This window comes from Rosa rugosa, chromosome 3 (genome assembly GCF_958449725.1).
Source record: "Rosa rugosa chromosome 3, drRosRugo1.1, whole genome shotgun sequence".
Classification (NCBI taxonomy): domain Eukaryota; kingdom Viridiplantae; phylum Streptophyta; class Magnoliopsida; order Rosales; family Rosaceae; genus Rosa; species Rosa rugosa.
The window spans coordinates 16,639,095-16,709,278 of record NC_084822.1 but is presented as its reverse complement, the minus strand read 5'-3'; the positions used below and the strand labels follow the sequence as shown (position 1 = coordinate 16,709,278).

The 70,184-nt window shown below is 37.7% G+C and overlaps 8 protein-coding genes and 1 long non-coding RNA gene across 12 annotated transcripts; 4 read left to right on the top strand and 5 right to left on the bottom strand.

The window, feature by feature from the left end:
• Positions 1 to 11: 11 nt before the first annotated feature.
• Positions 12 to 733, bottom strand: LOC133739004 (small ribosomal subunit protein eS25-like). Its single transcript, XM_062166712.1, has 2 exons — positions 605 to 733; positions 12 to 525 (listed from the first exon to the last, which is right to left on the bottom strand). The coding sequence occupies exons 1-2, from the start codon at positions 605 to 607 to the stop codon at positions 202 to 204; spliced, it is 327 nt and encodes a 108-aa protein (XP_062022696.1). The 5' UTR covers positions 608 to 733; the 3' UTR covers positions 12 to 201.
• A 4,603-nt stretch (positions 734 to 5,336) lies between these two features.
• On the top strand, positions 5,337 to 11,512 carry LOC133741179 (uncharacterized). 2 transcript variants are annotated; one of them, XR_009861672.1, is made up of 6 exons: positions 5,337 to 6,030; positions 6,155 to 6,291; positions 6,922 to 7,036; positions 10,445 to 10,500; positions 10,747 to 10,817; positions 11,284 to 11,512. It is a non-coding gene; the product is annotated as an uncharacterized LOC133741179 (long non-coding RNA). The 2 variants fall into 2 exon arrangements; XR_009861671.1 differs by having other exon boundaries at positions 10,747 to 11,512.
• A 2,059-nt stretch (positions 11,513 to 13,571) lies between these two features.
• LOC133737328 (plant UBX domain-containing protein 1-like) lies at positions 13,572 to 14,024 on the top strand. Its single transcript, XM_062164909.1, has one exon. It carries the CDS (start codon positions 13,572 to 13,574, stop codon positions 14,022 to 14,024), a length of 453 nt encoding a protein of 150 aa, XP_062020893.1.
• A 2,820-nt stretch (positions 14,025 to 16,844) lies between these two features.
• On the top strand, positions 16,845 to 18,033 carry LOC133738263 (uncharacterized). The gene has a single exon (XM_062165759.1). It carries the CDS (start codon positions 17,177 to 17,179, stop codon positions 17,885 to 17,887), a length of 711 nt encoding a protein of 236 aa, XP_062021743.1. The 5' UTR covers positions 16,845 to 17,176; the 3' UTR covers positions 17,888 to 18,033.
• A 2,598-nt stretch (positions 18,034 to 20,631) lies between these two features.
• LOC133736653 (uncharacterized) lies at positions 20,632 to 25,027 on the bottom strand. Of its 3 annotated transcripts, XM_062164233.1 has the most exons (6): positions 24,794 to 25,027; positions 23,043 to 24,429; positions 22,773 to 22,798; positions 22,169 to 22,443; positions 21,552 to 22,015; positions 20,632 to 21,102 (listed from the first exon to the last, which is right to left on the bottom strand). In XM_062164233.1, exons 2-5 carry the CDS (start codon positions 24,355 to 24,357, stop codon positions 21,676 to 21,678), a joined length of 1,956 nt encoding a protein of 651 aa, XP_062020217.1. In that variant the 5' UTR covers positions 24,358 to 24,429; positions 24,794 to 25,027; the 3' UTR covers positions 20,632 to 21,102; positions 21,552 to 21,675. The 3 variants fall into 3 exon arrangements, with proteins under 3 accessions (XP_062020217.1, XP_062020214.1, XP_062020216.1); XM_062164230.1 differs by having other exon boundaries at positions 21,552 to 22,443; positions 24,794 to 25,025; XM_062164232.1 differs by lacking the exon at positions 20,632 to 21,102 and having other exon boundaries at positions 21,385 to 22,443; positions 24,794 to 25,025.
• An 18,842-nt stretch (positions 25,028 to 43,869) lies between these two features.
• Positions 43,870 to 50,077, top strand: LOC133741325 (adoMet-dependent rRNA methyltransferase spb1). Its single transcript, XM_062169254.1, has 11 exons — positions 43,870 to 44,380; positions 44,703 to 44,750; positions 44,834 to 44,989; positions 45,102 to 45,148; positions 45,479 to 45,635; positions 45,743 to 45,804; positions 46,544 to 46,733; positions 47,591 to 47,680; positions 48,179 to 48,321; positions 48,408 to 48,522; positions 48,839 to 50,077. Exons 1-11 carry the CDS (start codon positions 43,907 to 43,909, stop codon positions 49,913 to 49,915), a joined length of 2,559 nt encoding a protein of 852 aa, XP_062025238.1. The 5' UTR covers positions 43,870 to 43,906; the 3' UTR covers positions 49,916 to 50,077.
• A 442-nt stretch (positions 50,078 to 50,519) lies between these two features.
• On the bottom strand, positions 50,520 to 52,669 carry LOC133741326 (phenylcoumaran benzylic ether reductase Pyrc5). Its single transcript, XM_062169255.1, has 5 exons — positions 52,372 to 52,669; positions 52,138 to 52,272; positions 51,799 to 52,036; positions 50,891 to 51,094; positions 50,520 to 50,810 (listed from the first exon to the last, which is right to left on the bottom strand). The coding sequence occupies exons 1-5, from the start codon at positions 52,651 to 52,653 to the stop codon at positions 50,644 to 50,646; spliced, it is 1,026 nt and encodes a 341-aa protein (XP_062025239.1). The 5' UTR covers positions 52,654 to 52,669; the 3' UTR covers positions 50,520 to 50,643.
• Positions 52,670 to 54,366: 1,697 nt separating this feature from the next.
• On the bottom strand, positions 54,367 to 57,586 carry LOC133739975 (phenylcoumaran benzylic ether reductase Pyrc5-like). The gene is made up of 5 exons (XM_062167804.1): positions 57,222 to 57,586; positions 56,196 to 56,330; positions 55,656 to 55,893; positions 54,873 to 55,076; positions 54,367 to 54,786 (listed from the first exon to the last, which is right to left on the bottom strand). Exons 1-5 carry the CDS (start codon positions 57,405 to 57,407, stop codon positions 54,620 to 54,622), a joined length of 930 nt encoding a protein of 309 aa, XP_062023788.1. The 5' UTR covers positions 57,408 to 57,586; the 3' UTR covers positions 54,367 to 54,619.
• Positions 57,587 to 59,422: 1,836 nt separating this feature from the next.
• On the bottom strand, positions 59,423 to 61,268 carry LOC133737327 (uncharacterized). The gene is made up of 3 exons (XM_062164908.1): positions 61,097 to 61,268; positions 60,328 to 61,016; positions 59,423 to 60,166 (listed from the first exon to the last, which is right to left on the bottom strand). The coding sequence occupies exons 1-3, from the start codon at positions 61,266 to 61,268 to the stop codon at positions 59,423 to 59,425; spliced, it is 1,605 nt and encodes a 534-aa protein (XP_062020892.1).
• Positions 61,269 to 70,184: the final 8,916 nt, after the last annotated feature.

Below are 70,184 nucleotides of genomic sequence, written 5' to 3'. Positions count from 1 at the left end.
AACAAACATAAGGCAAGAAACAAATGAATCAATCAGAAACAGATATAGCTGAAAATAATGATATAGAAGTAATGACAGCAAATTGAGAGTGATTCTAAGTAGTCTCAGAACAAAATAACAGTTAACAAAACCCGATAAGCTAGAACTAGAACCCTCATACTACACAGTCGAAACACGAAAAGCAACGCAGTAGAGACCATCCTAGGTGTTGGTTGCCCTAGTGTAGATCTGCTGGCTGGCGTGAGAAGAGACCATCCTGATGGAACCCCTAGCCATCAAGTCCTTGATTGCCCTCCTGGCCAGAGAGCCGTTGATCCTGAGACGATCGGAGAGAATGGACGGTGTGATCAGCTTGAACTTGGGGGCCTCAGACAGCAGCTTATCGTAGGTGGCCTGGTCAAACAGCACCATGTTGTTGACCTTCTCCTTCTGCTTTCCTTTGCTCCATTTCTTCTTCTTCTGCTTCCCTCCGCCGGACTTGGCCGGCTTCGACGACGGCGGCGGTGCCTTTTCCTTCTTCGGAGCCTGAAATTCAAACCAGGGTTAGTATCAGATACATGAGTAGATTCAAGATTTCGGGGAAGGATGCGGAGACGGAACGAACCATTGGATTGGATTGGATTTCTTGTGCGAGTTTGAGAAGGAGGGGCTTTGGAGGCAGCGAGTGACTGAGCCGAGAGTTGGAAAGGTTGAGAGTATTTATATCTAGGGTTTCGCTGTATATATGTCTTACGACGTCGTCTTGGGAGTCTTTGGGCCGTTTATAATTTATCGTGCTCTCAATTTTGAGCTGGATCGGTCTCTTGGTACATGCATGACCCAAAAGCCCAAAGCTCAAGAAGTAAGCCTACAATATAATGCTATTTTATAAAAAAAAAAAAAAAATTGACCAATATTTTTCGGCAAAGTGCTTTTGTTTCGAGTAAGTTAATCTCTGATAATACTATAATTGCTACAGAGGCAGCTCATTTGTGTATAAGCTTCGAAAACAAGAAGAAATGTTTTTTCTCTCTCAAACTTGACATGAGCAAAGCTTACGATTGTCTTAAATGAAGTTTCTTGCAAGCTATGTTATTAAAACTGGGTTTTGATGTTCAGTGGGTTAAAATAGTTATGCCTTGCCTGTTACGTCCCGGATCCAAGTTACTGTTTTACTGGTCTTTCGGACGGTAAACGAGAGTTATTTTTTATTTTTGGCTCCGTTTCGACCTTTTAGGGGGCCCTAAAAGTTGACTTTTTGTTCGGGTCAAAATTTGAGAAAATTTTCTTCATGAAAGTCGTAAAGGACGTTAAACCGAACGTGTGCATATGTTGTACGTAAAAATCGGAATTCGTATACGAAAGTTATAAGCGAAAAAGTAAAGTTACTATTCATGATAAATTAGTATATATTCAAAATTTTACTGTGGTAGATCAGTTCTACCACTCTCTCTCTCCCTCCTCTCCGTTTCTCTCTCCCCGATCCCGTCAGCTTTGGCCGACGGTTTCTCCCTCGTCTGGCAACGGATTTGGACAAGGCCGGCGACTTTGGAACCCTCTCTTCCTCTTCTTCACGTCTGTGGTATTTTGGTAGCGCGATTTGGGCCGTAGGAGGTGCAGCAAGGCGGTGACCGCAGTGGCATTTCGGGTCTCCAGCGACGCATTTTCCAGAAATTTCCGGCCGTTCCACCACCCATAGCATGGAGTCCTCGTCTTCGTGGTTCGACCCATGCCAATGGGTAACCTCAATTTTGCCGGATTACGACGAATCGACGGCGGGAACGATCTCACGAATTTGAGGTAATTTCGACTACTTAAACTTGAAATTGAGCTTGGCCACAGTTATGAAAGATGTTTAGAATGATGAGACGATGTTGTGGATGAAATTTGGTAGCCAGATATGGTGGTTGACCGGCGGCGCGTGGGGCCCAAGTGCAGCCGCCTGTGGCGGCACGTGGGGGCGCGTCCGGCCGTTCCTGGTGAGTTGTTTTGGTCTGTTGGATAGTACTTGTTGTTACGAATTTATAGATATGAGTTTGGTGGGAATCGGAAGAGATTTGGTATCGATCGGAATTTCCGAAGTTCAATAGTTTGGTTATTGATTTACGAGAATTCCACCGTCAGATTCCTCTCAATTCTGCCCTAGAAACTTTGAATTAAAGAATTGGTATTAATGATGAAGTTTTGGTTAAATCAAATAAGGAATAGAAATGTTGATTTATGAGGATTTGATGTGGGAATCGTATTTAATTTTCGGATTGTTATTCATGAATTATAATTGTGTACAGGGCGACGTGCCGAGCTACTGCTCGACATAGGAAACCGGTAGCGTGGTCGCCTAAATAGTACTGTGAGTGGACATTTATTTTAAATTAATTGTGCATGCAGTATATTAGTATTTTTCAATTGAGATTTAATTTATAATTTGAATTATTGAGTTTTATGGTTTTATGAGATTTGGTTTATTGATTTTTATTTATGAATTACGAGGTTAGTATTCAAATTCCTTCCCGAGGGCTTTTAGTAGATTTTCGAGATAGTTATTTATAAATTATTGAGTTGGGAAATGATTTCGGGAAGTGATTGATTAAGAAAATATTATGAGAATTATTGATTTTGAATATCGATTTATATGAGGATACACGAGTACGGATGTTTTAGCAAATATTTGAGCATGATTGAATTATCGAGATTTCTTGAGTTATGAGCTCCGAATTTATCAGCTTTGAGGTTATATTGTGAGATTTCTTTCCAAAAGCATTTATTGATTTACCGAGTATTTGATTTATGCTTTCGAGGATTTATTGAGATATTGAGCTTTGAGTTATCGAGATATTCTTAAGTTATGCTTTCAAAGAATTATTGAGGATTTATTGAATTAATATCGGGTTTCTTTCCGAAAGCAATTCATTTTAAAGAGATTGGTTCCAGTTCACTGAGGAGGTAAATTAGTCAACGCATGCATGCATTACCCGGTCGGCAGTCCCCTCCAGGTAATAGTCTGGTCGGCAGTCCCCTCCAGAATATTTCGGTCGGCAGTCCCCTCCGATGCGTCATCTGGTCAGCAGTCCCCTCCAGATGACATGAGGTAGTTAGTCTGCAGTCCCCTCTAACTACCTATGGTTAGTCGGCAGTCCCCTCTAACCATCCCCTCCTCGTCTGGTCAGCAGACCCCTCCGATGCGTCACTGGTTGGCAGTCCCCTCCAGGTGGCATGAGATGACTAATCGGCAATCCCTTTTAGTCATCGTCCATTTTGAGATATGAGTAATTTAACGAGAGGTTTGAAATATCATTATGTATTTTAGGGATTTGAGATTTTAAAGAGAATTCGAGATGATCGAGATTACATAATTGAGATTTCAATAAAGATGATGATTAAGAGTGTTCCTAAGATTTTTACTGCATGCGAGGTTTTAGAGAATAACTTGGGAAAGCGTTAAGTTTCACTTGTTCATTCGAAATTACTTATTTTTCGTCCACTCACTCTAACGATTTTCAAATGTTTTCCCCTGGGCCCTTCGGTTTCAAATGCCCAGTTTGCAGGCCAGTTTAACTTGAGGTCGAGTGTACATGGGGTTAAGGCATAGCTGTCATAGCTTCCGCATTATAAAAGTATCGGTCCTTTATCTTGTATTCTATCTTCTTGTACGCTTGTGCATTAGATTGCTCTGATAAGCCATGAGATTAATATTCTTAAGTTCAGAATTGTTTTGTGAAATGGGAGATGTTGTGATTTAGGGAGCAGGGTGGCTCCAGAAGATTAAGGGTGGATTGTTTTAGAAGTGTAAATGTCTTTCTACAGGTTTTTGGATAGTCCACTTTTAGAGGAAGTTCCGCAAATTTTTGGTAGAATTTCTTCTAAGGTGGGCCCCGCAGGGCCACTTTGGATTTCAAGGTGAAATCCGGGGCGGGTCCTGTCATTGCCTGCGTCAGTAATGTATTCAATCTTGTTCAATGGTGAACCTACAGGGAATATCTCTCCGATAAAAGGCAATAGACATGGGATCTCCCTATTTGTTTAATGTTTATTCAGAAGGTTATCTGCAATGATTTCTAATGCGGTTGATAATCAATTACTACAAGGTTTAATAATGTGTCAGGGAGCTTCCACTTTACATCATCTCTTCATTGTAGACGATATATAGCTTCCTTCTTGGTAGTGCCACAGCAGGGGAATGCTATCAATTCAGAGCCATTCTAAACGTCTATGAGAAAGCCTCTGGTCAGAAGATAAATTATCAAAAAGGAAGTGTAGGTTTCAGCTGCAATGTGAACCCTCTTTTGCAAACACATTTGGCCTTGATTCCGGAAGTTAATTGTGTTCGGAAGCATGAACAATACCTGAGATTACCCCTACACATTGGTAAGTCCAAGACTGCAATCTTTTAATACATAAAAGATAAGTTGACAAACAAGCTGATCAATTATTGGAAGTCCAAAATCTTGAGCTTCGCAGGGGAAAGAGATTCTCATAAAAGCGTTTGCTCAAACCATGCCTCTTTATACAATGAATTGTTACTTGTTTCCCAATGGATCAGGTGATGATCTTCATCAGGTTTGTGCTCAGTTTTTTTGGGGGATATAGAGGAAATTAAGAAAACTTATTGGATATCATGGGACAAGATGTGCCTAACTAAGAAAGAAGGTAGCATGGTATAGGATTCAAAAATTTATACCTCTACAATCTAGCAATGCTTGCTAAACAATGCTAACCACAAACGTAAGGACAAATTCGACCTCACTGATCACACAGAGGCAAAGCGAAGCGACTTGAACCAAGACGAACAAACTCGATTATGACCCAAGACTGAACAAACTCAATCAAGACTGACAATAAGAAGAGACCTCAGACATGCGCCTAAATCCATCAACCTGTAAAAAGATTGTTGAGCCAACCTATGTGTTAGGTGCCCGCGTGAATGACGTGGCTTTGTTGCGCATATACCACTATGCCAAAAATGTCATCAGATAACAGACATCAGACAACAAAAAGCTGATTTTCTGTTGTCTGAGTTTTTCAGACAACAGATAAATTAAATGTGTTGTCTGAATTCACTGACAAACCATACTTGTTTCATTTTCAAAATATGGTCAGATTCAGACAACACTTAAATGTTGTTGTAAAAGATTGAGATTTTTCATATCAAACCCTAAGTAATTCCCTCCAAGAAGTTGAAGTACTTTCCCTCTCAAAGTCCCCAAATCCAAGCTGACTAGTCAATGGGGGTGATATTCAAACAACAGAATTTCTTAATTGTGTTGTCTGAGTAAGCTGTGTTTGACTTCTTCTTTTTTTAAACTCTTTTTTGGCATAACACAAAACCCTCGACTATACCCACTCGCTCTCAGCAAACACCAACTCTTAAGTTTCAATCCATTCTCTCACCAACAACCAAAAACTCGAAGCTCACGCACATCCAAGCTATGCATGAAGGAAAGCGTAGAAATGATACCTAAATCTCGGCGTTCTCTCAAATCTGAGAATCCTTACCCAAACCTAAGCCACCCTTTCTTAGTCTGTCCTTCAACCCCAGTCCTTGTTCATCTTTTATGCTCCTCATTTTCCGATCAAATTCGATCACACTTAATGGAGCCGATGCCGTTCTCCTCCTTCCTTGCCATCTTCGAGAAGAAGACCACCAAAATCTATCTATACCGCCCACTCGGCAACTACATGGCTTTCAATTACTCCGAGCACAAGGCCCAGAACCTCGAAGACAACCTCCAAACCCTAAAGTTCTAACTTAGAGCGCCAAACCCGAGCCACGCAGGTTAGATTCGCACCCTAAATTCTCATCCTTCATCTACAATTCAATAAGAAATTCTTCAAAGTGGTCAATTTTATTCTATTTACGTTTTTAGGGTTTTAATCCCAATTTTCAATTGAGTGAATCTATCTATTTATGTTTCTAGTCGTTCAGATCCAGTGTTCGAAAAGGCTTCTCTCCCACCTCTGGGATCTTTGCCTCCTTCACCCAATTTTGTTAAAGGCTTGAACACCTTGAGCTACGTTGGTGTATATCCTTTCTTTCTATTTTTGCTTAGGACTGTGAGTGACTTCTATATCTGAAATTTGTTTTTTTCTTGATGCTATGCTTTTCTTGATTTTATATCTATTGAATTTGAATTAAGTTTGAATTCTGAATTTGATATATATCAAAAATCAAAACCAGATGAAAGTCACTTGGCCTGAGTTCCGCTTTCCAATGTGGGTGCCCTGAGGTGGGTTTCGAATGTGTATATGGACTCATGTCAACTTGTCAAGGCAAAGGTTCAAGAGGAGACGAGAAAGAAAGCTCAAGGAAATGAGGTATATGAATTTTCAAGTGCGCTTTGCATGATATAGAAATGTACACCACATGAATCATCACAAGAGTACATGAATCATTAAGAAATGTAAAACCTCAAGTGTTAGCTTGCACAATGTCTATGTACCTGGGTTTCCTGACTAAAGCCGTGCTTTTTTATCAACACCACCTTTGCTTGATAAACTCATTAAGTCACATATGGTTCAAGAAAATAAAGGATGCATTACTGTAAATATTTACCAATTTAAGTATATTGAAATTTATGACCAATACATTTGTTCATTTGCCATTCCATTTTAAGTTTTGATTGATCTTGATAATCCCTTCTTTCTCCAATGAGTTTTGCTTCATACCCTTTTGAGTTTTGTGAATAATGAGTTTTGGTTGTGATTAGATAACTAGGTTTTGTTTTTCTGCAACATTGCTTTAGTAAACTTATGGTAATTGCTTTGGAGTCTGTATAACATGTTAAAGTGTAGTCAGAAAACTTATGGGTTTGGCCCATTTAATTGTCCTTTTTTCTTGTTCAACTTTGTATGGGAAAGCCAGAAGCTTCATCTGATCATTAGACTCTTGTTCTTGCAGAGTTGCGATTGATAATGATTCTTATTCTTTCTTCAATTTCTATTCAGGTTGACAGTGTCAACAAACATGGAATTCTCCTAGATGTTGTCCAAGTGCTTGCAGATGTGAACCTTGTAATAACAAAAGCTTATGTCTCATCTGATGGAGTATGGTTCATGGATGGTAAGCTTTTTTATTCAACTTCCCATTTCAGTTTATATTATTTTTTTGGGGAAATTACTGGTCACTCCCTCAACTTTTGGGGCGTCGACAGTTCAGTCCCTCGTATCATAATTTTAACAAATAACTCCCTGAACATTCAAATTTCACACAATTTAGTCCCAAATGACCATTTTACCCCTCACTTCCTCTTTTTTTTTTTTTTTTTTTTTTTTAATTCTTCTCTCTCTTTTTTTTTTGGTTATTTTTTCTGCTTCTCTCTCTCTCTCTGTCTCTCTCTCGGCAACCATCTTACCAAAATGCATTCCGGCATGCCCCTCATGATACCTCACCAATGTACCCATCAACCTAATGCATTCCTTTCGAACAGCACTCTTTTGTTCCAAATCTGTATCTAAAATACACGACAGAAATGGATGGGTTCAAGCACTCCTCAATTTTCTCAAGCTCCTCGACACCTATTTGGGAAGTATCCCAATCAACAACCACCTTTTGTTTGAGCTCGAAAACCACATGTTGCACAGTGAGTCTCCCATTTCCTCTCCCCTTAGCATGCGTCTTCATCTTGATCATCGAATCCTTACTCAATAGCCCCAAATTCCACCTATTCCCTCCACAATCAAGAACCCCACTTCCTAACTATAGGAATCAAATCACTAAAATCCTGCAAAATTGAAAGCAAAACAAGATTAATTTCAACAACCCAAACCAACATTATTGATTCCCACACCATAATGAACCTAACATAACCTATACTAAATAAAGATCAAAACTTTCTTTCTCTAACTCTATAGAAACTTACCCAGATGAACAGGAAGCTTCAGTGTGGTGGAATCAGAGCGAAGTATGGGAGCTTCGTCCTATTCTTCCGCCATTTTCTCAAGCTCCATGACTGAAAGGGTGTCGAAATCGAGCTCGGCAGCGGCTAATCGGATCACGGGGACTCCGGCCTGGCTAATCGGCTAATCGCATCCTCTGAATCTTCCGGTGCAGTCAATCTGAGCCGAGAGAGAGAGAGAGAGAGAGACCTAATGTTCAACAATGAGTCTAGTCGAAGAAGAGGATGCGGGGCGATGATGAGGCTTTCTAATTTGTTTGAAGATTCCGACGATGAAGGGCAATGGTGGCTGCCTGGCTACAGAGCAGGCAAGCAAGATCGGAGTCATCCTATGCTCGACTGGGTCATAAACGGCCCCGTGATTGGTTTGAGTTGGTGTGGCAAGATCGGGTGGCAGCTTCGCTGGGATCTTCTGGCATCAAGTTGGCAGCGGGACGACGAGGGAGGCTCAGGCGAGTTGGCGAGAGAGAGAGAGAGAGGAAAGACGGCATCGTCTTTCTGAGCTGAGAAGGGGGGGGAGAAGTAGAAAAAATAACAAAAAAAAAAGAGAGAGAAGAATTAAAAAAAAAAAAAAAAGGAAGTGAGGGGTAAAATGGTCATTTTGGACTAAATTGTGTGAAATTTGAATGTTCAGGGAGTTATTTGTTAAAATTATGATACGAGGGACTGAACTGTCGACGCCCCAAAAGTTGAGGGAGTGACCAGTAATTTCCCCTATTTTTTTCATTAGTTTTTGCCATATGCCCTTTTAATAATGTTTTAATTTGTTGCCTCATATGACACATAGTGGTGTTTTACTCTTTTGGACTATTTGATGCTTTCTTATATCCTACTGTCTTCAGTGATACAGTATACGTTATTGCTAGCTTGATCCACTAGGCATTGTTAAATGTTGATTCTGGTGGCAAATGATAGATATCTTGATAGTGTATTGGAAAGAATTGAAAATATCTGAGAAAAGTTGCCCGATTCCTCCAACAATTACATAATATTGCTCTAAATAGGACAACATTTGCTTTTTTTCAAATCAAATATATTCATTTGTCACTTTCTTTCTCTTGCCTAATTCTTTTGAGTTTTGTCATATCGTTCTTCTCTCTCTTTTCCAACTTTTCTTCTATGACTTAATCAGAGTAAGTTCTTTTTTTCTTCTACTTATTGGTTTTTACTCTTCTATGTGCATCTGTTATGCTTATTTCTTTTTTCTTCAACATATCCCCCAATGCAGTGGTGGTTTTCCTTATCTTGTTACTCCAACATTATTGAAGTTAGTTATGGTAGTACCATATATAGTGGAGTACAGGTTGTGTAATTTAGGTTCAAGTGCTTTTCCACTTACAGTTTGTATCATACTTGCTGTTATTATTAGGAGTAATTTCAGTTTACCCCCCTGAGGTTAGGGGTCGTCATCATGTTAGTCCCTCGAGTTTCAATTTAATCAGTAACACCCTTGTACTCTCCAAATTCATCAGCCTTGTCCAATTTTTGGACCTCCGTCCAAATTGGCTGTTAAATCTGTTATGTGGGCCCCACGTAGGGGGTAAAATGGTAATTTTGAGCTCCAAATTATAAAAAATATAAAAAAATATTATGTTTTTTCCTTTTTTTTTCTTTTTTCTTCGTTTTTTTTTTTTTTTTTTTTTTTTTTTCTGTTTCTTCGCTTATTATTATTATTTTTTTAAATTTTGTCTTCAACCTATACACCACAAGTTATAGGGTAGGTTTATAAAAACAAAAAAAAAAATACTCTAGGTGTTTCTTTTTATTTTTTAATTTTTTATTTTTATAAATTTTGTCTTCAACCTATACACCACAAGTTATAATAGGTTTATAAAAACAAAACAAAAAATACTCTAGGTGGTTAAAAAGTCGCTCGCTGGTCTACGATATTTGTGATATATCTCCGATAAAGTGAAAAATTTTAGGATATATTTGTAAAATATATCTATAAAATATAATAGGTTTATAAAGTGAAGAATAATAAGATATATCCCCAATAAAGTGAAGAAATATTTGTAAAATATGATTAAAAAAATAAATACAGATAAATTCTTCGCTTTATCGAAGATATATCACAAATATCGTAGACCAGCGAGCGGCTTTTTAACCACCTAGAGTATTTTTTTTGTTTTTATAAACCTATTATAACTTGTGGTGTATAGGTTGAAGACAAAATTATAAAAATAAAAAAAAAATAATAATAAGCGAAGAAAAAGAAAAAAAAAATGGAAAAAAAAATTTTTAAATGAAAAAAAAAAAAACAGAAAAAAAATGAAAAAAAAAAAACGAAAAAAAGATTTTTTTTTTTTTTTTTTTAGTTTTTTTTTTGTCTTGAAATGACCATTTTAGCCCTCAAAAGTCTGACTTAACTGTCCAAATTGGACGGAATAGTAGAAATTGGACACGGCTGATGAATTTGGAGAGTACAAGGGTGTTACTGATTAAATTGAAACTAGAGGGACTAACATGATGACGACCCCTAACCTCAGGGAGGTAAACTGAAATTAGTCCTTATTATTATTATTATTATTATTTGGTATGAGATATTACTAACGTTACATTCTTTATTGCAGATGGTAGACAGTGCTGGTGAATCAGAGACAAGAACATGATCAATTATATACAAATTGTAAGTACTTGAATAAATTGTTCTAATGTTTACTGTCAAATAGTCAGAGGGTTGTAGTATCTTGTTCTGAAGATGAAGATCATACTCTTTTGTTAAGAAGTCATTTGTACCTTGCGTTAATGCTAGATTGATAACAAAGTTAAGGAAAGTTAATGCTAGAATTGTTATGACATTTGTTTGCTTGGTGAGTTGATGTGGTTGTTAAGTTTTTGACATTTGGTTCCTTAACTTGAATATACTGTGCAGCTGCAGACATCTTGCTCCATTAATGGCTTCATTTCCTTAGCAGCTCTTGTTTGCTCCAAGCATCATGCTAAGTACTGTAACTGTGAATTTTTACTCTTTCCCTACTTGTGGTTGTTACTTAAATTTTTAGTGTGTTTAATGTCAAGGTAGGACCTGCAAGATTTCATTGATTATTTCTTAGTCTGAGATTATGGTAAAAAAGAGAACAGATATTTTGGAAATTCTGTAACTATAGAAATTATTTCCAGCTTGCAAGCTTGTTGCATTGTTTTTGGTAGCCGGGTTGTGGTTTTGCGCTTTGTGATATTTTTGTTTCTTTTCTTGAATATGATAATCCTTGGCAAATTATCATTTCTAGCTTCACTTTTTGCGCACACAGTTAGCTTTGTTAATTGAATGTCTATAGTTATAATGTAAACAAGTATCAATCCTTGTTCTGAGCATAAGGCAGCTGCAATGTGATCTGTGGTTTTGTACTAAGTTTCGCTCTTGAAATATGTCATCTTTGCTAAATTTCTGTGTTTGTGTTGTCTGCAGATTGCAAGAATTATATGGAACAATGGCTGTCTTCTCTTCAAAACTTTGATGCCTCAATTAGCTGATATATCGGGAGGATTATCCGCTTGAAGAATCAGAGCTGTTACATAATTGGCTAAATTAAAGCTTCTGCTACATATCGCTCTAGATTAGTATAGTTACTCTAGATAGTATTTTTTTGCCTGATGTTTATTGAGCTGATGCTCATTAGGTTTATGTATGAAACAATTATGGATGTGTCTATTGGTTATAATGACATATTGAATAATATATGCCAATTGTGTAGTTTCTAGATTACATCTTAATAGGAATACAAATGTGACATCTGAAACACCATGCAACCACTAAATCAAAGCCATAATATGTTGTTGGAGCTACTTAAGAACAACAGAATTCAGGAACAATCTATTGTTATTTTTCCACTCAAACAACAGAAAATTGTGGCCTTACAATAAAAACAAAGACAAAAATATATAAACTTTTGTTGACTCAAAATAAAAACAACGACATATAATTGTATATTAAATGAATGTACACCAACAAATAATTGTCTTGTGTTAGTAGTTTAACTAACAGTTAACTGTTAGTTATTTTCCCACTCAAACAACAGAAAATTGTGGCCTTACAATAAAAACAAAGACAAAAATATATAAACTTTCGTGGACTCAAAACAAAAACAACAACATATAATTGTATCTTAAATGAATGTACAACAACAAATAATTGTCTTGTGTTGGTAGTTTAAATAACAGTTAACTGTTATTATAAGTCATTAAAAACAACAGATAATTGTCGTCTGAATTCATATCTAACATATGTCTTCGGTTTAATCAGACAACAGACGAATTGAAAACTTTTTGTCGTCTGATTGTTCAGACGATAAAGGAAATTTGTCGTCTGATACCCCCAAGAGACGGCACTGTACTAGACAACAAATTTTTTTTTTTGATCAGACGACAGATCTCCTCTGTCGTCTGATAGCTTTTGTGGCATAGTGTACGAAGGTATTTTAAAATTTAAATACTCACATGTGAAAGTTCAGGAAAAGCCGGTGAGCTGTGACCTGTTGGTAAATTATAATTTCAACATCTTATTGGCATATATAAGGGTGGGGTGGACTAAGTTTTTTTTTTTATATTTTTTTTTATATTTAAGTTCGGGGAAAAAAAAATAGGCATCCCAATAAATTAATGAATTTTTGATCCCTTGATAAGAATTCCTAATCCTACTTGGAGAAGGATGTCAAGTTCTGTATAAATAGGCATGTTCAATTACATGATTAGCAGCGAGTGTTGATGTTAAAGTAATCTGGGGTTCACATCCAAAACCAATTGGCAATGGATGGAGTGGCCCAAACCCTTATAAACCCATAGGCAAGGTCCCATTTTTCCCATGTGGGATGTATATATTCTCAACACGCCCCCGCACGTGTGGCGAATTTTCAAGCCATACACGTGGACAACTTTGGGTGACGTGGAGCCCGTGTGGCCGTTAGGCATGCACACGTGGGTAACCTGCTTTGATACCATGTTAAAGTAATCTGGGGTTCACATCCAAAACCAATTGGCAATGGATGTGTTGGAGAGGAAAGATCCCACATTGGAAAAGTGACAAATAAAATATAACTTATAAGTGGGTGGCTCTCACCCAATTGTACCGAGGCCTTTTGTAATTAAAACCCAACACCTAACGGGTGGTTAAGTTGGGACAGTATCGATACAATGGTGGGCCACGGGCCACGCTTGTCGCTGTTTAACATGGTATCAGAGCGGGTCTCTCTTCAATTGCGTCTCCAATTGTCATGGGCCCGAATTTGGGTTCCTTATATTGCCATCGGAAAATTCCGATTGGATTGTTACCAAGTATCCGATGTGGGTCTTGGATTGTTATATTGGCCGAGTCTCATATTGAGACTTGTGTCCCAATCCCCAATGTGGGAATTGGATTGTTAATTAATGTCACGTGCAGACCTAGAGTTAGGTTGCACGTGAGGGGGCGTGTTGGAGAGGAAAGATCCCACATTGGAAAAGTGACAAATAAAATATAACTTATAAGTGGGTGGCTCTCACCCAATTGTACCGAGGCCTTTTGTGATTAAAACCCAACACCTAACGGGTGGTTAAGTTGGGACAGTATCGGTACAATGGTAGGCCATGGGCCACGCTTGTCGCTGTTTAACAGGATGGAGTGGCCCAAACCCTTATAAACCCATAGGCAAGGTCCCATTTTTCCCATGTGGGATGTATATATTCTCAACAGTTGATTATAACTGCCGACCTCAGACAATGATGACTGATGTTTCATCCACATTATCCTTCGAAAGAAGGAGGCTCCCCGCCAACCTCGATCGTATAAAAGCTCACATTTTTGAAGCTTCGGCATTTTCTTCAAACTATCAGGAGGCTGAGGACGATGAAATTTTTGAATTCACCGCAGAGGATTATTATCGGGTTTTGAATTCCCGGAAGATGAGAGGGGCAGAAGAACAGGTGGCTTGCAGGTCAAGGATCACGAAGGCAATGATTAGGGTTCGATGTCCTGATAATGATGAGACATTGTTAGAGGCCAGTTTTCATCCATCGGAAAAGATTCAGAGCTTGCTTGATCTTCTCAACAAAGTGGTCGCTCGCCCGTTCCAGATCTATACTACTCCTCCTAAGAAGCTGATAAGAGACATGGCACAGGATTTTTACTCTGCTGGGTTTGTTCCTGGTGCAATTGTTTATTTATCATACCAGTAATCAACAGAGCCGCATCTAAATTGCTACACAAGATTTGACGACCTTGTTCTTTGAGGAGGTCGAGAAAGAACAATGCAAGTTTATATTAACATAGTGTGTGACCTCAACATTGACAATATGTTTGTGTCTTTCTGATGTTTTAGATTATCAATATATTAATGTGCAGGTCTCGAAAACAAATTTTGTTTTTTTTTTTTTTCTCTTCTTCAACATACTATAATAATAACTTCACCAAGTTTTAAACCCTATATTCTGGACCTGTTCAGCTCCAGCAAATAGAATCGTATCTAACATAAAGAAGGAACGTGTACAAAAGTTAATAATTTTAAAAGAAGAGCAGTTTAGGTGTTCCATCAACTAAAAAGAGAACTAGTTTTCTAAGAACAAGTAATTAGTTAATCAAATATCTGTAGCTTTGATCAAGTACGCTGCAACCTTATCTCTTCTCAAAAAGCCTTTACCGGAACCTTTACAGGCAAGAAAGAAGAGAGAAGTGGCACCAACACTAACCACAAACGAAGCTTGTACCTGAATCAACTCGAGGATTCCAAAGAAAAGAGCAATTTCCATTGCCTTGAAGGAGCAGGATTGGGCATTAATAATTAGATTCTGAAGGCTTTTGTCTCTCTACTCTCTAGTCACTCACACACACACACAATTAAATAATTCCAAATTATATAAAGAAAATGGAGCCCAGATATCAAAACCCGTTTCAATTGAAAGTGGCAGCCCAATGATAAATAAAATTTGTCTGCCTAGTGGTCACACAGATTGATTATGTATTAGTATCATATAACTATAGGATATTTATATATTAAATGTTAATAACTCACCTAAATCCATTAAGGTGGGCAGTGGCCAGTGGGTTGAAGTGCTTTCGATCCGTTGGTTTATTCAATTCGGTAAAGTTGAATTAAATACGTTCTTATATCATCAATTTAGAATATTCTTCTACCTAATTAATAAAGATGAATAATAAATTCGAAGTATTTTTTGTCAATCCATTAATATCGATATAAGTATTTTCATCCATTTTCTTAACGAACTGTGATTTTGTACAAAATCCAGTTTCATTAATCAAGGTTTGAAGGCAGCCGTACCAGCCCTTTATTCAAAAAAAAAAAAAAAAAATACAAAACTCGAGCAGCATTCGTGCAGGCAAGTTGTGCAAGGGTGCTCATCTAAGTCCTTGGTCAGCACCAGTGCATGTGTACAATATTGTCAATTTGTTAGCCGTTGAGTACCTAGCTACTTTTTACTCAAATCTACCTCAAATGAAAAAAGTGTCGTCTGGTATATTAGATATTAGGACTTAATTTAAGTTGGATTTGGAAGTTAATTACTATAAAGTGATTGAGTTGGTAAGAGCCTCTAGGTGTAAAACCTCTACACCCTGGTTTTGAATCTCGTCAACGCTGATTAGAGTTTAAATCTCAATCTATTCTTAGTGACCAAGGAAGATGAAGCGTTTTGACATGACCTCCCGCCGCAAATTAGTCTCTAGGCCTATAAAATTTTTGAGGATACCGTGTAATAACTGTAATCTAGCTCAATTAAAAAAAGTGGACTTCAAAGTTTTGCTATCTTTCTGAAATTTATCGGTTTATAAATTCGCCAACCACTCTAATAGTGTGGATTCAAACTTGCTAATATCAAATCGTGCCACGTTGAAAATTACCTCCCCAAGCAACTCTAACGTGACATAGGACCCAACCTCAAATTCTACCTTTACTCGAGTTGAGATCGATTTATGAACTTCCTCGTCTCATTCCAGTACACGATTGTGGTTGATAGTTCATCTAGGCCGGGTTACATGATTGATGGAGAGGTGCTTCTCTTTTTCAAGCTCGCAACGTGCCACATAGCAATTTTGTACCACAAGTAAAAAAGACAGTCTACCATTATTGGCGTGAGTCACTCAAGGCACAGAGAGCAACTGAAACCAGATAAAGGAGAAAGATGGTGCCAAACAAAAGAAGGAATTATTCCCAAAAAAAAAAAACAAAAGAAGGAATTGTCATTTAGAAATAAAAATTGAAAAGCAAATGAAAGTAAGAGAAAGTAGTCATACTTGGCACATTCTTAGTGAGTAAGAAACTGAGCCTTTTGCCAAAAACAAAAAGGACAAAAAAGAAATTGAGCCTGGAATCTAGATGACAGTGATGTTACCGTATCAAAGCTTGCCGCCTGGCTCAATCTAGTGGGACTCTAAAGCTACTACCAATACTATCTAGATTCATCTAAACACTTTCTTCCTTTGTAACCATTTTTAGGTCTATTTACCAAATCACAATTCAAGAGAATAGTTCTGTAATGACATTTCTGGAGGTCTTTGTAATTAGGTTCTGTAATTCTTCTAAGAACTATAAGTAAATTACAAGAATTGAACATGTTGATTGGATTTGTTTCTAATATCTAATAACATACCAAAATGAGAGTGTTCTTCGTGCTAGGGCAGTGTCGAATAATGTTTTAAGCTTATAGTTAATTTGTATCTCGTCCCCACAAGATTTAGAGAGCAGTAGGAGATATGTTATGTCTTCAAACATTGATCAATTGGAGAAAAGTTTCTTGTCATATGTTTAATTTTCTTCATGTCTTAAATTTAAATTCTGGTCATAATCTGTTATATCATAGTACAGCATATTCCATGCAATTATGGAAAAACTGTAATGGTGCTTGGATAGACCCTCAAGTTGCAAATTTGAAATAAAGCATATTAATGGAATGGAATATATTACAAAGTAAAAGGCTATTGTCTAAAATTTTCAGAAAGAAAAAGAAAAAGTTCCATGCTTCATGGCCTATAAATAGAAAGCCTGCACAATTTAAAGGTTTCAATTCAGCATTCACATTCCATACCAACACAACACAAGCAACTTCTATTACTCTTTACTATCTCCATTTCATCTGTCTTAAAACAGAGCTCATTAAATTGACTCTGTTTCCTCTGTTTTCATGCTTCCTATAATCACATCCCTCGCAAAATCTGCTGCTCTGATAGTAGTACCCCTATTGCCTCTGTTGAGAGACATGGTGGGCTACGAAGCTTTGAGCAAACCTCTATTCTCCTTCGAGTGAGGAACGCACAATTCTCCAAAACCCTTTTCAAGAGATTTTTCTTTGATTTCTCTCAGATTTCATAAAACAAGATGGATTCAATCAATTTTTATGACATCAAAGCTGAGAAGACCAACGCCATATTGAGGTACCGCCAGCTTAGAAAGATTGGAAACTTTTTTCGATTACTCGAAGTGTTTGTTGTTCTGCTCCTGATTTCCAGACTTTCTCTTCAACTCCCTAATGCTGTCAAGAACTCTGGCTTCTACTTCCGAGACATATCAGGCTTCATGTTCAGTCCTCGCTTTGTGTTCGTCGTTGGAAACATTATAGTCATCATTCTCTTTGCCAAGTCCGGTAGGTTCTCAGCTAAGGATTCAAGCACAGGTGGCTCAGGAGGTGATTTTTATGATGAGTTTGTTCAGAACAGTGAAAAGAATCAGAAGATTCGCCGAGATGAAATCGAGTACAAGGTCAATCAGAGCACATGTGACGGTGGTATAGTTCCTGTGCAAACTCATAGTTCCTTGGAAGTGAAGAACTACACAAGGAGTCAATCAGAGAACTACACAAGGAGTCAATCAGAGAACTTGAAACGCGAGCTTTGCCAGAACTCACGCCGTGTATTGAGGCGTTCAGAGACGGAGATGTTCAAGAAAAATATCAAGTCTGGTGAGAAGAAAGTGCCAGAAACTGTGTTCCCAGAAGATGGCATGAGCAACGAGGAGTTTCGCTGCAAGGTTGAGGCTTTCATTGCCAGGCAGCAGAAGTTTCGACTGCAAGAAGAATACTCTGTAATCTAAGATCCAAGTATTTGAAAATCTCAGTTTCTACTTTCTTCTTCTCTGTTTTAGCTTTTTGGGTTTCTATATATATAGATATATAAATATATATCTGTACATTGCTATATCGAGATTGCAATGTAAAGTTTTCTGGTAGTTTTTGTTCATACATGCTCAAAAGTACTGATTTGCAGTTTTTTTTAGCAGAACTACAAATTATGTAAAAAATTTAAGATTTCTCTTAGCTCTAGTGGTGAAGAACTCTTAACCCAACATTTCTAGATTAACCCTACATTGAGCACAGGATTTCGATTCTCATCCTCTCCCTTCTTCCTTGTTAAAAAACAAAGAACAATAATTATATATCTGACATGACCGACAAGTCTAAGTTTTAGGACAAAATTCCAAGCATATGCCTATACGCCAAAAGCGAATGGGTAAGTAATTCAATCTAAGATATTGCATCATTTAAAGAACAAATCTGCAGATAAGAGAATTTCCCATAGATGTTCCCATTATGGCTGAAACAAATGGCACAATAGCAAAGAATGGATTCTAAATTCTCTTTACACGTTATTATGCATCAATCCCAAATTTCCTTCTTCTTCTTTTTTTGGAATAAATCGGCAGTATAAAGTCTGAGGAGTTTCCAATTGCATTGAAACAGATAGAACAAATTATAAAGCCTTCCAGCAGAGCAGTTTAATTTCGAAAAGTCAGTTTTCAGTCATTTGATGTAAGATGAGCATCTATACCCCTTCCTCAATTGCACAAACCAGATGAAGAGGGACACTGAGGCATACAACTATACAAGCACTACATGATACTCACTGAATCGAAGCACTAATATCTATTGCCTTTTTCACTAGCACTAATTCATGTATTTTACTTATAATTTTGTGGCCAATACATGCTATTCTATTTTGAATATATTTTATATTTTGTGGTAGTGTAAATCACTATAGCCACTACTCTACACCCCCATTGGACTCCTCTCTACATCTTAAGATATCAGCCCAGGAAAAGATTAGTTGTATATTATTTTAGAAGGAAAAATTTTAAGAAATGTACATGATATATAGGCCGTTCCGAAGTTCGGTGTATTTGATTTCAAAAAATTAACTTTTGTACATGAAGTTGCAATCCCAACCCAAAATCAGTGTATGTTATTACGGCCCCTGTTAGTCAATGTGATTTTGGTCAAATTTGTAAGGGCAAATCTGTCTCTTCAGGGATTAACAAAAAAAAAATTGCAGAAGAAGGAGAAGGAAATAGAAGGAGGAGGAGAAGAAAACCAGATTTGGGTATATATCCAAATCAAACCTTGATATTGGAGAGGAAGAAGAAGGAGGAGGAGGAGAAAATCAGATTTTTGGTACCCAGATTTGGGTGTCCGTATCACACACACACACACACACACAGTCTGTCTCCGCAACGAACGTCCATACCTTTTCTTAGGTATGGATTTCCAATTTTTTCCCACTTTCCGATCACACATTCACATCTTAACCGTTCAGTTTTGAGGTCCTAATGTATAGATCATCTCTGCAAAATTTCAGCCAAATTGATGATCGTTAAGTCATTCAAAATTGCAATTTACAACAATGTACACGAACGGTTCCGGTTCGACAGATTCGGTTCGTTCATGTAAATTGCAATTTTGGATGTCTTAACGATCATCAATTTGGTTAAAAATTTGCAAAAGTGATCTATACATTAGGACCTAAAAACTTAACGGTTAAGATGTAAATGTGTGATAAAAAAGTGGGAAAAAAAATTGAAAATCCGTTCCTAAGCTTAGGAAAGGACCTCCGTTCCTGAGCAAAGTTCTATATATATATATATATATATATAGACACACACACATACAAAATATATATAGATCTTATCTAGAGCGGAGCTCCGCTTTTAAATTAAAGTGAGGATTTAGAGTTTAGGGTCACTTTTAGGTCGCATATCCACATCTCGACTGTTCAGTTTTTAGATACTAATGCATAGATCATCTCTGCAAATTTTCAGCTAAATTGATGATCGTTAAGGTATCTAACTCGCTTAAACCAATGGACGAACTGAATCTGTCCAACCTAAACCGTACTAGCTTTAAGGCATTGATAACTGCCTTAACGATCATTAATTTGGCTGAAAATTTGCAGAGATGATCTATACATTAGTACCTAAAAACTGAACGGTCAAAATATGGATATGCAACCGAAAAGTGACCCTAAACTCTAAATCCGCACTTTAATTTCAAAGCGGAGCTCCGCTTAGGATATGTGTGTGTGTGTGTGTGTGTATATATATACATAAATATATATATATATATATATATATATATATATATATATATATATGAAAACCCAAAATTACGCTTTAAAAATTGAATAATTGCATAAGTTTAACGGTGTTATTGACACCATGTATTAAAAGTGGGTCGAGATTACAACTTGATGTACTAAAGTTAATTCTTTGAAAACAAATACACCGAACTTCGGAACGGTCTATATGTCATGTACAGTTCTTAAAAATTTTCCATTTTAGAAAGAAATAAAAAATGTCAGCAGTGGCATCCTTCAGCCATATTGGATTCTTAAAGAAAGCATTCTCTTTGCTTTTCACCACGTAAACAGGTGGGTGAATGATTAAACACTGCAGGGCAGATAGGATGAACCATAATAATTTTTCAACACAAATTAGATTAACACAAAACATCCCAAGATTCAGTAAGCCAAAGTTTGAAATGTATGGAAGGAGCAAGAAAGTTTGACTGGAGCGTGCAATGGGATAGATTTATTAGATACCTCAAATGAACATCTCCCAATTCGTTGCATGTATTACAGAAACAAACCAAGTGTCAAACTAAACTTTGGGAAAAACAACGATACCAAAATAAAGCAACAGTATTATAAAAGTAAACTTTCATGCATTATAAAATAAAGCAAACTAAACTTTGCATTTATTATAAAAGTAAAGCAAACTGAGAATGCACAAGAACTGGTTAAATTGCTCACATCTATGATACTGAACTCTGGAAGCAGTCAGCAGCAACAGTTTCTCCTCGTTAGCATAGATTCTATGGTGTATCAAGTCCACCATATCAAGAGAAAATGAGATGGAAGTGATTCTGCGAGTCATTCATCCTCAACTCTTCCCTATCTGTACATCCCCTACATCATGGTCTTAAACAACTCCACACCATCTCCCTTGTGGGTGGCCAGTGATTCCACTGTCCACTTCAACTATAATTGAAGCACAGTAACATAAGTCACTGGAGTGTATAATTTCCTCAAATTATAGTAACATATAAAGCTAAACAATGAAAGTGTTAAGGATGCACAGATCAGTGGCATGACCGCATGACACATAATTCTTGCAGAACTCTCAGTTCAATAACACATCCTTCTCACAGAAACATCATCTATTCTACATATATGTATGCACGCGTGCAGATGACTATACTCACTTTGTAGTTTCAGAATTTGGTTTCCAAGCAATATAGATAAGTTTAGGAAACCTAAAAGGAGAATGTGAAGCAGAGCGATTTCTGATTTATTTAAATTAAATACAAGAGGTAAGCACGGGTCCTCTTAAATTCCACCGACACCTACTCTATCCACAAAACAAATGAAGATTACAAGTGATACATACCGATGCAATATACATAACTATGACTCCACATTCAGCTTACCCGATTGATTCTTGTAGATGCCCAGAGCCTCGTCAACCCCATATCAGCCATCACTTTAATTATGATCATCCCATGTTTGTGGATGTACCTTACACTTATTTCCAAAGCACCACAACTTCAACATTTAAAATCCCTTCGCATTCCAAACCACAAAAGACCCCTTTTTCGCAAACTCACATGGATTGCAACCATTCATGGCCTTCCCCATGAGTGCCATAGCAGCAATGCTTGGAAACCTTTTTTTCTGAAATTGATCTAATGTTGCCTTCGAACTTTGAGGTCGAGAAACCGCCGCAGATTCAGAATTCTTGTGGGGTGCAACTACTTTGTGGGACCACCTCCTAATCCAAGGATGTGAGAGTGATATATTTTGACTTGTCCTTGCTGAATCACTGGAAGACAACTCACCATTCCTTAATAACATTGGAGTTTCATCTAATGACATCTGTTCCCTACTATGAAATCTGCCCATAGCAGGCTGTGAATTAGTTGCACTGCATTTCATATTTTTCTTATAAAGTGCGTTAACTTTTTCATGGGAAGAAGCCTCTCCCATTTTTGTGCTTTTTGTACCATAAGCAAAGTGAGAAGCACTCAACTTGAGGCGTTTAACCCACCTGCAGCTTGGCTCTATTCCCTGAGGGCCATCTGGACTTGCACTGGATTTTGAATTTGTGGGCTCAGCATGGGAAAGGAGATGTTCCACGTCCAAACTTTGGGTTCTTGAAGGGCTCGTCTCTCTTTCATCCACTAAACTTGAAAGAGCTGCAAGCACTGGAAGCTCTTGGTTCATATCAGGTAATTTGGTGAATGGAGGTCTACCTCTGACCTCTTCTCTAGCTGAAGTAAAGGCAGATTTAGATGTTGGTGACTTCTGGCCCCCCTCAGTATGCTGCAAAATTTAAAATGAAATCTTCGGTATCTTCCTATTCAGTGTTATGCTAAATATTATAACCCCAGTCAATCCTTCATAGAAAGGACAACAATGTTGATTACAGTAACAAGTTTTGCACGAACAAAAAGAAAGGAAAATGGATATATGACAATTAAGTTTCATCACGATGCTTGGTCCATCAAATTGCTCGTGTAGATTCCTAAACTTACAGTTAACTTTTAAACTACATCTTTCCTAACATTAAAGGTGCTTTTGAAAAACAATGGTGATTTCAAAACTGTTTATGGCAGGATTTAACTCACAAAATCAAAATTATAAAGAGTTACCTCATTCGTTGGGGATGAAGCCACACCTGACACAACAGGCAGAACCATTAGCCAAAATACAAGATAAACAGAACATAAAGGTAAAAATAAATAAATGAAAACAAAAATAAGTGTATGTTTCCAGTAAATGAACTTTAGTGATCATCACAGCGAGCATGGTTCTGCACTATACACTTAACATCCTGTTTAACTGAGTTAACAGCCAATTATCCTAAAACAAAACAAAAAAAAAGTTTAAACAGCCAGAATATGTGAGATAGAGTGTAATACCAAGAGGAAGGTTATCCTGGAACTGGAAAGCATCCATGTCCATGGTATCAGTTTCAGATGATGATTCATTATCCAAACTATTTGCAGGACGCTTAACATCTCTTACATCTTCCTCTTCACTGTCTATAGAGCTCCTGTATGGTAGCAATCTCAATCCAGTCTGAACAGGGAGAGTATGCTCTGGGGAAACAAGGAGCTCACAAAAAGCTTTTCCTTTCAATTTTGTTGATATGGTTGTCTCTCCAAACATGTGACCTCCTTCAGACGAGTTAAAACCAGTCTTTCTTGGAAAAGTGGTTGTCTGAGAACACTTGGGATAACCTCTAGAAGATTCTTTCTCAACATCAACAGCAGCACATATTCTCATGGTCTCTGTGTTACGATCAGCATGTTGCAGGATTGGGGCTGAATAAAATCCAAGATATGGTTTTTCATGTCTGGTCACCTCTGAGGAAGAACTCTGGCTTGGAAACAATCCAACTCCAGACTTACTTTGCATTTCCTGGACATGCTTACGGGATGTTGAGGGATCACGTTGCAACAGCATCACATCATTCTGCCTTGAAAATGAACCTCCTGATTTTCTAGACGCCAACTTGCTATTGATATTCTTCTCATGAATCAAAAATGTGGAACTTGAGTAATTATTAGTGTTTGCAACATGCTGAGGTGCTAAAAGAGAGTTAGATTGATTAACTTCCTTGTCTCTACAAATGAAGAACGGCATAGAAGTGCTCCCACACTTAAATTGATGCAGTGCAAGTTTAGAATCTAAGCTCACCGGTCCATCCTGGAAAGACTTGGAAACAGCTGGGCTGCTGTCCTCAAGAAAATTATGATATTTCACCTGTTGTTCTTTTAGGGGTGGGATAGCTTCCAGAGGCCGCGCATCAGCAGGCGCCCATCCCAGCATTGCAGATGAGTTACTCTCACTTAGTAATCTCCTATTGACAGTCGAATCTTGCTGATTCTGTTTAGCCAAACTAGTTTTCGGAGGAACATTGAACATTGGAAAGGACTGGCCTTCCAATCTCTCCTTCCTTAATTTCTTTGAACTCTCTGTCAGAGTGACACCCTCATTGTTTTTCCTCAGTCTTTTAGGTTCAGCTACTTCTCCAAATCCTCGAAACAACGGATGCTTCTGAACACCATCATTCTGTTTCCGGGCATCCTCATAATGAATTGATACATGACCACATGCCTTGGTTTCTGAATTGCAGCTTGTGCACATCCAATGAGCCATCCAAACAGAATCACAAGTTTGCTCATTTGTTCCTTCACTCTCCGGATATGATCGAACCACGCAATCAGACATGATAAAACAGAATTTCCCACTATCTCCAATTCGTTATGAACAACTTTCTCCCAGTGTCTCCTCAGAAATCACCTGAAAAACCACCACACCGTGTTTGCATCAAAAAATGAGATTCTCTGCCTTGAAAATATTCCCATCTTCATAGACACTAGACATATTATCACTAAATCCATAGTCAAAGTTTGTCAAGTATCAAATTAAAGTTTCCAAAAATAATAATAATAATAAAATTTTTGCTAACAATGACAACTATTCAAACTAAGCATAAGAAAGAAACCCTTCTGGAGTTCTGGGTATCTGGGTAGTATTAGTTCTGCTAAAAGAAACATCCTTTACCAAAAAAAAAAAAAGTACAAGTATTTCAACATGGGTAATTGTAATTCAAGCTGATAGTTTCATAAAAACACACAAAAGAGAGGATCGAACTCAAAGTTACCTCCACCGACAAAGATGGTAGTCAAGACTTAAGCATTTGAGGGCAGGGAACCAAAGCCACCGCTAGACTAGATGAGAGAAAGAGAGAACGGTGTGAGAGGTGTGAGGTTTAGATAAAGTTGAGGAAAGAAATGAAGCAAATTAGGCAAGGTTTAAAGGGGAAGCGCCGAAGTGACACAGAGAGAGAGAGAGAGAGAGCATCTGAGAGCCGAGGCTCGGTGGGTGTTGCAGAGCCACACACGAGAGACTAGTTGCGTCCGAGCCGGGTCTGAACTTGGGGCCCATGTCTCTGCACTTTTCCAATCGGTCATTTTTTCAGCCATTTAAATGTTTTCCACTTTATTATTCGTGTTCATGAACACTCATAAATCATTTGGATTAGGACAAAATGAGCCTTTTATATTTGCAAGAAAATGGATTGAAAGCACTTTGTAACGCATGGGGAGTGTGGTTAATTGCTTGAGGGAAGAAATTGCATGCAGTTTCAAGAAGCTTCAAGAAGTTATGCAAATATTTACGAAAATATATGAAAAATATAATTAATTTACGTGAATTTGAGGTTACGGTTAGTTTTCAAGAAGTTTTGAGAATATTAAAGAATGATTTGAGTCATTAAAAATAAATAAATAAATAAATGATAGGTTATCTAATATATGAGATAATACGCGATTTCAAGACACTCTAAGAAGTTATCTAAATATTTTTGAAAATAATCGGTGAGCCGTGGCATGTTGGTTAGCTAGCTTAACTAACACTGTGAAGGTCACGGATTCAAATCTCACTGACATAAGTAGAGTGTCTACTTGGTCAGTCGATAATCATCCATCATACAAAATATCTCGTAGTTTTCGAATCCTGGGAAATGCGAGTTGATCAAGCCTATGTCTCAGAAAAGAAGATATTTGTTCAAGTATTACTAATATTAAATAGTTTCAGGAATCTGGCTATGGATCTATATTCTTTGTTGACTTTTAATCTGTCGTTACTATAGCCTCTCCCAGATTTGTAGTGGCAATAAGCACTTTACCAAGAAAAAAATGTTAAAATAATAAATATCTTCCTCCATTTAATTGAAAATATCTTTGCCAATGGATCGACCAGTTGTTCCGACCAACAAAAACAAAAGCTGCAAGTTGAATAATTGAGAACTTCTTTGTTCCGGGCAAAGTATCTGAGCAAACATGGTCGATCTCCCACGCCATTTATCGATAGAAAAATTTCATATTCCGACCGGGCTAATTAGGTGTGCGTATAATATTAGAACTTATTTTAACATTCAAGAGCTACAACTTAAAACATAAGTGAGTAAAATCCACACTCCCTAATTTATAATCCACACTCTCTCTTTCATTCATTCGTTAAAATTTTCATAAAAAAAAAAAAAAAAATTGAAGTTATTAAAAAAAAAAAGTGAAGTGCATGTACCGACGTAAATGGATGGTTAGATTATATTAAATACACTCTTATGTTATTAATAAAAATATTAATTATAAATATCAAGGGTTGAGATCATCTTATAAGTGTTAAGTCATTTGCACCGTCGGTGCATAAAATAATTTCCAGAATTTCACTCCCCAAAACATATTAGGACAATATTAGAAGGCCTTAAAACTTGAAATTTTAGCCCTTAGTAAAACCACAATTACAGGTCAACCAGAGAGTTTAGACTAGAGCTCAACCAAATACATAATACACTTTCAGTACGGTTTTCAATCGTTTTATATATGTTTGTGAAAAAAAAAAAATCGTTTTATATATGGAAGGAGACTACATGATTACATGTTATATGATTGGTGATGATGACCCTGGTGATGAGTAATTACTTATGAAGATCGATGAATCTTTTTCCATGATCGAGAAAGAATTATGCAACCTTGTTAAAAAGCAGAAGTTTTGTTCGATCCTCAATATCCAGCATAAGGAAACAGCGCAGCTACTTTTGTTTCAGTTTGATGAGATACTATAGGATGATAGTTAATTAATGTAATGAAGATTTGCACCGTACAAGTTGGCTAAACATACTTTAGGCTTCTATCCCAAGTTAATTACGTTCTTGAAGAGAAAAATAAAATATAAAAACCTCTTCATCGATCTCTAGAAACCCCATGGCAGCTGCACAGTACCTCCTTTAATTGTTTCGCTGCTTTCGCAAATTGCTTGGGCAGGGTAGGCAGCGACGGAGCTCGATGATGACTGGACTAAATATGGAAGCAGGTGGAGCCGTGGAGGAGTCACCTGGGCAGAGAAAAGAACGTACTAAGATCCATTGTTCGACCCAACTTGGACTCAACAACGATGTGTGTGTGTAACTATTCAATGAGTACGTAGTATGTATTTTGCTCTACATTCATAAGGAGAATTCTACTTTCACGGTTTCACCACAGCTTTCCACTCTCTCTTCATTCTTAAACAGCTTTCTTGTTGAGGGCCGGGAGATCGAGATGAAGAAACCCACTGGCCGGGGGAGGGAGGAAGTTGAGCATACTTAATGAGCTAAACCTAATAATTTCGGAAATGAAACTATTGCACTGACACCGCCTTGAATCCGGCCACCATTGTTACCGGTGTCATCACCCTCACCTTCAAGGCCTTTTCTGTGTCATCGGAACTCCACCGGTAATCAACAACGGTGAATCCCAGAAGAAAGGAAGGAATTGAAATAACCGTTTGTGTAGGAGGGAATTATGCTCTCAAATAGTCACATCTTTGTTTCAGACAGCAGTGGTCTTCTCATTGGCTGCAATTTAAGTTTTTCTAAATTCGAACAAATTAAAGAAAAAATATTCAAGATTAGAGGAAAGGAAAAAGAAAAAGAAAATAGAGTCGTTGATAAGCATGAGTCCGTGAAGAAAGCAATAATGACTTGTGAAAAATTGAGGGAGGCTCGGCTGGGTTAGAGAGACTTGGCTCTAAAGATGTACTTGGAAGTTTATAGGCCAAGAAAGAAAGGAATATGATATGTACTGTAGACGTAGATGGAGAGGTGTACCTGGGAAGGTTACAGAGCCACTCACCTTGTTGGCTTGTTTACTCACCAAACACCTTTGTTTTATCCACGTCTATATACTAGGCCCTATGCACATGACTCATGACTTGTGACTTGTACTATATTGTCTCTATTCATCATTTCATTTTAATTCCAACTTCCACCTCTAATATGAGAGCATCTCAAAATACATATTCTCTCAATCTCTCTCTTATTCCATGTCAAAGAGCAAAGTCATGGGTCATGTGAAATGTCCATTAATTTCGGTTTTCATTAGAGTCGTGATTATAATTCTATTTCGATCAAATAAAATAGTACTCAGATTTTGTCATTTAAGGTCATCACATTCGTACTTTCAGTGCAAATCTCTCATTATTTTTGAATGTCTTGCTTATGTGTTTTATAACTGGATCAAATTTTAAAAAAAAAATTAAAAACATGAGATGTGTAGATCGATTTTCAAGTTTATTTGTTTATTGTTTATGATAAAAAAAAAATGTTTGTATAACTGTGTGTGTGTGTTTTTTTGTTCTCTGTTTTTTTTTTTCTCATTTGAAACAAATGAAGACCAACTTTGGATGAAACTATGGACGTTATGTTGGACGGAGCATCTTCTGTCCACTGCAGTAAACGTCAACTGCAGTGTAATCCAGCATGTGAGCAGCACGACAACCATGGTTTAGCCAAACGTTGGGGGTTGTTGAGTTATATGACGTTAGTTAAGATAGAAATCACATGGGAGGCACATGATAGTTCCTCCAACCAAACGGATCTATCATGCTCTCTACTCTATTCTCCTCCTCCAATTTGATTCGATTCGGACGTCTTTCAAACATAGGTGATCGACTTGTCTCGGCCTCTAACAGAACACGAACCAAATTTCACCCTGAAACCCGAAACGAGCCTGCGGGGCCCACCTTAGGTAAAGTTTTACCAGAAATTTGGCAGAACTTCGGCTACCTAATTTAGGGAAAGTTCTCATGCCATCTGGAGGGTACTGGTGATCAGATGACGCATCGGATGGTACTGCCGACCAGAATATATACTTTGGAGGGTACTGCCGACCAAGTAATGCATGCATGCGCTAACATAATCATCATTATCATTCATATTTACCTCCTCGAATAAACTGAACTCAATAATTCTCTTATAGTATTAAACTCATCAACTCTTAATGTTTAAATTTCCATAAACACTCAATTCTTAAAATAACTCATGAAATCTCGATAAATCGTTTATACTCAGATACTTGAATATCATACACATAATACACAAGTCATCATCCTTTCCGAAAGAAAATCTCCATAACTCAATAAATAAGTAAAAAATTTCGGAAAGGAAAATAAATATCAGACTTCAACAAAACTCGAAAATTTTCACCATCCTATTTAAATATAATATTAAGAAAGTTCGATAAATTATTTATATATCGTAAAATTAATACAATTAATTAATATTCAGAAAATAATACTGCATGCATAATAATTTAAAAATAAATATCCACTCACAGTGAAACGGCTATGAAGGCTGTCAAACGAATTCCTCCTCGAGCTCAATCTACACGTCGTCCTGAACAATTTGATAATTATGAAAAACTGTTTTCGAGAATCGGAACTAAATTGACAATAATAAATTTGAAACCCTAGAAACGATAATTCGTTGAAAGCTTGAAATCATAATGGAACGAGCTCAACTTTCATACGTATGTTGATTCGATAATTATAATAACCTATTGAGAAATGGGGTCGATCCAAAAGTTAGATATTCCCGAATTGAACCCCGATCATTTTCAAAAAGTATCAAAACGACACAAAACTCACATTCACATGTTCGTAATGCTACGCTCTACCTAACGAACCAAAATAGATGCGCCGCCACATGCAGCTGCATGTGCCACCTCTGACCCTAAATTGGGTCATGAAACCTATGCCAAATTGTTCACAACAACAAGCCCAACAACTCTTCTAACTACAACAAAGTCAAATTCAGAACCATATGGCCGGAATATACCTACAAAACTTCGGGGGGAAAATCAGAATTTCAATTCCCCGATTTGTCTTCCTCCGGCTGAATCGATGCACGAGGCATATATTTTTGGAACAAGGATGACAATTAAGAGATTCAATTTCCAAGTTGTGGCGTCTTCGGAGGTGGCCGGGAAACCGAGAATCGACTAGATATACAAAATGGGTCTGGCGCCATGAATATTACTTCGACCAAAGCCGGAAAGACGACCGGTGTGAGGCGGCTCTCCAGATGGGACCAGTCCGACAGTCTGGGTGGCCTGACGTCGGCAGAATCTGCAGGGTCGGATTGGAGGTCGAGTCTAGGAGAGAGAGTTTGGGGATTGGGGTTTCGGCCCAAAATGGAAACTTCCCGAAATGGAAAGTTTCCAAATGCAAACTTTCTATTTATATACACTTCCTGAAATAGTAACTTTAACTTCTTCATACGAGCTCTGATTCTTGTGTGACACATGTCCACTAACTTGGTTTAATGTTCTCTACAACTTTCCAGAAGGAAGTTTTCTCGTAATGTGAGCGGATTAAAAATTCAACTCCTGGAAGACCCTAAAAGTATCGAAACGAAGTTAAAAGTGAAGATGATTGTCGTTTACCGTTCAAATGACTAGTAAACCGGTAAATTTGGGTACGGGGTATAATAATAATTTGATAGCTCCCCTAACCCAAAGCCAATATTGGTAATTCAATCGATTGCTGTTACCAATCGATTGTCGGTGCCGCACTGTTTGGGTAAGGTTTCCCTTACTCTGTAAATCAGAAGTTGTTGATATTGGGAGAAGATTGAAGGGGTTGATACTCTACTTTGTATTATGATTTTGTCTTTTGAACGGGTTATCTAATTCATTAAGGTTGCTTTCTGTGGCCGTGATGCTATGAAGAATGAATTCTATATTTGAGGCATCAGAATTAGTTTTTGTTATGACATGGATTTCATGATGGAATTTGATTTCTGTTTCATGTTGGAATTGAAATAGGATTAAAATTTGCACGTGCTCCGATCATATTTTATGTTTTAAATTCAATGACTTTATTTCAAACAAAATGCTGGGTTCTTGGTTTCCTGTGTTTATCATTGTTTTGATTTATGCTTTTGCTTGGTTCTTTGTCATTTGCTTACTATGATTTATGGAGTTTTTGGTCATAAGGTTCTCCAGGTATGCTTTTCCATTAGATAAAATTTTAATTGAATTGATTGATTTTCGATTTCTACTATTTAACAATCGGGACTTTTCCTCAATCACTGTTGTTGAAGTGAGAAGCAGTGCATGATTGTCGATTTGTACATGAATTCAGCAACTGATCATCCCATATATTCTCTATAGTACGCAATCAGTAGCTTTTATCAGTTTCCTGGCATGTTAATCTAGCATGGTTTCTAATCTATTTTGTTTATTGTTTGTCAATCTCTCAGCCTCTCCACTATTTGAGATTAAGTTAATATTTAGAAAAAGACAAACCTAGATAAAGCATTGATCACTTTTTTATTTATTTTATGTTGAAGAACCAATCCAAGTTCAGGTAAGCTTTCCATTTTGCATTCACAATTCAATATATATTATCCAAGCAGCCATGTTTTTATAAGATAACTGATCTTTTATTCAACCATTTTGAATTTCAATTGCTGTAATCGAGCTCTCATTTGTTGGTTTGTAATGATTATCTCTGTTGCGTAGTTGAGTTGTTTGCTGTTATAGGCCGGTTTGTTTCAATGTGATTTATGATGTTGAATTTTTGTGTTTTGAGGAAGTTTTGGTTGTGGATTGGTGTTCATGTAGTGTAATGTTAGAGAAGCGAAGATCTGAGTTTCTTTGTGGCTTAGTATCTTGTTTTGAATGGTCTTTTTTGCAGTGTGTTACTGATAAACACGGGAATAAGCTTTGTGATGAATAGATAAACTCATTCAATAGAGGTAAATTCTAGAAATTAATCCCTTTTTCATCCAATTAATGAAATATAACATCTGATTTACAATAAAGAGAAATCTTTTATGAGAATCTTATTACCATAGCAAAATGAATGAGGGGTTTAGATTGACTTTTGGTAATGAACTTATTCATTCATTTTCTTTAACAATTACTTTTGTATAGCTGCATTTAGGAGGCTTGGTTCATTTGGTTTTGTATGATTGTAGTGTCTTTTGATCGAAGCAAACCTCTTTGTGATCGTCGAAAATTGTGCAGATAAAGGATAAACCTGGTTCAGTTCCTCTGACATTGAAAAGCCTCATTTCCTAATCTCTGCTTTTTCCTCACCCTCACTTCCAATTTTGCGCTCTCTCTCTCTCTCTCTCTCTCTGTTCGTTTCAGACTCTCATTTGGTTGACGTCCTCACTTCACATTATCTCTAAACCCTCGAATTCTTCAGGTTCGGATTTTGATTATTTCTGTTCTTGGGGTTTGATTACGTATTTGATTTTGGATTGCTTTTTCAATTCATTGCTCTATGTGTTTGTTTGGTGCGAAAATGTGAGATATTTACTACTATCCACCGCCAAGGTTACCGGCTTTGTGGAAGCAATTCTAGGTGTGAAATTTTTACTTGCCAAATTCCTTAGGAACTAAGTGGAATGTAGAATTTCAGTTTACTATGATGGAATTTCTTCTACTGTGGCCGAGGGTCATGATGTGGTGCATGTTAGGTGTTTGTGAAGTGTTCAGGGTTAGTAAAAACTGAGACTTTTGTATTTTGGGGTTTGATTTTGGTCTGGTAGGTTTGTAATGAAATAGGGGAAAGTATGAGAGAAATTTACTGTAGTTTTTAAAGTTACTGGCTTTGTTTTTCAATGTGTGAGATTAGTAGTTTCTTATTACATTCAATTAATTATAATGTTACAAAATGTTGAATACAAATTGATATTGAATATCCACTGATTTTTCTATATATATATATATTTTCCTCTTTTAATATTCATCAGTTTGTATGGAGTTGCAATTAAACTGATGTTAGATTTTTTAACAAAGGTAATTAAATTATATGTCGGTAATCTAATAACTTCATCATGTAACGTTGTGAGGTTGTCGACGATTTAATTGTTGAGTGATTGAATGTGTTGATTAAGGGGACTTATTTAAGACATGTAAGTTAGGGGGACAAAGATACCTAAAAAGAAGCTGCACAATAAAGAAGATAATAAGCTGGAGACCGCAAGGAAGCGGAAAACCGAACAAGTTGTGAGATATCATAATTGTGTGTAAGTATTATGATAGTAAGGAACACATACTATTGCAATAAGTTGATTTGTTTTTATTAATCGAAATGAATAAAAAAGGTGACTAGAATATAAACCTGATATATGTTGTGACATAAACATAGGAAAACAGTTGTCATGAGCATAGGCCAAAATGGAGAAGATTGAAGATACATAAATTATTAAAGGTGATTTGTACATTGGACCGAATTTTTATTTGTACAAAACGTTCAATGTCGATCAGAAAATTGTCTGATGCGAAACGTTCAATGCCGGTCAGAAAAAATATGACATCGAAGTAATTGTGAAAGAGGTGTTGAGAGTGATTGGTTCAAATGGAACCAAATGATATAAGGTGTGGTGACCCGAGAGGGGGGTCCCACAGCGCCGCGACTCCGAGCCAATGAGAAATCGACATGTCACGAATGGCATCTCGATAGCTCATCAACCCGAAACCGCAAGGCCTTTTGAGTTTAGGTTGTTGGTTTACAAAACACTTTCTTGGACAAAAGTCACAAAACATTCTAGCAACCGAACAACATATTTTCGCAAGCGGAATTTAAAGTGAGCTAAAAGATTTGGGCTTACAATAGGAGCCCAATTTGGAAAATAACAAATCACGAAGTAAAAACAAGTATGAGAGACGCGCCCCAGGGTTACGGGTCTCTCGAAATTTTGTAAAGGAGCGAATAGAAAACAAATAAACAAATAAATTAGTAAGAAAATAAATAACTAAGTTACTTCAAAATCCAATAAGGGACCAAAACCTTCTTTTGATAAAACTAAAGAGAAATGCGCCAAGCCGTGCCATGTGCCTCCCATGTACGCTTCCCGACCACATGCTCGAAACCTGCACACTATAGTAGGGGTGAGCTTTCGTCCTCGCATGCCCAATAGGGGCCGACCCAACCATGCTAGGTTTGAAAATAATAATATACTTGAAAATATTTACTACATAATATTGTGCACGTTTATCGAAAAATGCTTTAAGAAAAGTGGCAACCACAAACATTTGTTTTCTTTCATAAAACATATGCAGTATGCTTCACACACTTGGAGCTCCGAGATACTTACCTGCCGGCTAAAATAAAACAAATCGGTGACCGACCTGGTTTGTCCTGAATTCGAGAACCAGCCAACTACTCTGTAGTACTTCCGACTATAAGTAGCGAAAGTGTCCATTTCCTGGCCCTGAGTCTCCTATGACTGGTTCACTGTCTATACTCACTTTTTCTCGACAAACATAAGAGCACGGCCCCCTCCGGAGGTTCACGGTTATCGACACCTTGGGATCCCTAGGAATCTACGCGTCTAGGTCCCATTCACTTTCAAGTCACAAGTACAAACATACAAGGGTACAGTATCTCAACATGCAAGTCTAGCCTCGGTTTTCGCAATTAGCAATTATCAGTTCTGAAAACACATGTATCACGAGGCATCGACTAATGAACAACCCAAAAATGTTCTTACAAGCAACATACTATCTTAGTATAGCATTCCACATATACTGAAAAGCCTCTAACAAGGAAGGGACAGCTCACCCTACCTGGAATTGGAGTGCTCGTCCACATTCGGGTTCGTTCCCGACTTTCAATCATTTGTCCAAATCCAAGTGCACACGCTCGAGTCCTTTATAATAAAATTAAACCAATAAGTAACTTGACTTCATTGTAACTTAACTAATCGAGCAACCAAAGCATTGACTTAATTTCCTTATAGTCCATCTGATTATCCTTTAATCGAACAATGATCTAGAACTTGTGTTTGTAGAATTTTCCTTTTGTTGATAAATTCTATTATCCATTCCCAAACAATCCAAATCCAAATGATATAGCATTTGAATCATTTAGGATATGGTGATTATACTTAGCACTTTCACCTTCATTTCTTTACCCTTTTTACTTTAAGAAAACAAATGGCAATTTCCATTCCCGAACAATCCACTTAACGTCGTAAGCTTATCCGGGATATGGAGATCATACTTCGTGTCTTTATGTAATTTCGGTAAACCGGTTTCACCCTTTTTACTTACTCGTTAACCTTAAATAAATAATTGCATTCCCGAACAATTTGTTTCTCAAATTCATTTCGGGATATGATAGCTATACAATACTTAATTCAACTTTTAACCCATTCCCAATAATATCATTCACCACACTAATTTACTTGTCAAAACCCACAAAATTGGTCTCTATTTGTCCATTCTTGCAGAACAACATTTTCCCAAAATTAATAACAGACAAACCAATTTAATTGACAACCCAATTCTCTCCATACATTCAAGCATTCAACCATTTTCATCTTTGTTCACTACCATGGCAAGTTTCCAACACATATTAATATCTTTTCCAATTATCCCGAATTCCACAAAGTATGAACAACATACTACAAAACAGATCCAAACACCCAGACCCTTACCATTCTTCTTTTCCAAATTAGTAGCCGAGTCGTCGAAGTTGCACTCCACCACCCTTAATCCTTCAGGTTCCCTATTACGAAAAATAGGATCAATAATCCATTCTCAGCCAATTTCGTATTCAACACAGAGTTCCTGGTTCTTACCTTACCCAACTCAATTCGAAGCTAAGCTAGCAGTTTTCCTCCTCCAAAAACCTCGAGTTCCCAGACTCCATGGACCTCAAAGCTCTCCAAATCAAATAACAAGTTATTAGAGTTCAATCTACTCAAACTAGAAGCCTCAACTAAGGAGAAGGGATAAAAATCCAGCTTACCAGACGAAGAGGATAAGCTGGTGGCGCTCACGGCGGCGTCCATAGTGGCTATAATGGTCCACGCGCTGTAACCGGCGCGTGTAGCGCGTGCGGCGACTCTGGTCGGAGTCATACGTCGGAACTAAGGGTTTTGGCAGATCGTGAAGGGTGGTTCCATCTATGGTAGTGTTGGAGCTCGTATCTAACTAGAGGTTAAATATTGAAGACATGCAGAGGCCATAACTCCGGCGACAGTGCGTGCAGTGGTCTTCCGGCATCGATCGTCGATGAAGCTTTGGGGGTTTCAATGCTCGGCTTGGTCTGAGCACGTTGGTGTCGGCAGTGTGTTGAAATGATGGTCGGAAATAGAAGCTCTGGTGGGGCAATGCGGCGGGACTGTGGTGGTCGTCTGTGGAGACTAACGACGATGCTTGGTGGTGATTTCGTTTGGGCTTTGGTCAGATTTGTACTCTGGGTCGATTGGTGGTGGCCGGAGATAGAGTTCTCCGACGATGGTAGAGAGAGTGAGAAGAAGAGAGAGGTCGGGGTCGATGCATGGCTTCGATTCCTCTCGGGTTTGGTTCGGATTTAGGTTTTGAGTTGATTGGTGGTGGTCGTTTTTGTGAGATGGTGGCCGGACGCTGTGTTTCCGGTGGTTGCAGAGGGAGGACGAGAAAGAGATGGGTCGGGGAGAGAGAAGAGGGGTGCAGCCGAGAGGGAGAGAGTGAGGGCTCTAGGGTTTTCTAGTTGCCCCTTTTCTATTTATACTCATGTTTGTGAAATGCCCATCTTGCCCTTGCGACGAATTACGGAAATCTCCTTGCTGATTCCTTTCGGGTTTTCGGCTCGTAACTTTTCTTTTACTCGTTTTTCGTCGGAAACCTCCTAAATTATTTCCCGACTTCGCCCTAGGCCCGAATGAAAGAACATTGGTCCAAAGTTTAAATTTCGGCCTAATAGGTGGTCTCGACACCAGAACAATTTAGATTTCGTCACTTAAATCGCCTTGCAAAAATCTTATTGGCGAAAATTTACCTTCAAAAAATTAAACAAAATTTTCGGGGGCTCACATAAGGGATATCAAGAAATTGAAGCACACAAATGCTGATCCGGTGTTCACCTCAAGGGGGCAAATGGGTTCCGTAGGTGGCAAGAAAATTGAGTACAAGTATCCTTTAGCAACAAATGATTTCGGGAATGACACATTCCATTACAAAATGAGACAAAGGTAATTGAGACTAATATGTTGATAGCGACTTTCATAAATACACTGATGTTTAATTTATATATGCTTAGGTTAGATGTTATTAGTTTTTAAAATAGGAAAATGTGTAATTTTGGGGTAGACGTATTATCTGAATATATGAAACCTATATACATGCTTATAAGCTGATTTATTAGCAGTACATGTGGAAGAAGAAAGTGTTACTGTTCCCTTCCTCTTGAAGATGGAAGATCAGATGTCATCGGTAACATTACAATGCTTATAAGCTGATTTGTTAACGGTACATGTGGAAGAAGAAAGTGCAATTGTTCTCTTTCTCCTGAATATGGAGGATCAGATGTCATCGGTAACATTACAATGCCTCCACGTACTCTAACTGTTATCGGATGGGAGACTGGGCAATTGATTTGGTGCTTAAATGCAACTTACGCGCAATAAGGGCACGGTCATCAAAGAAATGGGAAATATTTGAACCCAAAATTATCGTACCACAGGGATTGAAAAGCTAACTCCAATCCTTGGTTATGCCGATTACTAAGTCACCAACAATTTAACAAACAAAACCTAAAAATAGCACCAAGCTATTTACATGCCCGGCTCGGAACAACCAAGCCTAAAATTAGTCAAGAGAACCACAAATAAATGCAGAAGCTCACAACCAAATGGTATGGACAATGAAAGTGGTTTGTGAAATTTGATTTTCATTGCGAAAAATAAAATTGACAATTGAAAATTAAAATTGCAACTAAAGATAAACATAATAAAAACTAATCAAGAAATGGAAATTAGGTCACTAGGGTATCCTCCTAGCCAAATTTAATGCCTAAATATGCTCCGATAATGGTCACTCAATTCATAATAGCATCAAGAACTGTACCCAAGGTTTTTCAAGATTCATGGGTCATTAGATTCCTTAAAGGATATTCCTACTCTTGATCAAGGGTCGTAGAAACTCAATTGGGACAATCTAGAGCCTTGCTAGGGCGTCTAGTTGCACCAAACGGCGAAGAGTCCTAGAATCAAGGTTCCTAAGTTAGCCAATACGGCAATCGAAATTGGTATTGTAACTAACCATGTTCTAAAATAGTGTTCTGGCCATAAATTAGAGAAGTGATTAGATCCCCTAATTTGTTCTAGACATGCTCATCTACACATTTAAGAGTTAATCAAGCTCCTAAGCATGCATCTAAGCCAAATAAGGGAAAACGTCACAAACAGTACCCCAATTTAAAGTCATTCTACACTTTGGTACCTCATCTTCTAAATATATCACTTTGATACCTCAACTTATTATTTATGCATAAGATTCATACACGCCGTTAATAACACCGTTAACTCAAGTGTCATGTAGCTTTATGTCATGGGTATTTTCGTCAATTTATATTTTTCCACCAAAAATCTCATGTTATTTGCCATTTAATAAAAACTCACTCTGTTAATTTATATTTATTTTTATTAAAAAACAAAAACACTTGCTACATCTTTCTTCATTGCCGATGAAACCAAATAACCATGGATGATGGATCTATATTTAAAGAGTAAGCAAATAACTACAACAACCATAAATACTAAAAGTTTCAAGCAATTTCTACAACTCTACTAGAGACAATCTGCTATGATTGGTATTGAAATTGATTATGCATAATGAATTGAACAAGCATTTTTCCTTCTTTGTCTGAAGAGTTCTTCAATTAAAAGGGGAAAGACTCAAACCCTAAACTTGAAAGAAAACTAGTATCTACCCAACAAATTACATTTGAAGAGCTAAAATAAGATGATATAGAATCAACAATTAATAAAGCTAGCAGACAATTTGATCTTATCCAAATCACTCTCTATTTGTGAATTAGCAGGCTGAAAACGATAAATCTCTCACCTCTTCTCATTTTAATTATTATGTTTCCTGGGATCATAACAATAAGTCAAAATTTCTAGTACAATAACTTAAATTGATCTTCCATAAACCCAAATATAATATTTTCCTTGATGACAGATTTATTTTCAGCAAAAAGAAAGGAATTTTAGATCATCTCCCATGGAATTTTTGGTGGGAAAACATAAATTGACGAAAATACCCATAGCAAAAAGCTACATAACACTTGAGTTAACGGTGTTATTAACGGCGTGTATGAATCTTATGCATAAATAATAAGTTGAGGTATCAAAGTGATATATTTAGAAGATGAGGTACCAAAGTGTAGAATGACTTTAAATTGGGGTACTGTTTGTGACTTTTTCCCGCCAAATAATATAGATTAGAACATATGCCAAACACAAAATTGAGAACCATTAAATCAAAACATATTTATTACATTAAATCCATTCTAGGGCTCAAACCCTAGTTTCCTAAATAGACTATTCACAACCCATCAACAAATCAACAACAATATACATCAATTAAAGAGGTAAAGGTGAAGAGGAGTGAGAAGTAACAAGAACAAATCACAAATTGCTATGGAGAAATTATGACAAGCCTTGATTTATGGCTTCTCACTTTACCCAATCTCAAATTTTGATGCTCCTTGAAAATTTGATGAAGATTTGGTGTAGAGGAGTGAGAGGAGAAAGAAAAATATGAAAATTGGAATGGGTATTGGTGGTTTCGGTGTTGAAGGAAGAGAGAGAATTATGATGGTTGCGGCTGGTCTGTTGGTGTCTTGCTGAAGGGGAAGGAAATATATGGCCATGAAATTCATGGGTCCGATCGTGGGTTGTGTAGATGTGAGAAAAGAAAAGAGATAGGCTGCCACGTGGCAGCACAAGAGAGGGTGATAGGAAATAAAAGAAATAAATAAGAAAGAGGGAAAATAAAAGAAAAAGAAGAATGACATGCACGTGGGAGAAAGGAAAAGATATGCTGATGTTGACATTCTTCAATTTATTGTTCAGTCTTCTTATTTTCCTCAATTGTCTGATTATGCTACTTGTTGAGTCACTTCACAATCCAATGTGTCCACTGTTCTTCAACCACATGTTGTCACATGTCTTATCAATCTTTCATAGACTATTTAGACAGCTAAGCATTGATTGAACTTGCCTTGGTATGACTCATTCCTATTACAGACTCTCGTATGTTTATGTTCACAGAATTTGGCAATTCTAAAATCTTGGACCTTACACAAATCATGTTGTTTATTGAAATTGTCTGCACCTTACACAAATCATGTTGTTTATTGAAATTATCTGCCTTCAACTAAGATATGTTCAACAATCTCTTGATTTGTTGCACCGTTCAAGGATATTCCTGACATTTTCAATATTCTCCTGATTTCTCATCACTAGAAACATGTGATCTTGCCCAACATCTGGTTGAAAAAAGATAAACACTTGTCCAATACCTTAGTTTCACAATTTGTTTGAATATATTCCTATCATTGTATCTCTCCTGTTATCTATATTTCTTTCTTGGTCCATGTACTATTTTTTTCTTGGTTCATGTACTCTTTCACAAAAGCTTTATGCATTAGATTTGTCATGACCTTCTTCTCGGTATTTGATATACCTACCTTTTTAAAGGATTTGTGTCCTAAAACAATCATTTTGATGTTATGTTTATTGTAACTATTATTAATCAAAATGACAAGTTTATTGTTCATTGCATATATTTATTATTTGATTGAAAAATATCCAAAGAATATGAGTTAAAAAGAAAGTAATCTAAAGAGTTAGATGTATGAGACATTTAGTCTTTTACACTCTTATCCTAACATGTTTATAGTCATAGGATCATTATTTGGACATTGATAATCCGGAAAACTAGCAAATACTATGTATTTCTCAATATGGATGATGATATGTCTCTTGCATTCGTGTAGAAACACTAATACAAGTATGTGGGTGCTCTTATCTTAAAGAGTACACTGAACGCAATCATTAGAGTTCTTATATGGAGTTTTACTTACATGTCAAACCTGAACTCTAAATTGCAATAATACAAATTAGTCATTTGACCTGAGACACTATGGTTGTCTTATGAGTGAGTGGATTAACTCTTGATGATGCAATAATATTATGTCCCTTAATGGATATGATTCATGCATTAATTGGTATAATCAATTCGTGTAAAAACACTAATACAAGTATGTGGGTGCTCTTATCTTAAAGAGTACACTGAACGCAATCATTAGAGTTCTTATATGGAGTTTTACTTACATGTCAAACCTGAACTCTAAATTGCAATAATACAAATTAGTCATTTGACCTGAGACACTATGGTTGTCTTATGAGTGAGTGGATTAACTCTTGATGATGCAATAATATTATGTCCCTTAATGGATATGATTCATGCATTAATTGGTATAATCAATTCGGTAATAGAGAGTCATGTGAGTGTATAACAAGGAATCTGTATCCTTAAATAAATAAGGCGTATGTTCAAAGATGTGATTCAATGTGCCTTTGGCCAAAACATTGAATGAGATTAAAACTGAGTTTCTAATCACACAAGAATGGAAATCACATTAGGGGATTGACATATCAATTCCATACCCTGGTGCTGTGATTTAGAACATCATATTAGAGAATGACCGTATTGTATTGTAATTCCAATTGAATAAGTTTTTTTTTCATTCTATATTAACTAGGGTAGTCTCTTTGCTAGTTGGTGTTTGGTTGAATACATTTATTTGGTAGAGACTCTTAACATCATTTCAGGACGTACTCTAGATGTTTATTGTAATCAGGGATTTAGGCTCAATGTGCTCCCCTTGTATTTGACAGTTTCATTAATCAAGACTTAAGGGCAGCCGCACTGGCCATTTATTCAAAAAATATTAATTAGGATAACCATGATATGTTGCAAGACGTCACTCATGACTTGTGAAGTCCCCAAGGATTGATAAACATTTATGATCCTAATAACACGGGAGAATCAAAATGGAGTTTTGATTGCTAAATGAAATAGAATGGTTCTACAAACTTCATTGTCTTGTTAATTATAACTTAAGAGATCACACATCATATAAGTGGATCATTGAGATTGTATATGAAGAAGATTAAACAAGAGTTGGTTATGATCGAATAATCAATATATTTATCATTTGAACATAATTAGATTTTTGCGCAAAACTGAACTTATTTGGCCTAAACAATTGTCGGGCTTTTTGATGTGGACTTGGGCTTCACTAAGTAAGACTTAAATGAAAGTCTAATACACAATCTTAGTGCCCAATAACATGTCTAGACCAACCAACATTTTAGCTTTGTGAAAGTCAATATTTCACTTTTAGTAGTTGGAATTGTTTCCTACTATATAAGGTGAAAGCATGGACAAAGGGAGAGAGAATCTTTACATGCACTACTATCTTTAGTTGGTAAGAAAGAGTTTTCTCTTTCTCTATTGCATAAGTTGGTTATAACAAGGAAGGAAGAACACTTGCATACTTCTTCATTTCCCTCCATCTTTCTTCATCTCTTGATTCACTTGGTGAAGATCCTTATAGACCACATCCATTTGTAGCTCTACTTGTTACATCAAGGAGAAGTTTATAAGCACAAGAAGGAGTTCTAAATCTAAGGTGCTTCAAGGTGGAGGAAACACACACAAGGAGAGATTAAGGAAAGGAGCTTTGGTGGTTCACTTGGATCAGATTGAAATCACGCTCCAAGGGTAAGTAGAACATAAACTTCCTCTTTGTTATTCCTTACTATGCATGCTATGTTTATATACATGTCACAATAAGCCAAGATCATGGGTTAAAGAAATAAGTTTTATGTTTAGTTAGTAGTTTAATTGTTAAACTAATTCCACACTAACTAAAAAAGTTTTGAAATCTCCATTCCTTCACTTTTGACCCATATTACTCTGTTACTAGATTGTTTTGTTCATCCTAACAATGAGGTGCCAAATTGCACAAATGATCAAGTACAAATATGTTCCCTTGAACCTTGGAAAGCAGGTAAACTTCTAATAGTTATCATTATGTTTGCATGTATAACTACAACAATTTCTAGAAGCACCATATGTATATTATTTTGGTTACTAGTGCACTAGTAGCACATATTTACTATGAGTTTGAAGAATGACTATTGGGTTCCTTTGTCTTTGACAGAAATACAACAACATAAAACCTTCTACAAGTAGTAGTGGCAGGAATGATTGAAGCCTAGCTGTTGCATAACTAGAGCATATAGCAGTGACTGATGGGGAGTTGTTGTAGAAGAAAAATTAGGCATTGTGAAGATTCATGATAGTAGAATGTTTCGTGGAAGAACATGTATTTATGGATTTCATTATGCCTTCACAAACTTAGGATTTGATTATGTGTGGTCTTTTATTCTTATACACGTTAATATTCGGCTAAATTTTGATATGACTTCCAACGTACATCTGTATGATGCAATAATACTTCACTGAAATTCATTGAAAATTTCTTACAGCACTGGAAAGTGTGATTTCCTTTATGCATGTAGATATTCTTGTGCCTTATTGAGCAACATGATCTCGGATTGTAAATGCTTTTAGTTACTTCAAATGTTAATTAACATTGTACTTCGATAAAGATAAACTAGACTTGGGGTTAATTCGCCACACGATTTTACTTGAATTGTGTTACTTGCAGTATATTTAGTATTTACCCAACATTTCCTCAAAACCTTACCCTAAACCTATGGTCATTTGGCAATAGACTCCAAACAATAACTCTTTCACACCATACTTTATGTCTTTATCTATGAAATGGAAAAATTTTCATTTTGTTTATAAATTTTGAAATAAGGATAGTAAATATGAGGGGTTAGGCAATAAATTTTTCTTGTAAAACTAACAAGCTCTTGCTTTATTCAAAAAAAAAAAAAAAAAAAAAAACAAGCTCTTGCTTGCAATATAAAATAGAGAAAATGGTTTTTATACCAGAGAAAAAATAAAGAAAAATTAGAGAAAGGGTTGGGTCCCAGCACCTGTAAGTTGAGAAAAGGAACACTATAAAAACCTAAACCCAGCAAAACCCTAATTGGCAAAAACTGAGTTGCTGAACCAGAACCATGGGCAAGGTGAAGGGAAAGCATCGTCTTGACAAGTACTACCACCTCGCGAAGGAGCACGGCTACCGCTCCCGTGCCTCATGGAAGCTTCTCCAGCTCGACGCCAAGCACTCCTTCCTCCACTCCGCCCACGCCGTCCTCGATCTCTGCGCCGCCCCCGGCGGTTGGATGCAAGTCGCCGTGCAGCGCGTCCCCGTCGGCAGCCTCGTCGTCGGCGTCGACTTGGTCCCCATCGCTCCGGTTCGCGGCGCCCACTCTATCCAGCAGGACATCACGAGGACCGAGTGCGTCGCCAAGCTGAGGAGGCTGATGAGGGACGAAGGCTGCTCTGCCTTCGATTTGGTGCTTCATGATGGCTCGCCCAACGTCGGTGGAGCCTGGTCGTCGGAAGCTACGGCGCAGAACGCCTTGGTTATTGATTCGGTGAAGCTGGCGACGCAGCTCTTGGCTCCCAAAGGCACATTTGTCACCAAGGTACTTGAATCGGTTTTTCGGAATCGAATTTCGATTCTGTATTGATTTGCTATTCCATCAGAAATGGATTGGATGTGTTAATTTTTCTAGTTGTTTCATATTGAGCAAGTATTTCACCTCTATTCATTATTGCTTTTCATCTTAAAACATGATCAAACTTACTGGATACCTCAATTTATTGGAACTTACTTCGTTTATCATAGGCATTTTGTTGTGGCGGATCTCTACCGTCGCGTTGGATTTCATTTAATTGTGTTCGAGTATGTTTTGGCATTTGTGTGTGTATATGAATCCTGATTTCTTTGATTTTGTGTTGTCTCAGATCTTCAGGTCGCAAGATTATAATGCTGTCTTGTTTTGCCTTAAGGAGGTGATTTCCTATTTCTCTAATAGCACATTTGTTAGTTCAGATTGATGCATCTATCTGAGCCTCGTATTTGACTTGCTTTGCAGTTATTTGAGAAGGTTGAACAGTATAAACCAGCAGCTAGTCGTAGTGCATCTGCCGAGACATATCTTTTGGGTTTGAAGTACAAGGCTCCAGCAAAAATTGATCCTCGCCTACTTGATATGAAGCATCTGTTTAAAGCTGTGGAACCTCAGAAGAAGGTAACTCCTATCAGAGGAAACAGAATGGTGGCTTCTTTTGTATACGTGCTATTTTCTAGCCTTTTTGTTGTAAATTATTGTAATCTAATATCATCAGCTTTCCTTGATGTAGGTGGTGGATGTACTTAGAGGAACAAAGCAAAAAAGACACCGTGACGGGTAAACCTTCTTTCTGATTTTAATTTTGTTAATATCTTTAAACATTCACCTGACCACAATGTGGTTTTTTTATAATATCATTTAATGGCCTGTGTTATTATTGTTGGTGCTTACAAAATTTCAAGAAGGGCTTTTAAAATGCAGCATAACATTGATCAGTCAATCAATATGCTCTGCTCCTGACCTTGTGTGTGAAACAGTTTTTGAGTTCTTAAGAGTGTTACCCCTACATGGCTGTTCTTACGTGCAGAATTGAACTATTTTGGGTGTCAGTAAATCGACAGAAGTGGATTTTGTCATTGTTGATGCTTGATTGTGTTCTATATGCAGGTATGAAGATGGAGACACAATTTTGAGAAAAGTATCTTCAGCCGCTGACTTCATTTGGTCTGTGGATCCTCTAAATATTCTTGGATCTGTCACTTCCATAACATTTGATGATGTGACATCTTTGCCCATCAAGGATCATGCTTTGACAACAGAGGAGGTAACCATTTCTTTTTCTTTCCGTTGTATGTTATTTTCTTATTTAGATTTTCCTTTAATCTGAAACTTTTAAGTCTTCCACTTACATTAATGTTTATGGTTCAACAGGTTAAAATTCTATGTGATGATCTGCGTGTTTTGGGGAAGCAAGATTTCAAGCATCTTTTGAAGTAAGAAATGCTGCTTTTCCTGTTTATCTCTTAGATCTTGGTATATTTAGATTTCCACACAGGGCATTTTGGACTTTGTTTTTCGTCCTCTCAAATCTGTATGGTGCATACCTCTTTGCTGCAGTAGCATCATTGTTGCTCTTGTTGATATTATAGTTCTTGAAGGCAACCTGTTCTTTTTAGGTAGTTTCAACCTCTATCTGTAACAGTTTGGGACCACTGCAACCATTTAGGAAGTAGGACTTGAAATCTGATCAAGATTAGGGTGACTAAACGGTATGAAGCATTTTAAATAGATACCTTTAGTTCAGCTGTGGTAGATGTCTAGTCCTGATACTGGGATGCATATCATCTGCTAATGGTTGATTTATCTTTAACTAGAGTGGCTATCTTATTCAACTAGGGTCATGTAAGCCCTATCAGCCACTAACTCCTTGCTATCACTGAAACTGCGGCTTACTTAAGGTTTTAGCATTCAGTTGATGGGTTGTTTAACTGTTTTGGAAGGAATATGGGGGAATCCCAACTGGTTTTCATATTAAATATTAGATTGTTATTAGAAAGAATAATGCAAAATGTTTCAGAGGTGATTGTAGTGATGGATATTCCACATTGCACTGGAAAGAGAATAAAAAGAAAGTTTGACTTGTAATGTGTATGCTGGACATGCAGCATGTTTCAGTGTTCCTTTCGTGTTCTCTGATGCATACTAATTGGTCATGCTTGTGTTGTCATTTAGGTGGCGGGTGCAGATAAGAAAGGCCTTGTCTCCTTCCGAGAAAGCTGATGTTACTACTGCTCCGGATGTTGAAAAGGAGACTAAGGAGGATGATGATGACAGAATACTGAATGAAATGGAAGAGCTTACAAACGCTATGGAGCGCAAGAAGAAACGGGAAAAGAAGCTTCAAGCAAAGAAACGTGCTCAGGTTTGTGTGTGTGTGTATTTATAATTGCATCAAAATGTGGAAACACAGAATTTTCTGTTTGATTGCAAGGAAACAACAGGAACCCCTCTTTTCATATTACACAGTTACTTTAGTGATATAGTCTTTAATGAGATGATCTGTTCATTTATTTTTTGTTCCCGTTTCCTGTTTGGCAATCATGAAACTGAAAAGTTGAATTGAAATTTGCATGTGTGTATTTGATTAAAAAAAAAAAAAAACCTTTCAGAGTAGTGCAGATAGACTGCGGTTTGCCTTTACCTTCTGATTTATGGCTATCCCATTACTCATTACTTTAATTTTGATTGCTCTATAGTTCTTGGTTGCGTACTTGGTCCAACATTTTGTTTCTTGAGTTCTGACTTTGCATGTACTGTTTTGTTGTTTTGATTATTATGGCTTTGCTAGACGACAGTCCACAATTATATACTATTACATACAGATACAAGAAAGAGTAGTAGTAATAAAATTCAGAAATGAGTCCTGGACTGCAGCTCTAAGGAACATCAATTAGATAGCCATGTTATGGTACTATAAAACATCACTAAAGTTATATATCAGTGGTATGATTGTCAGCATCATGTCTGTTTATGGCCATTGAATGCAGCTACACCAATTGATTCAATTCTGATAAAATTTGCCAAATTCCAATGCTGTTTTTATTGCAAATTTTTTAATTTAAAGTCATATCAATACCAGTCGGTCCCATAGGATTTGGTACCAAAGTAACCCCGGAGGGACTTGCAATGTAAATTTATGATTTTCCGGGACAAGAAAAAGCACATGATACTGCTCATTTGATCCATTTACAATCTCCATTCTATATCTCAATTTTCCAGGACAAGGTCCGGAAGGCGACTGGGATGCAAATAGATGCAATGCAAGATGGTTATACAGATGATACTCTGTTTTCCCTATCTGCCATCAAGGTATGCTTTTAGTTCTCAGAACTCCTTGACATGCTCATTAGTATGGGATTTTTGTAACCTCTGAAGAGCTTCTTTGGAGGACCATACATAGTGGAATAATGCGATCTCTATTTCTTTTGCACAATGCTTAGGTTAGCTTATATTTGTTTATTATGGAGCCTGCTGTCTTGGAAATTTTTTTTCTTTCTTTCTGATTTTCGAGTTATTTGGATCTTGATATAGTTTATTGGTTATCCACATATCGAAGATGAGCGTGGATGTATTCTTTCTGCAATTTGGGGATACCCGATATTAAATGGTGTTATATCCTATAAAGAACTTTGCAATAGGTGCTTGAAGCAAAACTTATATGCTGTTGGATATTTTAGTTTTATGTTAAATATATTTTGACTATGAATTTATATGAATATTTATATATACATATATGTGTATGTATATGTGTGCGTGTTATTGTGTATTTCTAAATATAATTATGGAAGTTTTATCGTTGTCCTTCAGGGTAAGAAAGATCTGGTAGCGATTGATTCCACCGAATATGATGGTGAGAATGGTGACTTGGCAGATAGCGAAAATGAGGATATGCAGGATAAACCTGAGGAAGCATCTTCCAGTGATGTAGACTCTGATGACGGCCGTAGAAGGTTATACATCTTGTTCCTTATATCAGATTGAAAGATACAAATGCTTGTAGTCTGTCTATGCATTTAAATCATGTTTTTGTTGTTAGATATGATGAAAAAATGGAAGAACTTCTAGATCAGGCTTATGAACATTATGTGGCCAAAAAGGAGGGAACTGCAAAGCAGCGAAAGCGTTTGAAAGAAGAGGCTCAAAGTTTGGAGGTATGGTGTTTCCATAAATGTTCCACTGTGTACATTTGCGACTTTTATTGTTTTTATTCTTTTATGTTTTATAATCTCGATTCGTTTTTGCAAATCTGTGCGCAGATGACCAAAATATATGCCCTTTTGCCTCTCTCTCTCTCTCTCTCTATCTATATATATATATATAAACAATCTGCCAAAAAATGCTGCCAAGCTGAATTCTGTTGCAGAGAATTTTTTTTCCATCTTTTTTTTTTGTTTTTCTCCTTTTGGTGCGTGCCGGCTAGAGGACTGTTTTTGGTCATATGCTTAGTTCTTGTTTACTGCTGTTCAGGATGTTGATGGTGAAGATACAATTCCATCTGATTATGATTCAGACAAAGATGAGGCTGATCAGGAAAAGAATCCTCTCTTAGATGCTCTTGATGATGGGGAAGGACCAACTCAGGAGGAGGTTACAAATAACTGGTTTAGTCAGCCGATCTTTGCTGAAGCTGTAGAACAGGGAGATTTGGAGAAGTCTGATAGTGAAGACGAAATGCAGGTTGAAAGGCCAGAAGAGAATTTGGCCCTGCAAGAGAAGCCCAAGGAAAAGACGGTTATTAAAAATGTTAAAGAAAAGTCTGAAAATCGTGTTGCAGGGTCCAATTCCAATCATGAACTCAAAGCAAAGAAGGCAGATGATGATTTTGAGATAGTCCCTGCTCCCGATACAGATTCAAGTGATGATTCATCATCAGATGAGTCGGAGGATATGGATACCTATAGAAAAGCCGAGATACTGGCATGTGCCAAAAAAATGTTGTCAAAGAAGCAAAGGGAACATATGCTTGATGATGCGTATAATAAGTACATGCTTGATGACGAGGGCTTGCCCAAATGGTTTTTGGACGAGGAAAAGAAGCACCGACGACCAAATAAGCCAGTGACCAAAGAAGAGATTAATGCAATGAAAGCGCAGTTTAAAGAAATTGATGCCCGGCCAGCAAAGAAGGTGGCAGAGGCTAAAGCTCGAAAGAAGCGGGTTGCCATGAGGAAGCTTGAGAAGATTCGTAAGAAGGCTAACACAATATCAGATCAGGCAGATATCTCTGATCGTTCAAAGAGCAAGCAAATCGACCAATTGTATAAGAAGGCAGTGCCCAAGAGGCCTAAAAAGGAGTATGTGGTTGCGAAGAAAGGTGTTCAAGTCAAGGTTGGCAAGGGTAAGGTCCGTGTTGATGCAAGAATGAAAAAGGATGCAAGGGGTCGTGGGACGGGTAATAAATGGGCAGGAAAAGGCAGTGAAAAGAAAGGAAAAAATATGAAGGACAAGAGAGGTAAAGGTAAAGGATCTGGGAAGCCTTCAGGAGGGAAGCCTTCTGGAAAGAAGGGTGGTAGCAAAGGAAGAAAGATGGGCATGCATGACTGAGCTTTCATATATTACACAGGAGTTGTTTGCTTGTTTGTTTATTTTTCTTATTTTTGTTCCGCCATTGCTAATTAGGGGAGTAAGTTATAATTGCGAGATATATTCTGTAGCCATTTTGATCCAGACTTCGTCCGTTAGTAAATGGAATTTTTGTTCATCTCACTTCTATTCAAGATATAAACTATCGTTGCAGTCTTGCAGAGAATGTATTGTGTGCAAAGGAATGTGCTAGAATAGGGTTTGCATATTTCGTATACTCATTTGCACGCTTCAGATGGCAAATATTGAGAAACAAAACTGATTTGGTTTGGATTAGTGCCTTGTGAATTCTCCTACTGCGAATAGAAATGCGCCTGTACAGAATGATTTGTTGGCAGCCTCCTCCAACTCCTTAACAAGGTCGATAGTTCTGTGCTGAAGCTATAAAAATGAACCATAGATGCACAATTGAAGGTGACTCGTTATAAGTGGGACAAGCATAAGCCTTCACAGGGGCATCGACCTTGTCAAGGGAGATCAACTTCAAACATTTTCTTTTTATCGAACAAAACCTCAAAGATAACCATCACCAACGTAGAAGAACAACGAAAAGAGGCAAGATAAATTAATTCCTAATCCAGAGTCATAATTTTCATTTTTACCAAAGGAACCACTTCAACATAGATGACACAAGTTTCTTCACACCAGCTACTTATTTATTTGCATACATAGAGAATAAGGTTCTAGCTTCAGACGAACTGGGAGAGGTACTCATCCACAGTAGTGTATTTGACATCAGGGTAAAGAGCAGAAGCTTCCACTCCAAATGAGGGCTCGATCTCAAAGTTAGTGTGGTCTCCTTTCACAAAAACTGAGTGACCGATTGCCAGTATCACATTGATTGGAACCGCAGCCTCTGCAAAAATAAAAGAACACACTCAGAGTAATGAAGCAGTTGCTAAATCTTATTGTTACTTGTTGGTTTTTGTTACTAACCTTGAATGTTTTTGAGTAGTTGCTCCTCCGGGACATAGACCTTCTCGAGGGTTTTTCCAATCTTCTTCTCCCAAAGAGCCACAAGTTCGTTGAAGGAGAAGGTGTTGGCAGGTGGCCGGATGTAGAGGATCTTGTTCAATGTTCTTGGGTCATCCACAGCCTTAATGGTATAGGTACCAATATCCTCTTCCTTGTTAAAGATTGCTGCATAACAAATATCAAAGAAAAGAGATAGCCCCCATCAACATCAAATTCATAATTGGTTCTTCATATTTGGTAAAACTTCGATTCTGAGGTTTTAATTTCCATCAAATGAAACAAAAAACATGAAACCCCAGGACAATATTCATTGGATGTTCAATGTTTTAGTCAAGAGCCAATGTAGGTTTTGTGCATTATACAAAGAATTGATACCACTATCACATTCATTCATTGTTTTGTCAAGCCAGTGTGACCAACAAGGATATGAAAGAGGATCAAAATATTCCTCCTCTGTTTATCACAATTACAAAAAAATAAATAAAAATGAAACACAATAAATTTAGCTAGTCCTGATAACATCTTTAAAAAAGAGAGAAGTCTTCCGTATGTCATATTCCTAGTAGACTAGCCGTGGTAGATTAGGCTCTTGTTGTTGTTGATTAACTTTTTCTTACCTACCACTACAAGGAGTAGGTCTACCATTGCATCTAGATGTTTACCACTAATGTATCGCCACATGAATGCACTTTATCGAATGCCTTGTTTAAGAACCCTAAGTAGAACCTCGTGACCCAAACGAAACTAAGTTTATACACCTACCATCCAAATTTTACTATTCTTGAGGAAGTTTCTAAATTCTCTATACAAGTGGTTTTTTTTTTTGAAATGATCTATACAAGTGGTTTTCAGAGTGAGGTTTGGTTTACCTTTGGGGTTGCCATCACCCAAAATGACGACTTTGTCCCTGGGAGGAGCAGTAGCTCCGGGCTGGTTCAGACTGGGCAAGAAGTAACCAGCAAAGAAGTTTGATGACACATAAGTGTAGGGAATCCCGGCCGCCTCAACATCTCTGCGGACCTTGGCTTTCGTAGCGAACGCCGTCTTTGCTGGCTCCACAGCGTGGACTCGATCCACGTCGTTTCCAAACTCGGAAGGGAAAAACCTCTGAAAAAAAACACCCAATTTCACACTTGAATTCAAAACGAAAATCGATCTCTACCAGAAAAACACAACACAACACAAAAAAAAGTGGCTTAAGGCGTTACCTTGACATTGCCGGCTTCTTTAATGGCGGCGATGATCTTGCCTTGATCAGCCAACTGCGCGTGACCCACCGTCGAAATCACCACATCGACTTGCTTAATCGCCTTCACAAGGCTCTCGTGGTCGTACAGATCACCCTGCAAAAAATTTACACAAAGAAACTAAAACCCAAATAATCGAAACTCCCCAAAACAAAATGGTAAACGAGAACAACAACAACTGGGGATTGTACGGACCAGGACGAAATTGACGCCGGAGGCCTTGAAGCTGTCGATGACTTTGGACTTGGCCGGGTTGGAGAGAGTGGGCTCCCGGACGAGAACGAAGGTGGGGTGGCCGGCCTTGGCGCTGGCCTCGACTATGAACTTACCAATGTAGCCAGTGCCTCCGATGAAGAGAATCTTGGACTTGGTTTGCGCCATTGGATCCGGGAACAGGAGTCGTCGTCGGAGAAAGAAAGCGAGAAAAAGCGTTGCAAATGAAAGGAGGACTAGACGAGTGGATGATAGTAATACCATATGCCGTCCTCGTAGAGTTTTGGCTTTGCTCCATTTATAGGAGCAGTGGGAAGGTGCGGAATGACGAAAATGTCCTCGGGATTGGTTACCTAGTACGAGAATGCTACGTGATGGTGATACACTAGTCGCTGCGGCATAGCGTCAATGCTTGGGTATGCATGACGATGGATTGGTAACGTGGATGGTTCTGCGTCCAGGTTCATTTTTGGTTGAGAGGAGAATTATTTTCTAAGCAATGAATTTTGTTAGAGGGGTGCAATTGGTATGTGAAAAAAAATTGGGCTTTTTCCTAATTAAAATTCTTGCGGTGGAATGAGCACTTCCCACCCACTCTTTGAGATTGTACTCGACTTGCACCAAGTAATGATTTAACTGGGAGAAATATATACACAAAAATATGATTTGGTTACAATCTCAAACTGCCGTAATTTTATTGAAATATTGGCACTAAAAATGCTTAGATGAAGATAAGCATAACTTCTGTAGTTTTGTGATGTGGAGAGACCAAACAAACTCGATAAAATATATGAACATCAAATCTAATTCAACTGCAGACATGGTATAAGGTAGAACAACACACGGATGTTGAGAAAAGAATGGTGATACAAATCCTTATATTTCTTACTTCTTACGGAACTTCTAATGTTGAATGGTCTCAAATTTCAATATTTGTCTCATGAATTTTTGGTCAATTTCCTAAATCATTTTGTTATCGATAAAATCATTAAGAATCTAGACTATTTTTTTTACGAAGTGCGTTCGATGCCTTTTGACATTTAGTCATGTTCCTGATACTTTTCTTTTTAATTGTGCTTGCGCATCTTGTTTTGTTTCATTGCTTTGCATTCGATCCTCTTGCATCGTACTATGTATTTCCCAGTTTCATTTAATACAAATAATCGTCCTCTTGGTGACGGTGCAATAGTGCTGGTATTTTCTGAAGCAGGGCGGCTGTTCATCGCGAGTTGGAGCGGCGATGTCAGCGACGGGTCATGGACGGTTGTCGGTGTGTGTGTGCTGCGCAGGCTATGGTGATTTGGTTGAAACTGGGCCTTGCTTTTGGGCCTAGGGCTTAGTTGTCTTGTGGGTCTTAGGTTGCTTTCATTTAGGCCTGGGTATTTGTTTTTAGGCTTTTCTTAATAATTTCTTAAGTTTTTTAGGGAGCTACGCACTTATTGTGCTTCTAGTGAATCTTCTGGAGTAGTACTGAAGGAGCATTCAAGCTATTTTCTGTGAGCATTGTTCAATGTGTACGTACTAACATATCTTCTTGTTTTGCCTGATGACAGTAGAAGGGTATGTAACTGCCACTTTGACTTGAGATAAATGATATTGCCGCTCAATTTGGGTTTAATTCAAAAAAATAATCGTCATTTCTTAAAAAAAAAAAAGTTTAAATTTCTTCGAAACTAACCAAATTTCTGTTGAAATTTCTATTATATGACAAAAGGTTTAAATTTCTTTGAAACTACCGAAATTTCCCTCAAAATTTTCGTAATTTGATCAAAATTAATAATATCTTCGAAACTAGTTTTTAAGAACTAGTATTGATTGATATTATCGAATTCTCAATTGACATTCAGTTGAAATTTTCAAAAATCTAAAGTATCAAAATTTTCACCTAAATTAAAATTTCAAACCTTGCTTAAAAAGAGCCTTAAAAAAAAAAAACAAACAAACAAAGATGGCGAAAGAAATTAAGTCCTACAAAACCATTATTATTCATAGATAATGGAGGTACAAGATTAACACACACACAAAAAAAAAAAAAAAAAAAATTGAGCAGAAGATACAATAGTGTATTCCAATATTAGGTTTACCAAAGGTAGGAGAGTTCGACAAAGATCTAAGTTCATACACAGCATATGCATGGATAATTCATGTGACACATCGGCTACCTAATTATTTTCAAAGAAGGTGATAGTTACTCAAAGAGACCAACAACATGAGGCATCCAGTCTCGAACTTAGACAAACTGGTTGAGGTACTCGTCCACTGAAGTGTATTTGACATCAGGGTAAAGTTCAGTAGCTTCTACTCCGAATGTGGGCTCGACCTCAAAGTTAGTATGGTCTCCCTTCACGAAGACTGAGTAACCATAACACAGTAGCGATTTGATTGGTTCCACAGCCTCTGCCAAAAGATGAACAAGAAAAACAGAAAAGTTAACCAAGAGATTTAGAGTAATGATCGAACTAGCTAGTGTTAAAGTCACCAACCTTGAATCTTCTTGAGGAGCTGTTCTTCCGGAACATGTATCTTCTCAAGGGTCTTGCCAATCTTCTTCTCCCAGAGAGATACAATTTCGTTGAAGGAGACGGTGTTGCCCGGGGGCATGATGTAGAGGATCTTGTTTAAGGTTCTCGGATCATCCACAGCCTTAATAGTATAGGTACTAACGTCCTGTTCCTTGTTAAAGATAGCTGAAAATTGATAGATAAATGAAACGGGATAACATTCATTCATGATTCATGCTTTGGTTTTTAAAGCTCGTTTTAGCTTCAAAGTAAAAATAAACAAAATAAACACAATATGAGGCTTGTGCAATAGCAAAAATATCAAAAATATGGCACACATATTGCATTTTTATTTATAAGAACAGTGGACACAAGCTCAAGCAAAAAGAAAACATATTCTAAATCATTTCTCTTTGCTTGCTAAACTGATTGGGGTGAACTTGAAAATGAGGCGAGTTTTTAAGTCGGCCTCATTTTTTAAATCATGTTTTGATACATAAGTCTAATTTTCGAGTCTTGTTATTTGCAGGTTGCAATGAGGCCGACTTATCGAAACACGGTTTAAAATAGTGGATGCTTACTTGACAAGTTGGCCGGGTTTATTAGATTACGTACTGTTGTACAAGTTTCCGAGTACTTAAGGATAGTAGTATTGGAAATTTGGAAATGAATATTAACCTAACATGCCATCATGACCAATTGGCACCCTGAATCACATTATTAATTCAATGCTATATATCAACAGCCAAAGTGGGTTGTGTTTACCTTTGGTGTTTCCATCCCCTAAAACCACGATTTTATCCCTTGGAGGGGCAGTGGCTCCAGGCTGATTCAAAGTGGGCAAGAAGTAGCCAGAAAAGAAATTGCCAACGATATAGGTGTACGGAATCCCCGATGCCTCAACTTCCCTGCGAAAGTCAGCTTTCACAGCATACGTCGTTTTCGCTGGCTCAACAGCATGAGCTCGATCGACATCGTTGCCAAACTCGGAAGGGAAAAATCTCTGAATCACTCAACGGAAAAAACAAAATTAATAACTAAACAAACGAATTGTAAATAATACACTCTTGAAAATAAATTGATACACTTGTTAATATTATTCTAATCTTACTTTCTTATGTTAATGTTCATAATATCCTCTGTCAAGGGAAGTACAAATTCGTATATAATAACATAAAAAAGTTAGATTCAGAGAACAAATATAAACAAGGGGTGTAAATTTATTTTTACGGTGTGTTGGTCCGCCAATTGGGATGAAAGAAGGAAGAAGGAAACACAAGAACAAAATAAATGAACTTTTGATACCTTGACATTGCCAGCTTCTTTAATTGCAGTTATAATCTTGCGTTGATCTGCTAATTGGGAGTGGTCCACTGTTGAAATCACCACATCGACCTGTTTTATCGCCTTCACAAGGCTATCGTGGTCATAGAGATCACCCTGCAAATGATTCTTTTTTCTTTTATTTATTTTTAATAATAATACAAACCCTACTCAAATTTCCTAGAAATGTAAAATAACTATGTCAGGCTTCGTGCTGTTATAATTTTGAGTTCAGGATACGGCTTAGTTGGATCCATCAATGTTTTATTAGATATTTTTCGGATGGTTTTAAGAGGTGAGAGAATGACTTGATCGAGCGCAATCCAATTCAACAAGCATTGAGTTCTTAAATTATAGAAAATAATCATTCGATGTTTGCTCGTATAAATTAAAAGAATGAACTGAAAAACCAATTTTATGTAAGATGCATAATATATATATATATATATATATATATATATATATATATATATATATATATATATATTATATTTATATATATAGACACACACAATTATGATCAAATGATGGAGAGTTGATTTAAACTTAGGATCGATCTTCTCGAGAAAAATGAAAGAAAGAATAATACCTTCAATCAAAATAAAATAAAATAAAGAAGAATGAATAATACCACCAGACTACAAGTGTGTTGGGCATGTATTTTGTAAACAAGGAGAAATAAGTGTAGAAAAACGTTTTGGGTGCCCAAAAATATTTTGGTAACGGTCTTGCATTCAAACACCAAAACCCGGTCGAGAATCATCATCCTAGTATAAACTAGATTGTCCTTTAGGCTCAGAGTAAACATAGGAGTAGGGAAGTTATCTGTCCAAACTTGTGGAGAAAGAAGAGCTAACATTTAGCTATTAACATTGAACATTGACCTTGAGGCAAGAGGAGTCATGTACTATGGCGTTGTAGCTAAATTATCTGAACTATTACCAAACCAAACTAAAAATCACACACACAAAAAAAAGAGGATAAAAGATTGGGAATATAGTTACTGACCAAGACGAAGTTGACGCCCAAAGCCTTGAAACTTTGGATGATCTTGGACTTGGCTGGGTTAGAGAGAGTGGGTTCTCGAACCAGAGCAAAGGTTGGGTGACCGGCTTTCGCGCTGGCTTCGACGAGGTGTTTTCCAATGAAGCCGGTGCTTCCGACAATGAGAATCTTGGATTTGGTTTCTGCCATTGGAGTAGGGAATGAGAATGAGAAGGAGATTATGGAGTTGGTTTGAAACAGAGAGCGTTGCAAAGGACTGCAGGGAAGAGGGAATAGACGTGGAGCTGGTTATGAGAACATGTCATGGTTGCTTTCTTATTTTTATAGGATGTGGGAGGGAGTGGCAAATGACGCAAATGCCATTTTGTTCTGCCTCTGCGATGATGGCTTTATAAATCAAATGGGAGAGTTTTTATTAATCAACTTAGGATGGCAGAAAATAGGAATAACTATCACTTTCTGACCAACTCCAATGACTCAATTAGCCATTTGACAAGGGATTGGTGTCTTTGTTTTCAAAAGCCACATTGTTAAAATTTACTAGAATATCTAGTGTTAGCTTCTATATTAAACATTAACGAAGTAATTAGTATATTTAATAAAATACGGAGGGTTTATAATACGCGAAAAATATGACGTCTATTATTCGGACACTTAATCTAATAGTTCATTGAAAAGTTCGGCAAATTATTTGAAATAAATAAATAATTATTTAATTTTAGAATATTAGTTTATATTCATTTTGTACAATAACATGTGTCAAATACAAAAAAAAGGTAAAAATCGTGGATAGTATGTGTATAATATTTTTTACTTCAAAAGTATGGGAAATTAACAAATTTTAAAAAATACGAAGTACATAATTATTTTTGAAAAAAACGTAAGTATTTATTTTATCAGCAATATAATACAACAAATTACTAATTATGATAATGGAAAAAATTCCGCTTACTACCCTGTACTTTCAAGGGTTCATCAGTTCAGTCCTTGCGCTTCTAATTTAATCAGAAAAGTCCTCGCACTCTCCAATTTCATCAAATCGATCAATTCCATCACCACTCTATCAATTTTCGCTGTTAAAGTGCAGACGTGGTCGGAGGTGGTCTGATCTGTCAGTTTTGTGGGACCTTCTCACAGGGAAAATTCCCAAACTACCCATCGACTCTATCTCCCTCCCTTCATCAAAATGAACCAAAATTTCCCTCCAATTCTTGATTATCAGTTTCCCTCGCAACACACAAAACGACAAACCTGAAAGTGCCACGTGTCACATCATGATAGGTGGAAAAATTATTAAGTTGCAAACCCAACTAGGCCTAGCTCATGACATTGAGCTTAGTCTGAACATGTTAAAAAAGGACATCCTAACAAAAGCATGGATTCATAACATAAAGCTCATAACAACATAAAGTCATAGATTCAAAAGCATCCACTTAGGTTCATATATATCCAAAAGATACATCCAAGTCCTTCATCTAATTTCCTCTAGTAGCAAACCCATGAACACAATACTATAGTGCAACTCTAACTTGACAAAAGCAAAAAATTAGAGCCTTACAACAATACATCCCCATAATCTGTTCAACCACTATCTTTAATAAAGTGATGTAGAGTTTGCAAATACCAACAGATTGCACAAAAAGGGGGTACAAAATCCAAGCAGGGTTTGCTAATGTGAAATTAGAGTTCAACTATTTCCCACCTCCTTTACCTGAGTTTTGTCTAATTCTTTGAGAGGTTCTAGTTGGGTTTGCAGCCTTGTTGCTGGATGCTTGAGAAGTGTGTACAGGCCTTAAACTGGCAGTTCCTGATGTTGCTGTGGCAGATGGTGGTGGTGGTGCAGGCCTTGATCTTTGCTGGGGCAGGTGGTGGTGGTACAATCCTTGAGCTTGATGGGGCAGATTTGGCTGCTATTGCCCTTGAGGCCTTCAAGGAAGCCATCTTATTTTGCACACAAGAAAATCATTGCAAGTAATTGAGTTAAGCTAAAATCAGTCAAGTACATATATACAAACACAGTCAAGTAAATGAGCTAATCATACCCTTTGATACTCGGTTGTTTCTTTGGTTTTCTTCCTCAATTCATTCTTTGTGAAGGTTCTTTTTTTCCCCTCCTTGCTCTGCTGAAAGTTACAACATCAGTTTGCATAATCTCACACTTAAAACTCTTGAAAACAAAATTTAAGGTATACGATTACCTGAGTTTAAGAACCATCCCCATTGTTTAGCTTCCTCCTTTTATTAAGGGCAACACTCTTCTTCTCCTTTGGTGGCAGATGCCTATGGCATGTCTGGCATGTCTTTATATTGTGACCTAGTCCCCTACAATTGCCACACTTTAGTGATTTTTGTACTCCTCCTAGTTTAGTACCAGAGCCTTGAGCCATCTCTGAAGAGTCCTTAATCCTCTTTGTTTTTGGTCGACCAGGTTGTCTTGTATATTGGGGAGGTAACATTGCTGGTCCTTCACCTCTTGACCAAAGATCCATGCCATTAACATGCATTATGAGGTTGCTGTATATTGCCATATAGGTCTTCTTGAGGTAGCATTCAGCAACGTAATCATCCGACTCCTCTCTCTTCTGGAAAATAGCTGAGACTGCATGTTTGCAAGGAATTCCAGACAACTCCCACCTTTGACAAGAGCATGTCCTTAGATTAAGGTCCACAGTATTATTAGAGCCACCAAAGTTCTCAACTTCAGCTTGGTGACCTCCATTGAAGGTAGAAATATAGTATATAGCAGCCTTCAACTTATTCTTCTCAAGTGTCTTCCTTGCCTTAGGGCAAATGTTGCCATTGTAAGCTTGCATTTTTTTCCTCCTTAGCTGAATCCTTGTCATTAGCTTCACTCGGATTTCTTCAAACATTGTCAGAGGTGGCTTACCTCTAGCTTCTCTTATCCATCCATTAAAACTCTCACATAAGTTATTGATTAGAATGTCACACTGCACAGCAGTGTTAAAGAAAGCACTCTGCACCAATGCTTGGGGGGCCTTTCAGGTTCTGCAAAACAACATCCAAAATCTTGTGTCAACACACATTCATGCATATATAAGCAATACAACAAGAAGTAGTAAATGCATATACCTTTAATCTAATCGTATGCCTTCTCATCCAACTGTTTCATCTCCTCCATGTCTCTTAAATAGAAAGGCATTGTGGTTGCTTTAGCACACTTCCACATTTCGTCCTTCATCTCTTTCCCAAAAAATAACTTTGTGAAGTTAGTCCACATATGTCTCATACAGAATTTGATATGTGCTAAAAGGACCACCTCATCAAAAGCAGGCATCAATCCCTTTTGTTTGTCACTTATAAATGTCCACCCTGCTCCACCATCATTGATATCCAAATCCTTTCCCAACAACTCTAGAAACCAAATCCATGAATCTTTAGTCTCATCTTCCACCATTGCATATGCTATGACCCATGTGGTGTTGTTGGCATCCATCCCAACAGCTGTCAAAAGTTGCCCTCCAAAAGCACTATTTAGATGAGCACCATCCAATCCTATAATAGCCATACAACCTGCCTTAAAACCATTCTTAAGGGCCCCCAAACAGATGTACATTCTCTTGAAAATAGGCTGGTTGCTTGAGTGTGAGAAATCACACTTGATATCTATTGTGGTTGCTGGGTCAACCCGTTGCAACTTTCTGCCATAGTTTGCCGGCCTTGCAAATTGCTCCCTATTAGAGCCTTCCAATTCCAACAAAGCTGCTCTTTTAGTCCTATAGGCCATTTGCTTTAATACCCTTGCCTTAATCTTTGTAGACATGGTCTGTGTAAGAGAACCTGCATTTCAAACACAACAAACATAGTCTGTTTTGGTACACAATTAGTCAATTACAATTCAAAAACAAGTATATATTCACATGTGTTCCAGTTTTCATTAAGCTGAATCTTGTCCTTGAATTTGGAAGTCAAGTATCTAGACCTCACCATTGTGTTGTTCCAATTTCTTGTGCACTTGTGCTCACTTTCATATGTATTTTTCTCATGTTGCATCTTTAAGGCATAAAGCTCAAAGGGGCAGTCATCCTCCATACATATCACTCTCAATCTTTACTTGTCATTTTTGAGGTAGATGTATTCCCAGCCACCTTGAATTGCTTTCACCCTCAATGCAGCTCTTATTATTCTTACAATAGCAAATTTCATCCCTTTGCAGAACTCAGGTTTCTTCATGTCTGTATTGGGATTAAATTCAGGGAATTCATCTTCTGGCTCCCCATCAGAGTTTAAGGTAGGTCCCATTCTCTCTTCATCTGAATCCACCTCTCCAAACATATCCTCATTGTCCTCCAAATCAGCAAATTCATCTTTGCTCCCCAATACAAATCCTTGACTACTTGTTCCTACACAAGCTTCAGTTTATAGTCCACCATCTTCTCCTTCCATACCCTCTACCCACACATCATCATCATCTATACCATAAAGGTCATAATCTTCATCATCCACCTCAGGGTTATAGTCATCATCCTCACTACCATCTGATCCATCATCTGCTTCATCCTCCTCATCATCTTGAAACTCTTGTCCACCATAACTTTGCATGCAATCTAGGATGTCTATATCTTGCAGCTCTTCAAAGTTGATACCACTTGAGTTTTGGTTGCTCCCTTCATCAACCTTTTTTTACCCTTGTCATTTGGATCAATACCAGCAGCCACACTTTGTTGAGTAGGCACAATATCGTGGACTTCTCTTATAACCAAGGACTGAAAAATCGAAACTTTAAGCGAAATTTCGTCGAAAATTTCGGTTTTTTAAGGGGTCGATATATCCGTAACATACCAAGCATATTTCGACCGAAATTTTGGAAATTTCCCGATATATTCGATATATCGCCGAAATTATGGATATTTCCGAAACATACCCAGTTTCTCAGAGAAACTTTCTCACGCCAACCCTCATTCTTGCAAGGTCAACTTTGACCTACCATTCTGCCATGCACGTCCACCACTCTGTCCACCACTCTTCCTTCAAAGTTCAATCAAGTGACAACTCATGGACACAATCTGAAGGACAATCTTCAAATGATTATGGTTATGGCCAAAGTCGAGCAATGCATGATCCCTACTATAACTACCAGCACCAAAACCCACAGCCAATCCCCCCGGACCCATATGGTTGGCATGTAAGTCAATACATGCAAAACTACAGAGGGGAGGTATCATTTAATGACTATTCTTCACAATACACTCAAGACTCTACATATAGAGATGATGAAGATAGTGAAGATTTTGTACCTCATAGGTCTTCTATGTGGTTCTAAGTTACTCATGTAATTCAAGATGTAATGTATGATATGTATAAAGAAAGTATATAAGGCGTGATGGCCTAGCCTCCCATTGGGTTTCCAGCCATCAAAAAAAAATTAGACGTTTATTTCAAAAAATTTCAGAGTTGTCGGCGATTCAGCATTTACCATTTTATGTTAAATTATAACAAATTACTATATAACAATGTTTATTCAAGGTTTTATTTTCATATATAGTAGACAACTGATAAAACAAACATATCCAAAAGTTTCACTTAAAATTTCCATATTTTTCTTCAAATTTCCATCATTTTTCTTGATTTTATATCGAAATCGATATATCCTCGATATTTTCGTCGAAATTTCCGTTTCCGGGACCATCGAAATTTCCTCGAAACTCGATATTTTGGTCATTGCTTATAACTACCGCAGTGTTTCTCTTTGCTGGTCTAGGAGGTGATTTTGTAGGTGCCTCATCAGGAATCTCCTTGATCACACAAGTTGGTCTCTTTCTTGGACTACCTGGCAGTCCTCTATAACTACCCTACTAGATCCTGCTTGGCTAAAATAAATGTCCTCGATTAGGTACACTTCATCCAAGTTGTCCCCATACACACCATGCAGCTCCATATGATCTAAATACAGTAACACCAACCTAATTGAAGGTACCATGCAACACATTAGTAACTCATCCAGATCACTACTTAGCTTCGTCAATGCTTGATCCTAGGAACGAATCCTATACCAGTAATCTATTCTCTGCCCTTCATATGCTGGATCCAATTGCCTCACCATATTGTCTACCTCTACAAGGGACATCTTATCCTCATCCACAAGGTCATAAAAATTTACCTTTCCTCCTCTCATACCTGTTGTCCCTTAGGCAGCCCCCATGATACACCTTTATTGTAAAATAATCCGGGTGCCCTGCAAAAAATCAAAGACCACTACAATTAAGCAATCAACATCCTTTTACAAAATACATATCATCTCAGCAATTAAAAAGCATTAAACCACACAAATACACCATTTCAAAATAACAACACAATATGAAAAGGTTAAAAAAAAAAAAAGGAAAAATTTCAGTTTAGCACCCTATGCTTTGCACTCAACATCATGTTAGTCCCTCCCCTTTCAATTTCATCAGCAACACCCCTGTGCTTTCAATTTTAATCAACTGTGTCCAAAATTTGCTTAGACGTCCAAATGATCCGTTAAGTGATGATGTGGCAGCGACAAACTAATTGCGTGGGCCCACTTGAAGGGCTAAAATGGACATTTCAATCCATTTTTAGGGGACGAGCTTGAACTCTGATCCACACTGAATAGTTATCGAAGTTATGAACTTAGATTAGTTAGTTCATAGAACCCATCACACCCACAATGAAGAAGAACTACTGGAGACACCCATTCTCGAATTACCCCTGCAAAACAAAACTTGAAACCTTCAACCAACCCAATCAACGCATCCTCTTCATCCTCATTGGTGTCGCCATCACCACCCTTTACTTCCCCGCCTTCCCTTATTAAACCCAGAGCTAGCATCCTTGTTGTCTTCCCTGCTCCTCCATGTCCCGAAAACCGGAAGCTTGAGCTGATCTGACAAGACGTCATTAAGTTGATTCTATTGGTGGTTGACTAGATCTATCACTTGAAGATCGAGCTTGGCGGCGAGCTTGCTCAAGTCTCTCTACATCAGAAGCTTGCTGCTTTATGATAGATCGACGCACGGGTCAACGTCGAAGAGCAGTGCAAATCCGAATCAGACTTTATAGGGATTTGATGCGTTAGGTTCTAGATCTCGGGTGTTTTTGCTTTTTGTTTTTGAGGATTCTAGCTCCAATTTAGAGGCTTTTTGTAAATTTTATAGGGATTTAAGGGATTGAATTTTTGATTTTGTAGCGGGATTAGGTTATATGGCTTCGAATCCATCTTTATTTCAGGTCGAGGATACATATGAGGATATCTTTGATAAATTGGTGGAAGACTACCTAGACCTGCCGATTATGGGATCTAATTTGAATGAGGGAAGTGATTTTGACAATGCTAAGGCGTTTGCCAATCTGAGTGTTGGTGATTCTCCAGATTCAGGTGCCGAAAAGAAAGAGGAGAAGGGCGTTGTGGATTTGGATGCTAGAGAGGTGAAGCTGCAGAGGTTTACCCCCCTAAAATGGAGTGAAATGTCCATTTTAGCCCTTCAAGTGGACCCACGCGATCAGTTTGCCACTGCCACGTCATCACTTAACGGATCATTTGGACGTCTCAGCAAATTTTGGACACGGTTGATTGAAATTGAAAGCACGAGGGTGTTGCAGATGAAATTGAAAGGGGAGTGCAAAGCACAGGGTGCTAAACTGAAATTTTTCAAAAAAAAAAAAAAAACAGAAGCTAACCAACCGTTGTATCACCATAAAGTCTACAACAACCAATTTTAACTGAAAAGATCAATTTCAACAGAAGCTAACCAACTAGTAATAAAAAATAAAATAAAAACAGAAGCTAACCAACCATTGTATCACCATAAAGTCTACAACAACCAATTTTAACTGAAAAGGTCCATTTCAACAGAAGCTAACCAACTAGTAATAAAAAAATAAAAAAAACAAAAGCTAACTAACCATTGTATCACCATAAAGTCTACAACAACTGGCTTTAAGTCTTTTCTAGAATAAAGCCAAAACTAACCCCTATGCATATCAGGTCCCATTAGGACCACAACACATAAACTAATGTTAATTTTTTGCACATGGCAGACCAGCCCTTATTTCTTTACTACCACCTTGCACATGACAAACCAACCTTATTTCTTTATCTGTCCCCAACTAACAACACATACAATTCAACAATCAAAAAGCATGAAACCACCTAAACAAACACCTGAAGCTATATTTTCAAAGCCCTAAATCCTAAATCAAAAAACCCTTACCCATAACCCAAATTTCAAATTTTTTATGGAAACCCTAGACCCCGAACTCATCATAGCATAAATACCTTCCACCCAAAACTATTAGCATAAACCCGTGAAGCTTCGAAACCCTAAAAAAGTACTCACCATAATCTGAAACCTCATCTGCTTTGATATCAGCTCCACTCGAAATCCATAGGTCAAGGTCGTTGCCCACCATGTCGCCACGTCTTCAATTGAAGCTTCGATAAACTCCAAAAATAGTGGTCGCCGATGGAAGAGGATTCGGTTTTGGGTTTGTCAGTTTCGTGCTTCTGGATTTCAATTTAGGGATTACGGTTTGACTTTCAGATATTGGGATTCTAGGGTTCTTGGCTACGAGATTGGAAAGGGGAATCAAATTCGTGCTTCACAGTTTCTATTACGGTGTTCCATTTTCGGACGACTGTTTCTATTAGGGTCTTAATTTTTGGAAGTCGGGTTTCAAGTGTTTAGCGGTTTCTCTTAACTCTTTAAAGGCTTCCAATGAAGATCATGTCCAACATGAACCGCGATAGAATCCGGAACTTATCATTAAAACGCGCGGGCATATCTCTTCCCAATCAAGTAGTCACCTTAGTGAGCATTTCAACCTCATTGCAAACGCGCTCTGTGGTCTAGAGCCACTTGACTTAGGTAAATGAAGTTCACCATGAACTTTAATGTATATTCCATATCTAGATCCACATAGAGATACGTAGTGACCATATTCATAAGCTGCATGTTCAGTTATTCGGAAACTACCAAACTGACAAGGTAGTGGAGTGCAAAGACATCCATCACGAGAGAATATGTCTCATCGTAGTCGATTCTAGGGCGTTTTCTGAGAAGCCTTGCTCCATAAGGCGAGATTACTATATCTTTTTCACATCACGCTTTCTAACGAAGACCCATTAGTCAATGGGTCTTCTGTTAGGAGGTGTTGGCATGTCAGGCTCTAAAAACCTTCCTCTTCGTTAGAGAATCCAACTAAACTTGGATCGTATCTTTCCATTTAGGCTAATTTTCCCTACGTTGGCATTCATTCATCAACAGAGCGTGGTTCGATATCATCGGACTCAATAAACTCATGCGCTATGAAATGAGCGAATACATCATCAATCATGATGGAGTTTCTATCCTACGTCTCATGTACAATAGTGTAATTTTCAGAGAGCTCTATATTCTTAGGAATAGGTTCTGACATTGAGGCGTCCCCCAACGATAACCATATTCCAGAACATTCTCATAAGATGGATTTTGAGTGTTGACGATCAAAGAATTGAGTTGTGCCAAAGTATCATTCGAACCTACGGGTCTCCCAAGCATCTTAGTTGGGGCCATGGCTTGTAATGCCAGAGTGTCACTCTCTATGGCGTTGGTGCAATGTCTATCTCCATGTAGGCTGACGTTACGTTATCTTATAGGACATCCATCCTTGCAGGCATATTTGCAGCAGATATGTGTGATCTCATCACTTTAGCGGGGATCGAGATGAGACATAGTGGGGACAGACCATGACACTTGTTGTTCCTGCTGAACATTCGTGTTCTTATCTCCCCCTAACGACGAGAAAACTGTCTCATCAAAGTGACAATCCGCAAATCTAGCGGTAAGGAGATTGCCTTGAAAGGGTATTAAATGGCAAACGATTGTTGGAGTCTCAAATCCAATGTATTTGCCCATTCGTCAGTGAGGACCCATCATGGTGAGGGGTTGAGGCGCAATTGGCACATAAATGGCGCACTCAAATATGCGTAAGTACAAGATACTTGTACCCAGTCACTAACTGTAACGCAGAGATAGATTGAGTGACAATGGGTCGTAGACGAATTAGCATAGCTGCATGCGATATTGCATCACCCCAAGCAGATATAAGGAGATTGGTGCGCATTACCAATGTCCAGGCTACCATCGTAGTTGTTTCCATGAGACCATTTTGCTGTGTACATAGGAATATGATGTCCAACATCAATCCCATTGATATGCAATAATCATCGAAAATCTTCAATGTAAACTCTCTAGCATTATCAAGTCCAATTGATTGAATTGGATGATCCGGGGAGTGAGCTCGTTTTCATATGATATGTGCTAGGAGTGTAGTATAAGCAACATTTACAGGTGGACAATGGCACAACACATGACCAGCGTGTTTGCGTGTCAACCAACATCATGAAATATTTAAACGTCCTCAAGTTGGTTAAATCAGTCCACGGAATCCCCTCGGATTCTATATAAGAATAGAATGAGTATTTTTGTATCATTTGCGTAGGACGGTCTCAGTCTTAATTTCCCTAAGGAACAGGCTTTGTAGAACGAGCGAGAGGCCTTAGAAGCAACCAATGAGGATTTTGGTTGGGCCAGAGCGTCTGAAATGCTATTGGAAGCAAAATTGGTGATTGCAGCATCATCTAGGGCGCCATCACCATGATGGACGCCATCCATGGCGTCATGGATAGGGACTGTGCCAGCCCTAGGCTAGTGGGTGGATGGCGGCGACGATCATACTTAGTCCAGGAATTAACCTTTGATTCGTGCTTCGTTTCGCTCGAAAGAATGGATGTCCGTGTGAAATCTTTAATAGACGGATCATCATATTATGACTAGGATGACCTATCCTGCCGTGACAAAGCCAATATGTTGGTACATATATACCTCCCAGGAACAAGTAACAAAAGCACAAGGCTCATCTAGCTATCAAAAGGTAACAAAGGAACTCCTAGCCAGGAATCCCGATACCCCTCGGGGGCGGTATCGGGAGCCAAATCGTCCCACACCGAATGAAATGAAACCATGCTCCCCCAAATCCATTGCATAAGGATCATCTCCAACACCCAAAAGAGGTAACCTTTTACTATCGCTTTCCATTATCTTTATCTTATAAAGATATGGACTTAGACATCGGAGCGTCGAAGGCCAGCACACCCGGTCTTCCCTTTGACCTTTGTTTGTTTTACAAATAAACGATCCCCGATAGCGATAGTGGCAGAACAAGACATCTCGTGATTTGGCTGGATTAGACATCCCTATACACAGCTGAAACACAATATGTGTCTAAATCCAAGAGATCTTCTCTCATAACTTTATTGGATTTAATAGCTCGAATGGTGGTGACATAGAGTCCACTAGAGCGATACATAAGTTTCCCTAAGATCCGCCTTTATTCGCAATCATTAAAGGTAGTGCAAATGAACTCTTTTTTCCATTCTGTACATGCATTTCTGGATGGTTTCCGTTGGCTATTCATAGGGTGCAATTTGCCCTAGGAGTGTATAGTTTCTGTGACAGTAATCAAGGTGCCATTTGACAAGAGAAACTTGAGCTATTCTATGTCCTTGAACTAATCCTAATGGCACAGCCATCGTAGTCACAAAGCAATATGCTCAGAATCAAAATGGAGTCATAAGAAAAAGAACTCAAAATTTTATTCATAAGCAACAGAGTACATCATTGTTTCTTAACCATTAAGAGAATCTAATCTAAATACTAGCTAATGCAAAACAATGGTAGTCGTTTGACTTCTTTCGGTAACTCTAAAATAAATATGACCAGGTGAGTAAAGAGATGTAGGTGGAGCAAAACTCGCTTAAGTACCACTTATCTCAAAACCTTCTTAGACATCATACTCACTTTGGATGAGCCTACTTGAAGAGAAACTAAAACAATGGAATTTACTATGAAATATATGACAATTGCCTATTACATCTCTTGGAAAAATAAAGACTTAACAGAATTGGCGATATATTGATCTCAGCCAGATTTGAAGTCTTCAACCCTTCACGACTTCACCCTAGATCATCTTCTTGATCTTCTTGTTCCATATAGTGAGCTTATCTTGCTTCACAATATGCTTTGTAGGCGGTGACAATATCTCCACGAGCTCTACAAATGTGTGCCCAATGACCGGATAATCCATAACGAGAACATACATCTCTGTGCTCAGACTCCATAGATTGAGGCGCTTTGAAAGCGTCATTTGGATGGCTCTTAGTGTTGATGATGCCACCAACATGGCCAGAGGCATTGCCTCCCTCTCTCTTTCCACGTTGACCTCTTTGGTTTTGTTTTCGCCTATTTTGGCGGTTACCTTCCTCATTAGAGCGAGATTATGGACCAAAATGTCCCTAGATTTAGGGTTTCTCTCTTAGCGCCCTCCCTTAGGGGCGCGACTATAATTGGACTCTGGAATATGTTCTGTTCTCACGGGCCTCGAATTATAGTTCTTCACAAGAATGTTATCATGCTTTTCAACAACATTCATAGCTCCAATGAGCTCATGAAACCTTGTGATCCATTCTGCAGTAGCATCGATTTGATAGTTCTTAGCAACCATCAAAGCAGAGACGGGGAAGGTAGAGAGAGTCTTCTCAATTAACATCGCATATGTGATATCTTTTCCATAAAATTCCATCAATGATTTAATGCGATGTACTTCCGAGTTATAGTCAAGAATTGACTTGAAATCATCGAAGCGAAGGCTATGCCATCTTACTTCTAGGTTAGGAAACAGGGAGTCACAGACGTTGCAAAATCATTCTTCGAGTGAGACCCACAACCTTCTGGGGTCTTCTTCATTCATATACTCGTACTGGAGCGAATCATCCATATGACAAGTCATTAGAATGATGGCTTTCGCCTTATTTGCCTCCAAGGCTGCTCTATTTGCTTCCAAAGCTTGAGCTTGCTCAACAGTTAGCACTTCCGGGCTAGGCTCAATAATCGTATCCAGGATCCCTTGGCCTTGAGATGCTGGCGGACATCACCAACTCACTTGTGA

Coding starts and splice junctions, on each gene's coding strand:
- LOC133741326 (XM_062169255.1), bottom strand. CDS start 52,653: ATGGTATTACTATCATCCACTCGTCTAGTCCTCCTTTCATTTGCAACG. Junction 52,273..52,371: donor CCGGCGTCAATTTCGTCCTG/GTCCGTACAATC, acceptor AATTTTTTGCAG/GGTGATCTGTACGACCACGA. Junction 50,811..50,890: donor ACTACTCAAAAACATTCAAG/GTTAGTAACAAA, acceptor TTATTTTTGCAG/AGGCTGCGGTTCCAATCAAT.
- LOC133739975 (XM_062167804.1), bottom strand. CDS start 57,407: ATGGCAGAAACCAAATCCAAGATTCTCATTGTCGGAAGCACCGGCTTC. Junction 56,331..57,221: donor TGGGCGTCAACTTCGTCTTG/GTCAGTAACTAT, acceptor AATCATTTGCAG/GGTGATCTCTATGACCACGA. Junction 54,787..54,872: donor GCTCCTCAAGAAGATTCAAG/GTTGGTGACTTT, acceptor ATCTTTTGGCAG/AGGCTGTGGAACCAATCAAA.
- LOC133741325 (XM_062169254.1), top strand. CDS start 43,907: ATGGGCAAGGTGAAGGGAAAGCATCGTCTTGACAAGTACTACCACCTC. Junction 46,734..47,590: donor AAGCAAAGAAACGTGCTCAG/GTTTGTGTGTGT, acceptor TCAATTTTCCAG/GACAAGGTCCGGAAGGCGAC. Junction 48,523..48,838: donor AAGAGGCTCAAAGTTTGGAG/GTATGGTGTTTC, acceptor ACTGCTGTTCAG/GATGTTGATGGTGAAGATAC.
- LOC133738263 (XM_062165759.1), top strand. CDS start 17,177: ATGGATTCAATCAATTTTTATGACATCAAAGCTGAGAAGACCAACGCC.
- LOC133737327 (XM_062164908.1), bottom strand. CDS start 61,268: ATGGAGGATGACTGCCCCTTTGAGCTTTATGCCTTAAAGATGCAACAT. Junction 61,017..61,096: donor TAATGAAAACTGGAACACAT/GTGAATATATAC, acceptor TTTGAAATGCAG/GTTCTCTTACACAGACCATG. Junction 60,167..60,327: donor TGAAACAGTTGGATGAGAAG/GCATACGATTAG, acceptor ACTGCTGTGCAG/TGTGACATTCTAATCAATAA.
- LOC133736653 (XM_062164230.1), bottom strand. CDS start 24,357: ATGTCTGATTGCGTGGTTCGATCATATCCGGAGAGTGAAGGAACAAAT. Junction 22,799..23,042: donor CCAGGATAACCTTCCTCTTG/GTATTACACTCT, acceptor CTGTTGTGTCAG/GTGTGGCTTCATCCCCAACG. Junction 22,444..22,772: donor CTTCATCCCCAACGAATGAG/GTAACTCTTTAT, acceptor TAAATTTTGCAG/CATACTGAGGGGGGCCAGAA.
- LOC133737328 (XM_062164909.1), top strand. CDS start 13,572: ATGACTGATGTTTCATCCACATTATCCTTCGAAAGAAGGAGGCTCCCC.